A 72,089-nucleotide genomic window follows, 5' to 3' on the forward strand; every position below is an offset into this window, starting at 1 on the left:
CCCTCAGGCTTACACCCCATTCTTCTATGCATAAATAAACAAGTAAATATTTAAAGGAAACCAGTTGTCCAAACTGGCTGTGCTTCTCAGAGTCAGAAAACTATTGATATATGCAGGATGCTTGCATAAGCATCAGAAAACCCTACATGTAAATAAAGCACTTCCGGATTTTATTAACTGTCTTAGGCATTAAGTTTATGATTGGCTTTAAATTCACCTTGAATTTAAAAGTTATGTGGCATTAATTTGCTACATAAAATGCAGTGAAACTCCACAATATACTTTCATCTCAGCTATACTTACAAGCCACTCAACTCCTTGTTTTCTCTCCCATTTTTTTTAATCTTCCAGTTATCACCAGCATATAGGGCTTAATTATTAGGTGTAGGGTGCATTGTTAGAGAGCTGCAGGGTAGGGTACGGAGCAAGCACCACTGAGCCTCATGCCCAGTGCCTCATGACCAGCCTCATGGCCAACTTAGGAGCATTGCATAAAGTGAGTTTGGGTAACAGTTCTGGCAATGCATATGGGATTCAAAAAAAAAAAATGAAGGTTATAAAAAAAGAATAAATATAAGGAAAATATGAGGCAGCCACAATGGGAAATAATGGAACTAAGAAAGACTACAAGTAAATTAAAAAATATGATTGAGAAACTTAATAACCAATAAGCAGAAACAATGGAAATAAATAATGAACTAGAAAACACAATATTGGAGAACACAAGAATAGAACAATGTAGAGAAAAAATAATTTTAAAAATGAAAATAGTGTGAAAGCTCTCTGGGACAACTAAAGAGAAATAACATTCATATCATGAGAGTCTCAGTGGAAGAAAAAGAGCAGGCAGCAGGACATAGAAAAATTATTTAAAGAAATAATTGGTGAAAATCATCTCTCTCTAGGAAATAAAGAGACTGGTAGGAGCTATTTAAAGATTGTAATGAAAAAAACTTTGAGTTTAGAATCTTTTACCCAGCAAAATTAACATTCAAGGTGACAGAAGAGTAAAGAGATTCACTGAAAAGCAAAAAGAAAGAATTATCACCACCAAGTGCCACATACAATAAACTTTTAAGAGGATATTATAAAGATACAGAACAATGAATATTGAGAGAAAAGACACCTAAATCACTTAGCATGGAGAAGGTGGAAAGCAGTGATGTGATCCATTGAAACCAGTCAGAGATCAGGCTGTCTACTAGGTCACACAAATAGCCCATCACATACTAACCTCAGTAGAACCCTCAAAAAAAAAAAAAAAGTATCGAATGAATGCATGAGACAATGGAAATAAACAAGACATAACTAAAAGTCCTGAAGATGTAAAAAAAAAAAAATGAAAGACAACTGAAAACAGAAAGCAAAAATATAGCAAAGTGGCAATGAGCACATATGTCTCATCAATTATCTTAAACATAAATGGGATAAACTCACCAACCAAAAGATAGCATGTGGCTACATGGATTTCAAAACAAAGTTGAACTTTCTTCTGGTTAGAAGAAATTCACCTTACCTACAAACACAAACAAACTTGGAGCTAAAAGCTGGAAGACAGCAATATTATATTATATTATGATATATATAATATAATATATTGTATTATATTATATTTATTATATTATGAGTGGCTGTACTTACATCTGATAAAATAGGCTTTCAGTTAAGAAACTTTATAGCAGATAGAGAAGGGTACTCTATTATGATTCAGGATCTAATGTAACAATAAGAAATAATACTTATTCATTATTGCAGAAAATGCAATCATGAAAGACAATTGGTAACAGAACTTACGAGATATATTGATAACAACAGAATAAAATTAGAGACTTTAATACCCCCACATATAACAATGGACAGATCAAAAAGAAAAAGCATAAATAAAGAAACAATAACCTGGACTCCCTGGTGGTGCAAGGGGTTAAGTACCACACTATAAAGCAATTGCGGCCTCTGCAGCATGAGTTCAATCCCCAGCCAGCCAGGCAACCCACATGGCAAAGCAGACCTCTCCTGTCTCACCCGCTGGTCCCCTCAGCAGAGTATTTCAGTCTGTCTGTTCTGTTCTCCACTCTGTCTCTTATTAATCCTCTCACCCTTTGCATCTCCCGCCTGTACCCCAGCTCCTATATGCATAAAAAAATAAATCTTTAAAAAAAGAAAACCTTTAATGAGGAGCTAAAGCAAATTAAGTACAAGAGACATCCATAGAATATTCCACTGAAAAACCACTGCACATTTTTTTTTTCAACTTCACATGGAACATTTTTAAAAATAGGCCACATCAATTGTCAACAAAATGATAAAAATCAAAATTGCACCTATTACGTTCTCTGACCATAATGTCATAAAATTAGAAATCAACTATAAGTGAAAAGTATGTTTACACAGAGATTAAACAACAGATTATCAATAGCTATTGGATAAAAGAGAAAATCAAAGTTAAATTAAACTAATACTTTGAGAAGAATGAAAAGGATAGAACAAGCTATCATTATCTTCAGTATACAACAAAGATAGTCTCAAGGGGAAAAATAATTGTAACACAAGCCCAAATTAAGAAGCAAGAAAAACCCCAAATAAGCAATTTAATACCACATCTAGAACAAATTGAAAATAGGAAAAAAACAAAACCCAAAATTAGTAGAAGGAAGAAAATAATAAAAGCAGAAAAAATAAAATATTTAAAAGATTATGCAAAAAAATGAAACTAAGAACTGGATTTTAAAGAAGATAAACAATATAGAAAAACCTAGAGCTAAGCTAACAAAAGGAAAAAAGAAGAGAGAGATCATTAATAATAAGAATAACGAATGAAAGAGGAGGTAGAGATTAAAGCCATAATGTGATAACATCTCATGGCCATGAAAATGGCACATATTAAAAAGACCCCATCAGCAAATGTTGAAGAGGATGTGGAGAAAAAAAGAACTCTGTTACAGTTTTGGTTGGAAAGTAAAACTGGTGCAACAGTTATGAAAAGCAACACAGCATACCTTAAAAAACTGGAAATGGATATAACACACAATCTGGAAAGTTCACTCTTGCATCCAAAGAATATGAAACAAATATAACAACCCACATGTTCCACAAAATTTTCCAGAGCCATGGAAGCAGCCTAAATGTCCATAGATGGACAATTGGTTCAAAATGGGGTGCTATATACACACCTATAATATCAAATTGTCATAAGAAAGAATGAAGTGCAGATATTTTCAACAAAATGGGAATTATATTCAGTGAACAGAGTAATAAAAACAAATAAAGTATCTACATAGTAGAAAATTCCATAATGTCAAACACTTTCAAAAATTGGTCAGCATCAATAAATAAATATCTTGAGAACTCTGAGGATAAGTGGGAGGGGGAATATAAAGGGCTAAGGGGACAAGAGATGTGCTGGGGAAGAAAAAAATAGAGAAAGACATCACAAGGAAGGAAATTATTGGTCAATATACTTTAAGAATAAAGATGCCAATATGCTCAACTAAATCCACAAACACATAAATAAGTTTATAAAACATGACAACTTAACAGTTATTCCAAGAATCCAAGTTTTGTATGACATCTGAAAAATTAGTTATACGTAGAAAATAAAGAACAAAATCCACATGATCATATCAACAGATGGAAAATAAGCATGTAATGAAGTCCAGTAGCCTTGCATGAAAAAAAAAAAAAAATCCAAAAACTAAACACTCAAAAAAGAGAAATAAAGAGAAATTTTTCAACCAGACAAAGGCCATCTTTGAAAATCATGGAGCTAGCATCGCATTTAATATTCATGGTCTGAATTCTTTTCCTTAAGATCAGGAACAAGACAAAAATATTTGATCTTGACACTTCTGTAACCTATGGCTGAAGCCAAAAGACTGTTACAGTTGGTGCCCTCTGGAGGGGGTTTCTGGTGAGGATAGATAGCCCCTGGGAAAATGCTAAAATGTATCACATTTTGGGGTGGGGCTACTGAAAAGAAACATAAGGGAGCACAGAATCATTCAGAAGGGGGCACAGATTCATTCAGTCTTTGGAAATTTCAGCATTTTGGGATTCAGTATTTGGGGTCAGTGGATTTCAGCCCCCACCACACCTATCTTTCAGAAGACTACTGTGGCCTCTGAAGGTGGAGGCTTCCAGCAGCCAACCTCAGAAAGAAAAAGTTTGGAGGCTTTGCAATTAGCCAAGTGATGGAAACTGTTCCCAGTTTTGCTGCTATTATAGCCTGGAAGGGAAGGTGAAGACCTGGAGCTTGGCGCATCACTGAGATGCATGGGTGTGGCTGTTTGTCAGGTCGTTCAGCTGCTGATGCTGCTGTCTTGAGTGTCACTTGTCTGGTGCTGCGACTGGGGCATTCACACATCCAGGAACATCTCCTGTTGCGTCTTCTGTTGTCTTTATGAGTTGAAACCTGGCCTAGAGTCTGGCTGCTGCATGCTCCAGGTGAGCAGAGGCAGGAAGACGCTATCTTAGACATGTAGCCTATTGTTCAGTAGAGGAGTTCTGCATCCTCAATGGCAGGAAGACACCATCTTAGCTGCTTTTGTTTAGGACTTGAAAACACTGGACACTGCTTTGGATGAGGTAAAGGCAACTTTTGGCCTCAGTAACTTTATTTTTCCCTGGCTTGTTAAATAAATCCCATTGTTGTTGTTCCCTGAGCCTGAGTAGTCTTACAATTGTGCGTGTGGATGAAGAATTCAGACAGTGACCAGTAAACTATCTGGGCAGTGTCCTTGGCCAGTTTTAGTGCCCCTTGCTGCCCTTTATCACTTCCATTCAGCATTGTATTGGAGGTTCTAATAGTTCAGTTAGACAAGAGAAAGAAATAAAAGCCATCCAAATCGGAAAGGAAAAATAAACCAATTTCAACTGACAGATGACACAATCTTGAAATAGAAAATCTTAAAAATCCACAAATTGAGTATTAAAATAGCCAATTTCAGTGAGAAGTTCAATGTAAAAAAAGAAATTAAGAAAATAATTAAACTTAAAATGACATTAAAAAATAAAATATGAATAAATTTAACAAAAACTGTATGCCAAAAATCTACAAATTTATTAAAAGAAGTTAAAAGATATCTAAGTAAATGAAAAGACATCCATGTTCAGAAGAGTAAATATGTTAAAATGGAAATATTCCCCAAAGCAAATCTATTGATTCAATGCCATCCCTGTCAAAATACCAAATGAATTTTGTTTTCCAATTGGCAGGCTGATTTCAAAATTCTTCTGTAAATTCAAAGGATGCTGAAACAATCTTGAGAAAGACTAAATATGGGGAACTCACATTTCCTGAGTATAGAACTTACTACCAAGCTGTGGGAATCAAGACATAATAATGGCCATATAGATTAATGGAATGGAATGGAGGGTCCTATAGGAATTCCAAATACAATTCAATGGGGTAAATATAACTAATATTACTGCGACAGCAAAATATTCCATGCAAAAGATTGAAGTTGGACTCCTATATCACACCATACATAAAATTAAATCAAAATGAATTATATACTCAAAAAACCGAAAATGAATTATATACTCAACACCTAAATTTAATAGCTAAAACTGTAAAACTTTTAGAAGAAAACTTCAAAATAAACCTAACAAATATGGGTTAGCTAATGGTTTCTTATGCATGACACCAAAAACAAAACCAACAAATAGAAAAATAAATAAACTGGTGATAATGGTGTAATGAGCTCTGTTCTGGAATCACAACATGAATGGAGAGGAGAAAGGTATGAGTCCTAGGAAAATTCAGTATCAGCAAGATTCTGTACACCTTAGATATATGATGTAGGAAAGACTGCAGAGTCAGAGGTGCCTGGTAGCATGGGTTAAAGACTAGGTACCCATATATCTTTGAGAGTGGTGGCAGCCTCAATATAAATAAAAAACACTGGAGGAAGAAAAATTTCTCATATAAGGGCAATAAAAGAGGTTCTAGAAATGATGACCCACAATTGGATGTATCTAGCAGGCATAGATTAATAGCAATGGGGCAGTCTAATAGAGAAGGGGTCCATCTCAAGAGAAGCCCAACTCAGGACATAGCTTTGGAAATCACCTACATAGTGATATGAGTTGAGAGAGTACAAGCTAGTAAATTTTCCAAAGAGAGGAACATAGACAGTGAAAGAACAGGGTTAAGTGTAGGGTCCTGAGTAATATTTACATTATAGGATAAGAGGATGGAAAAGAATCAGAATAGCATACTCCTGAGAACCAAGAGAGGATAAAGTAATGAGGAAGAATCTGTATCATCTAGATGAGAAAAGTGAATTTGTTCATTAGACAATTACTGATAACGTTCAAGAAAACTATTTCAGCAGAGTTGTGTGGTAGAAGTCAATTTCAAGGAGTTAAGAAAGGAATTGATGACCAGTAGTTCTCAAACACCACCTGAAGTCATGTGAACTTTGAGAAATCCAGTTTCTGAAGATGCTGGTTCAGTAGTTCCATATTTTGTAGCACTGGTAGGTAGCACAGACCACTTGCAGAGACCATAATTAATTGTGGATCAAGTTGAGCTCATGGCTTGTTTGTGTGAATGTTCTGTGGAGTCGGCATACCTTGCAACTCCCAAATGAGTCCCAAGTTGGTTTTGAAAGGGAGGAAAACAGCTGGTGAGCAGGAAATTGACCCTGGAAATGGAGAACAGGAACAAGCAATGTGTGTATGACTGACAGATTGGAGCTATATCAGCCTTTAGACAATGTGCAGTAGGTTGTATAATGTAAGATTGGGGGGGATGGGGGAAGAGACAGAGAGAGAAAGAGACTCTCAATGTAGCTATAAAGCAGTGTGAAGGTGGGGGACATGTCACTGTGAGTTCTCATGTATGTACTTAAAATTGCAAGATACAACTCAGACTCAGGGTGCAACAACAGAGGGCTTATTTAAAAAGGGGAGATTAGAAAAAAGGATAGCATCTAAGGCTACAAATGGCTGACTGTCCCACCGCAGGTAGTGTCTGCAGCATCCAGTAGTATACATCAAAGACTGGTCATGCAAGAAGGCACTGTCCTTCAATGAGAGTCTGGAGAAGGTGGCAACTCAGTAAGTAATAGGTGATCATCCAACTCATGGTGGCAACTGGAGGTGATCACAGTTGGGGCAGCTGAGGTGACACTGTAGCAGTCTATCACAGTAGTCCAAAGCCCTAAATCCACTGGGCATGGATGCCACACAAACAGTGCTGGAGTCAACAGCAACAACAGGCAATGTTGGAGGATCAGAAGTGGTGGCATCACGCAGAGGTGGCAATCACAGGTCAGTAGTACCAGCCACTAGTCAACAGTGCTGCTAAGCACTGGTCAGCATTGCCAGTCAGCATTGGATACCAGGAGGCCATATCAGAGACACCAGTGTTACAGTTCTTTAAGAGCTGTTGGTAGTAAACAAAAGCAATGAACTCTTTTAGAGACACCAGAACTAACCTGTGGTCCTCTTTGTTGGTAATGTTAAAGGCAGGTGCAGTGGTCACATCTCTGTGAAAGTCTATGGAGGTTTCAAAGTCTGCAGGTGTCTCAAAGTCTGCAAAGTTCTATGGAGGTCTCAAATCTGTCTGGGAAATCTGATGAGTAGATCTTTCTGAAGCAATCTAATCAATGCATCTCTTCTGAAGCCATCTGGTGAATGGCTCAAGTTGGCTTCTTTTCTCACTTCTACCCTCTTCAGGGTTCCCACCTTTCAAGGCTGATTGGTCCATTTTGATTTGTTTGATTAGTTCCAGTCAAGCACCAACGGAGATTGGTCCATTTTCAATCCTCTATGGTCTCTAAAACTTTGAATAGCCCCGGTAAGAGTCTGAACCTAATTGGTTCATTGATAGCTTGAACTGATCAGTACATTTCCAATGCCAGGACCATACACAAAGCAAAATCCAGCTGTCTGTCCAAACCAGACACACACTGAGGGCAGGGCTGCTGGTCAGCAGTAGGCTCAGGAGAACCATAGCAGGAGCCAGTTTCAGCAGCTCCCAATGCTTTCTGCACCTGGTGTACTTCAGCAGGGCTGGTGTGGCTGTGCAGAGGGCCCTGCAACAGAATAGAACACAGGTCCTGGCATTCACAGTGCATGCTGCCAGAGTCTGCCACACTGGCTTGGTGCACAGCCTGCAGGCCTCCCTCCCATGGCTCCCTGGCCAGGGAAAGCCACTTGACTGGGTCCCCAGGACTAGCTTTCTCTGGGGCAAGATGAAGAAACCACTGCTACCGACACTGCAGGCAGACTGGCACCTGCCCATAGGTTGTCCACAGGCAGCACGCTGATCCTCAAAGCGGGATGCCCTGATCAGCAGCATCAGTATCACCTTAGAAAGTTATCAAAAAGCAAATTATCAGACCACTGCCCCAGACCTATAGAACTGGAGATGCTAAAAAAGCTATCGGCAATCTGCATTTTATTAAGTCCTCAAGGGGTTCTTTCCATGCAAGTTTAGGAATCACTGCTTTAGGGAAGGAAGAGCAGACCATGTTGCAATGTATAAGTGACTTGTTAAATGTACAAGTTACTTTTGAAAATAATGTTTGGGAAACATTTTCTCACCAGATTTGTGGGGATGCAAAAAAAAAAAAGGAAAAAGATGTAGTAATAGCATTTTTAAAGACTGGAATAAAGTGAAATTCAGAAAGAGATAATAGTAACATCAGCTAAGAAGAAATGTAGGACTTCTGTGACAGGAAATGTGGAAGAAGGTGTCTCTGAACACTCCTCATTAGCCTGCTTCAAGCCTCCTAAGGGTCAATCCTATGGTCTGAGAAGGAAGTGTGTAGTCAGGAAACCAACTACGAATGTGCTCAGACTTTCCTGTTTAGTTGCAAAGTTCAGGGAATCTAACTGAGAATATTAGGGGACCTGGACATGTAGAAAAGACAGACAGACACCTTGATTTGTCCTCTGAGAGGTGGCTACTGATAGAGCTTGAGCAGAGGAGTCACAGAGTGAGAATGCTTCTCACACACCGGGCACCGTGAGCGTGTGGTGGAAGCAGCTTCTACATGTGCTTGTGTACAAGAATGTGTGTTTATGTGTGGTAAGTGTGTTCAAGTGTATACATGTGTGTGAAGTGTGTGTATGTGCATATTTACATATATATGTGTGTGGAATGGGTGTGTGTATGTATGTGTGTGTCTGGTGAAAGACACCTATTTCAAAATGCACATATGATCACATTTATATTAGGATGAACTGTGTGAAAGGTCATGATATAATTTGAACTAGTCTTTTGCTCTTTCGTTTTTCTGAGTGGACTTTATTTTTGAACAGTTTTTGATTTACAAAAAATTATAAAGATACTAGAAGAGTGTTCTCATATACATCGTCATTCAGTTTCTCTTGTAACAACTTACATTTTTTGGTGCATTTGTCGCAATCGATGAACCCATATGGACAAACTACTATTTAGTTATTACTAAAGTCTATAGTTTACTCACATTTCCTTAGCTTTTGCCTTATGTCTTTCTTCTGTTCAAGGAGACCATCGAGGACATCATATTACCATCACTTGTCTCCTTTGGCAACTCTTGGCCAACAGTTTCTCAGACTTCCCTTGTTATAGAAGAGAAATGGACAAGTATTTTGATATTTTACTTTTCATATGACAGGAAAAAATCTAACAAGTAACTGAGTATAATATATAAGCATTTTATGTAGTATTCACAGTACTGTCAGTCTCTGATATCATCATTATTATGACTTCACAGCTGAGGAAACAGAGGCTTATTTTTCTTTCCCGGGGGGACAAATTTAACAAAGAATGAAGGAGTTGAGTTGGGGTAAGAGGTAGAGGACAAAGATGACATTTGAAAACTCACAACTAAGTGTCTTTGCTTCTCTGCACTGCTTCCCCCAGGGGCTTCCAATCCCCACCTACAAGGGCAGCTGAACTTTTTCTGAAGTGGATTTACACCTTTGAAAGTTGGTGTTTTGTGCATTTGCTGATTTCACTCCTTTAGAAAACTGCTTATCTCTACTTCAAGAATGTGATTCAAAGCACAGCTTGTAACAGAATGTCACCCTATAGAGACCTCAGAAAACTGTCCCCATGTCAGATCCCAGGGTGACTGCAGAGCTGCTGTCTGCAGCTGACCCTGCACCACTGCTCCCGCTGCCTGGCCTCTGCCTGAGCAGTCACAGTTAAACCAAATGTCTAACCATTTTTTCATCAGTGAGCAGAGAGTAATTCAAAGACTCAGGCCAAAGCCACCTCTCTGAAAGGATTTTATGAAATCATTTCTTTTTGCAAATCCATAAAAATCACCTCGAATTCCTTATCAATAGAGAGGCTTAAAAGGAGAGCAGAAGTCATTGGATTATGATGTGCTCATTTTAATGAAATTCCTCTCCTGCTGGGATGTTCCCTGCAGATTTTCCATATTTCAGCCTGGGAAAGGTTTGATGCTTTCCTGCTGGTGCCAAGAGTTAATTGAAACCATTTCAGGATATATTCAGCTTGGGGGCCAATGCTTCAGCCCATCATTATTCTTAGCAATAATAGAGGAGTAATACAATTATTAATAGGCATGTTGTATCCTCTTAAAGTGGCTGTGGGTTTAGGAACCGTGTCTTCGATAGTCTTTCTAAAACTCCACACAAAACCCTGAAATAAGAGACTGCAAACTCAGAAGAAAAGCAAGCTTTGCTGTTAAATTACATAGTTTGGTTCTTCTTGTTTGTAGTGGATGCATGGTAGTAGGTAATTGCTTTTTTCTCCCCAAAAGATCTATTTTCAAATCCAGCATTGAATTTGAGAAACACACACATATGGATATTAAAAAAAAAAAAAAACTGGCAAGCAGTTTATACAGCTAGAATTGTGTGAGGTTTTAAGACAGCACTTACATGTTGGCATAATCTATCAAAGTTGAATTGGCTTTAAATTGAAAATACAGCTTGTTTTATTCTCCACCTGCTATTGTCTCATAAATTTTATTGGATAACAAGGAAAACTAATATTTAGTGGTAGTTAGGAACAGGAATTTTTTCTTTACTTTTTAATGTGGTTTGGGATGTTAATTCTTTTATTAATACTTTTCGATCTTGTTTGAAAACCTATGATCAAATATTTTCTTGAAACTTAATCTCTCTAGGGTCTTTCTAAAAATGTTAGGATAACTGAGGAAATTAGAAACACCTCTCTGTTCTGGATGTTGTTTGTTAAAAGAAGCATTAACATCATTTAACCTTCAAATCTTCCCTATCTCTAGCTTGGACTCACAAATTTATATGAAGGAATGGGTAAGTCATGCAGTATTAGCAGTATTATTTTTCAGAGCAATATTATAGCTTTAAGTCTATAATATGGCATTTAAACTATTAATCATTGTATCATCTTTTGTTTTATAAAAATACACAAGATTTACACACACACACATATATTAAATGCATTTTTAGTATCAGTATGTAGGGTAAAGAAAAAAATGTCAGGCTTTTCTGCCCTCCCGCCATCAGGATAGATGATGGATCCTTGTCCTGAATGCATGCCTGATGGCGGGCACCTGGAATAGGGTGTAGGCATAGGTAGATGGGATTCACCTGGGCTAAGACTGGGCTTTTAAGGGTGGCATCATGGGGACACCAGCAGAAGCCGAGAGTAGAAGCCGAACGAGAAGCTGAGAGAGAAGCAGAGCCATGAGAAGAGCAGAGAGAAGGAGAGAGAAGGTGGAGGAGCCTAGATAGAGTGAAGACTTGCTGGGGGCTGGGAGGCTGTCAGGACTCCCAGCCTCCCAGCACCCCTGCTTACCATGTGCCTGGTTAATCCCAATAAAAGCCTACAAAAGCCACTGAGGACTCTTGACTCCTCCTTTACCCAATCTGCTGGATCATGAAAAACCTGCTCAGTGGTCATTCCTGCCCCTACACAGTATATATCCACTTTCTACATAGGGAAAACTTAGATTCAGGGTATGAAGGAGTAAATGGCATCAGTGGCAAAAATTCTTATTTGTGCTTAGTTTCTCATTTGCTTTCCCTTCTAAACTGCAAGCTCAATGAGGGCAGGGCCTTCTCAATCACTACTCTCTTCTCCTATGCCTTGAACGGTGTTGGCATTGACAAACTAAATGGATGAATTTTCTGGCTCTTCCTGACTTGCACCTTTACACGAGGAAATAAACCCAATTAGATGTAATTTTCTACTTCATTAAACTATTGTAAGGGCAGGACTGGGCACAGTGCAGGTTTTCTGATCCCATGCAGACCGGGTAAAGGAGGAGTCAGAGTCCTCAGTAGTTTTGCAGGTTTTTTATTTGGGGTTCACCAGGCATATGGCAGGCAGGGGTGCTGGCTGGGGGGCTGGGAGGCCTGCCAGCCTCCCAGCCCCCAGCAAGTCTTCACTCTATCTGGGCTCTCTGGCGTTCTCTGCTTCTGCTTCGGCTTCTCCTTCAGGTTCTGCTGCTGCTGGCTGGGGCTGCTGGCGTCCCCCCGTGACGCCGCCCTTAAAAGCACAGTCTTAGCTCAGCTGAATCCCATCTACCTATGCCCACACCCTACTCCAGGTGCCCACCATCAGGCATGCATTCAGGACAAGGATCCATCATCTATCCTGATGGCGGAAGGGCAGAAAAGCCTGATATTTTCTTTACCCTACAGTCCACCCCCTCAGGGTTTTCTGCCATACAGTCTATACATATATACACAATTTTCTAAGCAAACAAACAATGCAGCCATGGCCCACAAAAGCAAATACATCAAATAACAAAATACAACATAACAAAATACAACAGAACACAAATAAGTCCAGGCAGGGCACCAACCAAGTGCAAAAGACAATTATTGGTACCAGCAGATGAGCCACCAAATCTGCTGCCGAAGGCACTGCTCATACGAGGGAGGGGAAATCACACACGGCATCTGCTATAACACACCAGGAGCCGTCAGGCTTCCTGGCCTTCTCTGGCTGTAGTCTCGGCTACAAGGCACACACAGCATCCACCCCCAGGATGCACTAGCTCTGGGATTGGCAATTTTATTCTGTTGGGGGTAATCGCCAACCCTCAGGGTTTCTGTCTGCAGTCGCTCCAACACTCGGCCTTCATGGCCACCCATGCGACTCACAGACCCCTGCTCTCAAGCCAACCCACTGCACAAGCACATGGGTTGGGGATCCAAACTTTGCATTTGGCTTGGGCTCTACCCCAAGCCACATTCCCCACCCGTCCCCCAAGGACGGCCTCCTCAGCTCCTCACCCTCACTCAAGAATGAGCAGGGCATCACCCATAGGTGATTTTACGAGACTCACAGGGCTTCAGCATACCCAGGCTGCTTAACAGCCGCTTTAGGGCTTCTCAACTTAGCATCAGTACCAGCTTTTGCCACCTTAGTTGGCTTTTCTCCTCCACCTGGCCACTGGGCATACACAGGCTGCTTTTGGCCATCTAGGCCCACTGGCCACCCCCAGATTCTCAAAAAATAAACATAACCTGCTAAGGTCCTCCGCCTTCTGGCGGGATTGTCAGTCCAAAATCATCAGTTCATCAGTCTATCAGTCCATTGGCCTCTCCCTGCTTCAGCAATGGCCTGCTGCCTCAGGGGTCATTGGCTGGTCCTTTCCGGTGTCGTTGGCTGGTCCTATCCGGTGTCGTTGGCTGGTCCTATCCGGTGTCGTTGGCTGGTCCTATCCGGTGTCGTTGGCTGGTCCTTTCGGGCGTCTCCTTCACGCCAGGTCTCATCCTGTAGCTCGTGGACGTATCCATCTTCTATACCGCCATGGTGCCTCCAGCGTCGTCACAGGCAAAGTCTGTTCTCCTTAGTCCCTCCAGGTCTTCGGAGGGCTCCAATACCCGTCTGCATGGATCTTGCCGACATACGCCAATTGTAAAGGCAGGAATTGGCAGAGTGCAGGTTTTCTGATCCCATGCAGACCGGGTAAAGGAGGAGTCAGAGTCCTCAGTAGTTTTGCAGGTTTTTTATTTGGGGTTCACCAGGCATATGGCAGGCAGGGGTGCTGGCTGGGGGGCTGGGAGGCTGGCAGGCCTCCCAGCCCCCAGCAAGTCTTCACTCTATCTGGGCTCTCTGGCGTTCTCTGCTTCTGCTTCGGCTTCTCCTTCAGGTTCTGCTGCTGCTGGCTGGGGCTGCTGGCGTCCCCCCGTGACGCCGCCCTTAAAAGCACAGTCTTAGCTCAGCTGAATCCCATCTACCTATGCCCACACCCTACTCCAGGTGCCCACCATCAGGCATGCATTCAGGACAAGGATCCATCATCTATCCTGATGGCGGAAGGGCAGAAAAGCCTGATATTTTCTTTACCCTACAACTATGATGATGTGTTTTTGTGGAGAGGGGTTCTATAATCAGATCATTTTAACTTAAGATGCATAAGCAGTTTAGGAATATTCTTTTAGATGTGTTAGTGAAGTTACTGATGCTACAGTAGGATTTCAAGAGTTCACAAAACTACATCAAAGATGCCTCCATTCCATCCAATAGTCTTTGCATGACATTTCATAATTCCTTAAGTTCATATTCATATTCCTCAAGGTATAATCAATAGAATCTCTGGAGGTGCCTATCAAGAATGAAGCATCTCTTTCCTCAATCAACAGAAACTGATTCAGTAGGTAAAAGTGTAGACTCCAGGGATCTGTGTTTTGAACAAGCTACCGAGATAAAGCCTTTTTTTTTTTTTTAAAGATTTATTTATTTATTTATACAAGCATTGGGTCCAGTCAGAAGCCTGGGGGGGTGAGAGAATTCAACAGAGCCAGAGCAGGGAACAGAACAGGCAGACTGATGAAATACACTGCTGAGAGGAGCAGCAGGCGCGGCAGGAGAGGTCTGTCGCACTATGTGGGACCCTCACCGGCAGCCAGGGATCAAACTGGCACTGCAGAGACTGCAGGCAGCTTCGCAGCCCAGTGCTCAACCACTGCGCCACTGGGGAGGCCCTACCCAGATAAATCTTATGCACACTAAAGTATGGGAAATCTGAATTATATATGAGCTATTCTCATATAAAATATATATTATTTATTTATTTATGCATACAAGAACTTGGGTACAGTTCAGAGGTGTGGGGGCTGAGAAGATTCACCAGAGACAGGGTGGGGAGCAGAACAGGTGGAGCCACTGGAATACACTGCTGAGGGGAGCAGCAGGCAAGACAGGAGAGGTCTGCTGCGCCATGTGGGTAGCTCCCTGGCCAGCCTGCATATTGCAGAGGCTGTGATATCTTCCACCACCAGGGAGGCCCTATAATATATTTTTATATGAAATGATTACTTTAGAGGGAATGAGCTTTCTTTAAACAAAAGTAATTAAAGAGTATACCAACAGTTTCAGATTGCTCAGGGAATAAAAAAATTAACCACAGTTCTGTTGCCCCTCTACATTCAACTTCTTTTGAGTGCAGAACTGGGGGAAATAAACTGAGGCGTCCACACCAGAGGAGTAATGGCTTTATAAAGAAGAGAACCCGAGGTCAGAGAAATGATTACATTAGTAATATCTCAAAAACCCTATATTTAGGCACTTAGGGGTGCCAATGATAAGGAAGACTGGGAAACCTCTCTTGAACTTTTGCTAATAGCAGGCTTGTCATCATTTTCAAAAAGCTCAATATTTATTTAGACAACTGGGAGAGGATTGATAGAATTTCAGGGGTTGCTCTAGCACCACCCTCCATGCTATCCATCTACTCTGCTCTTTGCTACTGACCAATGATGATGACAATGGTAATTATGACATTGTCTCCATAGCATGTAGTATAGTTCCTGACACATAGGAGATAACAATAAATATTGGTTGAATGAATAACTTGAAAGGGCTGAGGTCTCACTTGAAACCAAGCATGCTTATTTCCTGAAAGAAACTGGTGACATCACAAGCAAATTAAAGTCAGATGGCATGCCTGGAATGTGTTATTTGACAAAAAGAATTTATTCCAAAAGATTTGGTTTGGCTGTGGGGTGTTTTATGTAATCTGAAATGAAAAATTAAAATGAGACATTTAAAATGAGACTCAGCAAGTAAGGCTAAGTCAGAGTTACACAAAAGTTATAGCTTTACACCTTGTTACATCCTTACACCTTACACAAAAAGTTGCATCCTGACATCTAAGTTACATCCTTACACCTTGTCATACCTGAATCTTTCCAAGGGGGAATGGAACTTCCATAACACCTTCTCACACTTGAATGGGCCTCTGTGATGCACAAGATGGACTTCATAAGAAGAGCTTGTTTAATTTATATTTTGCCCCCTACCAGAGGTAGAGTTGGCACAATTGTGTCCATTGCCCAGCCATACTAATAGCTGCTGTGCACTGACCATCTACTCCTGAAATGGAAGTTCCATTCCCTGTTCTACAGGGTGTCTGACCTTCGTATTTGAATCCATTGAATTCCCAGGGAATCATTTCTTCTAGTCCCCTGTATCCAGTTATCCATTTTGTGGTACCCTCATTCTCCACTCTGCATATAACAACTGTGTGTCTTGCCTGCACTAGACCATAGTGAGGCAAAGTTTTCTTCTTAAACTACACTCTCCATCATTTAGAAAAAACAATATATCAATGAAGAGTATCAATGTGGGATGTATTTTTATAGAAGTTTTGTAGATAACCATGAAGTAGATCTGTGCAAGTTCCATACAGTGGGTAATTTAAAATGAATATTAGTTATTCCCTGTTCTCTGTAGGTCTATCCACTTCTTCTGCCACCCCAGACTTCCATCTCTTGCCTTTCTGCTGTGTTCTATCTCTCTTCTCTTTCCCAATTCTGATTTTTCCACCACAAATTATGATTTTCTTCTTTTAAATGGCTCTTGAATTTTTGCGTTTTCCAGTCAAATTTTCCATTGTGGAACCTACCTCCAAGACCCTATGCAGCAACTTATTAAAGCTCTTCTTGAATAGATAATTTCTTCCCTAAAAAGAATGCTGATTCTAGTTGGAAAAATGTTTCCTTACTTCTCTTTTTGCTCATTGCAATACTTTAAGGTAGATAAAATGGAGTCTCCTATTTTACTATTCTCTGAAAAGAAATAAGTCATATGTACTGTTAGTTCTCAGTTGGTTTATAGTGAAAAACATTGATAACAGCAGAATAAATAATTTTTACAAAACAACATGGAATTTTGGGGCTGGCAGAAGGACTTAGGAAAAGTTATTATTTTCTTCAGGAGATCAACATAGAAACTTATTAACTTTTAGACATTGTGAGAAGATAATGGTTAAATATATGGGTTAACTTTTAAGATAAACACTAGAAAAAATAGAAACACAATTTATAACTTCCAAACAATTGAGGAAGATGGGAGGACATGTAACAAACAGTATCTATAGACAGGATCAATCCAACAAAGGCAATGAAAGTGAAACAAATAAAAAAGGAGGCATGGTGAATTTAAAACACAAAGCAAGAGAGTAAGAGTGAATTGAAACAAATCAGTAACAGTAAATGTAAATGGACATGAATTGCCAATTAAAAGATGCAAGTTCAATTAGATTAAAAAAAATCAACCAACAAACCAATCAAACAAACTTTCAACCATGTGCAGTTTACAAGAACTAAAATAAAAAACACATAAAAGATTAAAAATGAAGAGATATTAAGAAGCTGAATCACACCCTCATGTTGTGTTTTTGAAGTACCTGTGAGCATGATAAAACAAATACACAGATCATGAAATAAAAATATCTTTAAATATAAAGGAAATATTGACAAATTATATTTAAATGTAAATAGATTATCTTTAGTGTGTGGGTTCTCTTTATACTGTTTTTGACGACTACATCATCTAAATGTTTGATGGATATACTTACTACACACATACACACACACATACACATCTGTAATAAGAAAAACCCAAGTGAACTTTATGTTCATAAAACTAAACAATAGAAATTATCAAAATAAAAGTAGGTGAAGCAAAATTATTATGGAACAAAAAAGAATTAAAAGCAAAAATCATTAAGAGGACAAAAGCCATGTTTCATATTGATAAAAGTCGTGGACTAAGTGTATTTACACTATGCCTTCAGAAAATGTAAGACCTGAAAGAAACAAAAAGTGAAACTGATGAATCCACAGTATAACAGGAGACTTTGGCTTGTCTCTCTCTCTCTTTTTTTTTTTTAAGATTTATTTATTTATTTACACAAGCACTGGGTACAGTTAGAAGCGCAGGAGGGTGAGAGATTTCACCAGAGCCAGAGTGGGGAGCAGAACAGGCAGACTGACAAAATACACTGCTGAGGGGAGCAGCGGGAGGCAGGAGAGGTCTGTCAAGCCATGTGGGACCCTTCCCTGCAGGTGGGGATCAAACCAGATCAAACTGGCACTGCAGAGGCTGTGGGCAGCTTTGCAGCCCAGCACTCAACCACTGTGCCACCAGGGAGGCCCTGACTTGTCTCTTTTTAATAGAAAAGGAGATACAGAGAATTAAGATAAGGAAATTAAATGCTGTTGTAAGGAACATTCACAAAATCAGAGATTACACATTCATTTTGATTAAGATGAGAAAATAACAACTAAAAACTTGAAAATAGAATCTAGATAATTCTGAGGTTAAAGAAGCAATTAAAATGGAAAGTGGATTATAATAAGGGAAGAGCACAGCAAGGTCTGTAAGATATGATCTAAGAGCTGTACAGATGATAAGTAATACCCAGAAATCAATTCTTACAGAACACATGAAAAATGAAAATAAATGACCTAAGCCAAGAAATCCGGGGAATAAAAAAGAAACATAAAGCAGAAGGATGAAATCAACAATGGTGCAGCGGAAATTAACAGAAGAAGCAATCCCATTTAACTTCATAATAAAATTCAAAATTGTGTGAAAAATCCAATTAATGTAATCAATGAAATAAGGCATTTAAAAGATTACAAATGAAGACAAACACAGAATAAAGAGATTAAAAAATCTGAAAGAGAATGTTTTATATTAAATTATATTAGTAACTTAAAAATCTAGATAAATTGATTTTGTTTTATGAAAGTACTGACCACCATCAATAGTGCCAGAAGTGGGATTCCTTAACAGAACAACAAACAAAAGAAGAAACTGAAAGGAAATTCCCTTAAGTTGATAAGATATATACTAGAAACTTATACCAAGCATCTTAATAGAGCCACTAGAAGTCTTTCCCCTAGAGTCAGCATAGAAGAATGGTCTATTTATCATTCTACTGGCAATCCTAGCTAGAGTAACATGACATGAATAGTAATTACAAGGTATAAATGTTATGAATACTAGAAAGGGAAAAGTATATCAGCAGTTTTCAAACAGTGGTATACATATTCTTAAAGGATTTAATTTTATCAAGTTCAAATTAAGGCAATCATACCAAACTTATGGATAGTCATATATTCTTCACTATCATGCACTTACACAAAAAATATTTGACAGTTTCACCTAATGAAGTAATAAGAATTTTATTTAGGGCCTCCCTGGTGGCACAAGGGGTTAAACACAACCTATGAAGCTGTCTGCAGCCACCGCAGCACAGCACAAGTTCGATCCCCAGCCAGGGAGAAAGCCACATGGTGCAGCTGACATCTCCTGACACACCCGCTGCTCCCCTCAGCAGTGTATTTCAGTCAGTCTGCCTGTTCTGTTCCCCACTCTGTCTCTGGTGAATCCTTTCACTTCCCACACCTCTGGCCTGTAACCCAGTTCTTATATGCATAAATAAATAAATCTTTAAAAAGAATTTTATTTACTTTGACCCTGAGTACATATTTTTTTTAATATTCTGTATGGTGAAATAGAAGAACACACATGATATTTCTGCTGCATAAAGTGAGGAAAACACTTAGAGCTGTTTTCTATTTTGTTATGTTAATAACCATATTTTCCATGGAAGATCAATTTTCTGTGAAAAGAATTACTGAAAGACAGTAATGTTTATTCAGACTTGGATATTTGGCAAACATTATCAAAATTAAACACAGCTCAAGGAAAATAACATAATTTGATCTTCCATGCACAAATGAGAATTTTGAAAACTTGCTTCCTGCACTGAACCTAATATATTTCCAACAATTATAGAATTTTGTGGGTAGATCAGAGGTGATATTAACTAAACTGTTTATTTGTTGTCATAAAATAAAATATATTAATATTTGGATAATTTTCATAACTTGATAAATATTTTTCAAAACAGCATATGATGTCACAAAGTAATCATGCATGAATAAAAGATACACTGGAATAGCAAGATAAATCAATAGATTAATGTAAAATGCTTATTGATATGACTTCAGGTTCAGTTTAGAATTATTCTTGAAAAATCTACCACTTAATGAATATTGTTGTATATCAAAATAGAATTCCACTATGATCTGAAAAGGGTGTTAAATTATTCCTAGTCTTTTAAATTACATATCTAAGGATACGCACATATATATAAATCTCATATTGATTGTTTTCGGACAGGTTGAATGCAGCCAATATAAGAATCTGGCTGTATTCTCATTAATTTGTTTTTGTTTTGAAAAGGACATTACTTATGTTAACATGTAATAAGTTTGTTTTTAATTAATTATTAAATATTTTAACAATTTACCTGTGTTAATTTCTAATGTGGCAAACAATACAATGTGTAGTAAAAAAAAATTAATCATGGGCCTCCCCAGTGGCGCAGCGGTTGAACTCTGTGTTGCGAAGCTGCCTGTAGCCTCTGCAGTAACGGTTCAATCACCGGCTACCGGATGAGGGTCCCACATGCCACGCAGACCTCTCCTGCCGCCCGCTGCTCCCCTCAGCAGTGTATTCATCAGTCTGCCTGCTCTGCTCTCCACTCTGACTCTGGTGAATTCTCCCACCCTCCCGTGCTTCTGACTGCACCCAGTGCTTGTATAAATAAATAAATAAATCTTTAAAAAAATTTAATCATAACCAAAACTAGATATGGTCTTTGTCCTTAATTTCTAGAAGGTAGATTTTGGTTGCTTGAAGGTCTTAGACTAACAAGATAGTAATGATGTGATTTAGCATGGGGTCTAGTCACACCCAAGGGTGGGATTGGCCACTTCAAAAAGGCCAACAATGTGATTTATGGGTCACATGACATCAGTTGACCTGGAGCCTTAGTTCAACCACAAAAGCAATCAACCAATCAAGCCTATATAATGGGGCTAATATAGTGCCAAAGTGGGGACAGGTCACTACTATGGGTTCTCACCCATGCAATCACAATTACAAGATGCCATTTAGACTCAAGGTGCAACAGTAAGTGTTTATTAACAAAAGAGAGACTGGGTAAAAGGAAAGAGTTTCTACAACCACAATGGCTGGTTGTATTATCTCAGATAGCACCTGCAGTGTCCAGTAGTCTAAACCAAAAGTTTCTCATGCAAGATGGAGCTGTTCACAAGAGCCTGAAGCTGGAGGCATTCCACTAAGTGGTGGGCCAGGATCCAACTCACAGTGGCAGCTGGAGGTGATTGCAGGTGGGGCTGCTGAGGTGACAATGCAGTAGTCTGAACACTGGGCTGGACAGCACCAGGCACCTGACCACACAGTGTTGGATGCAACAGCACCAGGAGGTATAATGTAGGATCAGAAGTGATGGACAGCATTCAGAGGTGCCTGAACACAGGTTAGCAGTGCCAGTCAGCAGTCAGCCCTGGTTAGCAGGTAGTGGTGTCAGAGATACCAGTGATACAGTATTTAGAGGTGCTTTTGTACCAATGGCAAATAACTCTTAGAGATACTAAACATAAGTCAAAAGCAGCCAGCTCTTTTAGAAACACATGACATGGGCTAGTGGTGCTCTCACAGGCTATATTAGAGGCAAGGCAGGAGGCAAGTGCAGCAGTCAGGTCCTCTGTGAGTGTCTCTATAAAGGTCTCAAAGTTATATGGAGGTTTCTTTCCCCATAAATTTATATGCAGAGGTCTCGAAATTTATGGAGCTCTCTGCAAAAGTCTTTCCAGGAGTCCCAATGAATCTGATCTACAGCTCTCTGATTAAATAATCTCAAGCTGGCTGCTGCCCTGGCTTATACACTTTTCAGGGTCCCCCACCTCTCACGCCAGATTGGTCTGTATACAATCCTGTCAAGCTCCAATTAGGTTGATTCATATATAATCCTGAATCGTCTCAAAACCTCGAATGGTACTGTGAGAGCTTGAACATGACTGACCCATTGAGAACTCAAATCTGAATGGTCCATTTACAATTCCAGTGGAGTATTCATAAGTGAAACCCTAGCCAACTGTCCAGATGCAACTTATATTGAGATTGGGAGTCTTATTGGCAGTGGGCTCAGGGGAGCCATGATTGGTGTTATCTTCATAGGGGCTGGACACTTATCCCAGTGGCCTCAGGGGCTCAGGGGTTGCTGACAATAACTGAGCCCTATCAGGCTGGCATGGTGGCTGTGCCACAGCACAGCCCAGGCCAATGCATTGAAGCTTGGGGCTGGCCCTCAAAATCCAGCCACTGTAGGGTCAGCTATCAAACTTGGTCACACCCTGTGGCAGTAGCCACAAGGCCCCTATGACAGAGCCTCATTAAAAACTCTGAACATGGGCATCCCTGATGGCGCAGCAGTTGAGCGCTGGGTTGCGAAGGTACCCGCAGCCTCTGCGGTGCCGGTTCGATACCCGGCTGCTCCCCAGCCACTGGAGGAGGGTCCCGCATGGCACGCAGACCTCTCCTGCTGCCCGGTGCTCCCCTCAGCAGTGTACTTTTGTCCTTGTGCCTGTTCTGCTCCCCTCTCTGGCTCTGGTGAATTCTCTCACCCTCCTGCGCTTCTGACTATACCCAGTGCTTGTATAAATAAATAAATAAATAAATAAATAAATAAATAAATAAATAAATAAATAACGCTATCTTTAAAAAAAAAAAACAAAACTCTGAACACTGGGTACAGGCAAGCAGCTCCCCTGGTTGGGAATAATTTGTGTGTATTACTGAATATACCCAAACTCCATGAGGCGAGAACCAGAGGACATGGAAGTTTTGCATATAATACTTCCCCCACTTTCTTTTATGAAATTGTTCCTCTTGCAGATTTTCATCTGTAGCCTTGCCCTTTGCTAAAATTGTAACTATGGGGTAGAACAGCTTTCAGTGTGTTCTGTCACTGAGAACCTGAGGATGGTTTTGGGAACCCCTCAAGCTTGGAACTGGTGTCAGAAATCAGAGTAGTCTTAGAAACTTCTTCCCCTGTCAAAAAAAAAAAATAATATTTTTTTTAAATATGTAAAGATTCTAAAGACCAAAGTTTTGAGAAATAAAAACTTTTTCCATATCTTTAGAAAATCAGAGTCTATTGTCTGTAATTAGGGTCCTTAAAAGTTCAACAAGGGGTTTACATACAAGATTAATGTCCAGTACTCATTAGCTCCTATACCATAGCATGTAAATAATTAATCAATGTAACCACCATTATCATCATTGTTATCATCATGCAACAGACATTACAAAGTATCTAGGAAGAATCTAAAAGGAAATAATGAATACCTGAATGACAACTCAAGGTTATATAGCTTTCAACTAGACCTGTTTATGGCAAAATATAGATGTGAAGATTCTCTAATATAAAGCTGCTAATTGTCTCCACATTTATTTATGAATGATAGCCAGTCCCAGTCAAAGTCTCTGAAAAAGTTTACTTAAGAAGTTTCACAAACTAACTCTAAAATACTTCTAGAAAGCAAAAATATAGTATTTTATAGCGTAGAATGTTTTGAAGTAAAAGGTGATACTAAATGTCAAATCACATTTCAGTCTTTTGTCAATAAAATAGTAGAAATAATTCCTACTATTTTCTGATTTCTTGGCTCAAACATTCTATACATTTTGAAAATTATAATCATTCTCTTTTTCCTGTCATGTCAGCACAAGATGTGGGAACAGAACCCACATAAAATGATTCATTCTTGTGGACAACATAAAATGAGTTTCACAGTTGCCATCTTTGAATGTGTGCCCCTGTGCAATTGATTTTTTTTTCCTATTAAAACAGGGCTATCTGGGTGGTATATCCTTCCAAGGGCACTGCCCAGTAGAGGAGAGGTCACTATCTGTGTCTCTTCACCTGGGCACACAATTGTAAGACCACTCCAGCTCAGAGAACAATAGTTGGGTTTATTTAACAAACAGGAGACACAGTGTTACTAAGGCCACCCACAGGTGGCCAGCAATCTCACCTTAGATCGTTCACGGTGTTCAGAAGTCCCAAGCAAAAGCTCCCTCATCCAAGATGCTGCCCTCATCACAAGGGCCTGGAGTACATGGCAGCCAGCATCCAACTCACGGTAGCAGCCAGAGGCGCTAAAGGGGGTGGGCCACTGAAATGATGCTGCAGCAGGCTTCAGTAATAGTTGGAGGGTCGGGACAAACAGCACTGGATGCTGGACCAAACAGCAACAGAGGCAACAACACCAGGAGGTGGTGCCCAATGATCAATAAGTAACTTTTTGTGAGCTGCTGGCCACAACAACAACAAACAGCTCGCTAGACACCAGGACGGGGCATTTGATGCTCTATCCAGGCGGTGGCAGCCACAAGACTTGAGGCAGTTGCCTCTTCCTGATCACTACAATACTCTTTGGCTTCTCTCTCTCTCTCTTTCTCTCTCAGAAGTCAGCTGCTGGAAGCTCCTTTCTTCTACCTTCTTTTTGGAGGCCAGATACAGTGTGATGAATCTGGGCATCTGGGCAGATCCCAAGATGGCCCCATTCTGCCTTCTATTCCCTTGTTGGTGCCCCACCTGCTTGATACCTCCTGATTGGACCATTCAACCTGAGTGAGGATTTTTTTTTAATATTTTACATCATTGTTCATTTTTAAACAATATTTGCTCCCACTCCCCACCCCAGGTGTAGTCCCCATAGAATTCCCTTCCCCAATGCCCCCGTGCACCACCACTTCAGTCCCCTGTGCTCCTCTCTCCCTCCCTCTGATCCCTCTCCCTCCTCCTTTTCAGCAGGATATTTCTGACTTATCTGTTTGTTTTTGTTTTGTTGTGTTGTGTTTTGTATTGTTATTATTTTTTCCTCTGAGGTCTTATTTGGTTCCCCTATATTCCTGCTATAAGCGAAACCATGCAATATTTTTCTTTTTCCCTCTGACTTATTTCACTGAGCATAATTCCTTCTAGCTCCATTCAAGTTGCTGCGAATGGCATGAGTTTATTTTTTTGATTGTTGAATAATATTCCATTGTGTATATACATCATCTATTTTTGGGCGTTAGGGTTGTTTCCAGGTTTTACCTATTGTAATAGTGCTGCAACCTGGCTGTTGCCCCAGGGAGGGGTTGCCCACAGGCAGCAACTTTTGGTTGTGAACCCACCATTTTTTTCCAAAGGGCTCAGGCTGCTTAGAAGGTAGTGAGAAAACACCAGTCTTGTCCTGCAGTCCACACTGCAGGGCCCCAGTGTTACTATCAAAAGGTGGAGATGAGCACTCCACCTTTTGGGCTGGGTTTGGGGCTGTGACTTGCTTGTAACAGGCCGTTGGCAAATGTGATCCCAGCAGCAATCTCCCCTCTCTTGCTGCTTTTGGAGTCTTGCTGTTAAGATAAGGAATGGGTGTTAGCTTGATAGATGTTAGGGACCTGTGCTCCATTGGCCCCATTACACCAGGTAATGAACAGTCATACAAATGCAGCCACCTGAAGCCGACCCTCCCTCACTTGGCTAGGATCAGCAGAATTGTCTTTCTGATTCCAGCCCAAATAGCCTGGCTACAAAATGATAAGCAAAGAAATGACAAAAATTTTCAATTGACTAAGTTTGGGGTGGTCTATGATGAATAGGAACCAAATGATTAAATAATTAATTCTTGCCGTATCCTAAATATTGGCATTCTATATTTTAAATGTTTTTAGTTTTAGTGGATTGAATCTGCAAAAAGTCTGGTGACACTAGTAAATACTCCATTTGACAATTAAAGTGAAATATGAGCCTGTTGTTTGTTTCTAGAGTTTACTGATGGTTATTTTTAAAACAATATGCCTTATGCAATTTAATGGTTAATTTACTCACCATAGATAATTTCTTCCCCCAGAATATAATACATTTTCACTCTTGTGCTTGTCAAAAATCAGGCCATATTTTAGCTTCTGAAATTGTCATAAGAATTTTTTTATTAGCTCTTTTCTACCAACTTTGCTAGAAGTGAAAAATTAAAGAATTCTTATTCTTCCACTTGTGAAATACATAAAAAAAAAAACTAGAATGATTAGTCATGTATATATAACTTTTATTTTCCCACACAGACCTATGAGTCACGAACACATTTTAAGAAAGGAAACATAAACAAAACAATGAACAGGTACAGAAAGAGAAGAAGGTATGGTCGTCCTTTGATTGAGGAAGACTAGCCTTGTTTCAGGACGCAGGGAGTGTGATCTGGAGAGCAGATTTCAAGCAGAACTCATACCCCTGTGGCCAGAAAGGCTTTACTTTTGGTTTTCTGCTGTATCTCTAGAACTTGGCTCAAAGTAAGTGCTCACTGAACATTGAATGAATGGATGAATAAAAGATCTCTTCAGGCCTTCCTTTCAAGATCTAAATTTTTAATGATTTATTTTCATCTGTTATATGCTTTTCTAGACAGGACAACTTTAAAATTTGAATTACTTTAGGTTTCAGAAAACGTCACTTCTTTTTTTAAAAATTTTAAGATTTATTTATTTATTTTGTACAAGAACCGGGGTACAGGCCAGATGCCTGGGAGGGTAAGAGGATTCACCAGAGATAGAGCGGGGAACAGAACAGGCAGACTGATGAAATACACTGCTGAGGGGAGCAGCGGGTGAGACAGGAGAGGTCTGCCCTGCCATGTGGGACCCTCGCCAGATGATCCGGCTCTGCAGAGGCTGCAGACAGCTTCAGAGTGTGGTGCTCAACTGCCTGCGCCACCAGGGGAAGCCCAAAATGTCACTTCTTTTTCATGAGTCTTTTCAGGCACAGCCTTCAAACGTGAGAGTTGTTAGCTGTGAGCATAGGGACAAAACCTATTTCTTCCTCATGGTTCTGAATATTGTTATTTAAAAACAACTAGTTATGAAGTAGAGTACTATATATTTGTTGGTAAAATTTGGGAAGCACACAAATATAGCATAAGAAAAAGAATTACCCACAATGACACCACTGCTAACATTTTGGCATATTTCCTACTACAGGTAGATTATATAAAATTGTGTGTATTTGGTCCAATATGTCAAAGGTTCATGGACAATTCAGATTTTCTACATTTTGAAAATCAACATGGTATAAAAGCTAAGACCTCAATCTGCTGGAGCAAATAGATTGTATATTTACCAACCTACTTACTAAATAATCATAGTTGTTATTTGAGCATTAGTTTCTTCATCTGTAAAATGACAATGATAATAAAAAATAAGTTGCTATACTAATGACATGGTATGGCCTATATTTCATGGTCAGTACTGTGTATGACACTTTGTAATTACTCAATAATGTTAACTATCATACTTTAGTAGTAGTAGTAATAGTAGTAGTAGTAGTAGTAGTAGTAGATAGCAAAATTTTGGTAACAATCATTTTCCTAGAGTTAGTGTGATTATAATTATCTTTAATACTATTGTGATAACGAAGAATGTTTTGGTCACTTATATTTTCTTAGAAATTCAGTTAATTCATCTTGTTTTAAAAGATTTATTGCTAGTAGCAGTCACAAAGATTTTAATATTTAGCTATCCGTGGCCAGAGATGTTATACTTCTTTGCTCCTGTTCTTTCTTAGATCACCCTGGCCTTCTCTCATGCCTTTTGAGATTTCTTTTCTGGACACACCATCCTCTGCCCACTATGCTTTTTCTCTCTGTACTTTCCTTTGGTTGTGTTATGCTCAGACTTTTAACTGTGCTCTTTCTACAAGTCTGACACCTACATCCAGCTAGAGACCTAGAGCTGGGGTCTTGTGTGTATTTCCACCCCATATCCTGCACATCTCCACTACAACTTGCCCTTCAGACTTTCTTCCTGCAGGACCAGAGATGACATCACCTAGCCAGTTTTTTTGAGCCAGAGACCCAGCAGTCATTTTGGCCTCTCCTCTCTTTGAACAATGACACTGCTTAAGTCTGACTTCTCCATCCCCCCCCCCCCCTTTGTTCACTGTACCTGGAAGTAGCCTCCAAGCTCTTTTATTTGTCTCTGGTCTTCACTCCTTAAAATTGTCATATAGTGGGCCTCCCTGGTGGTACAGGCAGTTAAGTGCCGCACTGTGAAGCTGTCCCTAGCCTCTATAGGGGGAGTTCGATTCCCGCTGGCCGTAGAGAATCCCACATGACACAGCAGATCTCTCCTGTCTCACCCGCCACTCCTCTTAGCCTTTTATTCAGTCTGCCTGTTCTGTTCCCCTCTCTGTCTCTGGTGAATTCTCACCCTCCCGCACATCTGGCCTATACCCTGGTTTATGTATAAATAAATAAATCTTTGAAAAAAAATTATGATGTAGTCTGTTCAGTAAAGTGAACTTCTGGAGTTTTCAGCTGGGAATTCCCATAGTTTCTTGATAGGTACACTGTGCAGGGTACAGCCAATGCTTAGTGTGACATTCAAGGCGCCTCTGTCTTGATATTACCTACTTTATGCTGTGGTGGTAACAAATGGTCAGGCATGGTGACACACACACACACACACACATACACAGAATATTCTGCTCCATCCATCCATGCCTGAGGACATGTGATTCCCTTTAATAGAAATGTCTCCCCATCTTTCTCCTGGCTAACTAAGCCATTCACCTGTGTTCAGCCCCAGCTTCTGTGTCACCTTCTTCAAGATACTTTCCTTACTGCATTTTCCGTTTGATGTTGCAAGTATCTGTGTTTGTCCCCTCATCCTGACTGCCAGCCTATCTAAGGATAAGACTGGCATGTTCACAGTACTGGCCCACAGAGACATTCTGCTGAAACGCCTGTGGAACCAAAGCAAACTCTTTGTTCTCTGCCAGCTCCCCTCACTTGCTCAGGATTACAGACATAAGTTTTAATTATCATAGAAGTTTACTTCAATATTTTTTGCAGAGGGATTCTCCAAGTAGGTGAGAGATGATAGGAGTTAAAACTGTAGCTTAGATTGTAATAGTCTTTGGCTTTAGCCCATTGTTACCAGATGACTGGCATTTTCATAACAGAGATGTCTATGAGAAAAATCTAAGGTATCACTGAAATGTTCTGATTTTGGTGCTTCGTAACATCTGATGAGTGATAAAATATACAAAAAGATTTAGTTATGAGCTATTACTACTTTCTAATATCCAAGACCCCACAAATATTCTATAGAACTTAAAATATTTAAAGATAGAAAGTAAATTGTAGGAATGCGGTGACCAGAGAACATAAGAGTGTTCATTACCTTTAGAAATGGATAGTATATATTTTATTTTCTTCTACAAATCAAAGATGTCCTTGATGATATATGTTCACTTATATGCTGACTTTGATGCTTCTGTTGGCTACCCACAGCACATGTCAACACCACTGAGAGTAACTGAGTCTTTGATCTATAATATTGGACTAAGCACTATGAAATAACCAAAATAGAGTTTTGACAAATGGCATGTCAAAAAAAAATGTAGATCTTTCATTTTATTAATAAACCCACACTCCTAAAATCAGGGAGGAAACATTTCCTGCATATCAGCATCCCTTCTTGCTTCCCTGGATGCATATTACACAGGGTTTGGAGGTAACCCTCCAAAATATTAGCTGAAAGCTTCCTCAGAAAGCAAATCTTTCCCACATCCTTCCCTGCAGTTCCTCTTTAAGAGGTGTCAGCATGGCTGAAAGAATGAAGTGGCCGCACATTGTTTGGCAGTGCTATTATGTGCTTAACATTTCCATAACAAAAGTGCCACTCGACTTCTCCCCGATTAATGCAGCTCGAGGGCTCTTGTCTTCCTTTAATAAAACATTGTTGAAATCATTTATTTAGAGCCCCTGGTTACTAGTGGGAGAATGACCATCTTTGTGCCAAAATATAGTGTATACAGTTCACTATTTTGTAGTAGATCATTCTGTTATTTAAGAAATTGATTAAATGGATGCCTTAGAAGGTATTTATGCTAATAGCACATTACTTATGTCATTCAGATAGCCCAGGGTGAACCTTTTCAACTGTCCAGCAGAAGCAATTCCTCAAACAAGATACAGTAACATTCAACTTTACTTAATTCACAAGGCTGAAGACCCACTGAAAACCAGTCATCCAAAAAGCTACACTTTGGCTATAAAACATTTGTGGTATGAAGATTCTCAACAATCTTACTTTGGGGAACTGGGAGAAACAGGGCAACTGACAATGTTCCTGATTTTCCCTGATGTAAGAGGTCAGGAAAAAATAATAGAGGCTTTTCCTTTTACAGCTTTGAAGGGAATATATGAAATTATGTTTGAGAACTCCCCAGCGAAGTCAATAAGCTAATGATGCAAACCAAAGTTTAAAAATAGAAAGGTTCTCAATATAAAGTGTTATGTCTCTGAAAATTCTCATGACATTTTCCCTCTTTTTATTCTATACACATAATATTGCTGGGAGGGGTTCAGGGTGTGACTACAGGGAGTGGTGAGGAAGGGAACCCCACTCTAAGATTTCTCTCCATTTAAGGAAGACAGACTACCCACAGGGACCCTCTCCAGGCAGCTGCAGTGCACCCCAGATGTGTCAGCATGGTGGCCCCTTCAGTTTGAGGTAGTTGGTCCCAGGAGCTGCTGCTTCTTTACTTATGAAAATTTGTCAGAACCCCACCCATGTGCAGGGATGTCCTGTTACTTAGAGTACAAGAATTTGGTTCTCTCCAGGCATCTTTCTACTTTACAGAAGTGTATTGCTCTCATACATTGCTATATATTGTTAAAAATAAACAGAGACCTTATGTTATGTCCATTGTGGTCATATACAAAAGCATTGCTGTGTGCTTGGGTGAGCAGTGAAGCCTGAACCTCCTTCTATTTACTGTATGGTCACTGTCAGTTCAATGAACTGCCTCCTTGTTCTCCACCATTGTCCCACACTCCCTTAAACATTTGTCACTGAAGTGCCTCCAAAGACAAATAAACTGTCACTGAGAAGGCAAACCTGCTAACTGGGGTGATGGGGATGGCTGCAAGGACACATGGCTTCACATGAAACCCACAAGGAGTTGCTCTCATCCTGGAAGACTTCGTTTAGCCATGTGCCACTGCTCAAGAATCTTCAGAAACAGCCAGAGATGTCTTTTCTTTCAGTAGTAGTACTTCCAGGCATGTTCCACCAGACATTAGAAAGTGTCAGAAATATCCAAAAGTCCAAAAGGTTCCCCCAGAGAAGGGTGAGCTATTACAAATGCCAACATCTGTAAAAATCCTTTTGCCTGGGATCAGCTAGCAACATCCAACCCCATAGCCAACAACCCAAGTTCCTAACATCTCAGCCACCTGTTCCGGAATCCACTAGGTCTGCAAAAGGGACAAGGAGGCTCCTGGGCACTGGCATAGAACTGTTTAAATTAAAATGGACCACCAATCTATGTTCACTTTCTTCCAGGAAGAAAGCAGAAAGCCCCGTGTCCTCTCTCCCCAAAAGCGAGTTGTGTTGATTTATTCCAGGCAGATGCTTTTGACAGGACCCTGTAAAATCAAGTCCTGAGTTTATTGTAGCAGTTAATTATCAGGCCTTTTCTAGTGCTAATGCCCTTTACTTCTTACTGGGGAAAACTGGGCCATTTACTGGGACAAAGACAACTTTTAGTGAAGAATGTGTTAAAATAACATGAGATGAAGATGATTTAAATATTTGTAAGACCAAACACAGGAGCTTTGCTAACTCATCATTTTGTAAAGAAAACTGATTTCATTTACAAGTCTCTTGGAATACTCTTTGTTCACTTTGCAAAGAAACAACGCTTTCAGCTTTGTTTTAACAATATGTTTACTCAACCATTCAGGTGACTGGGGATTCCAGCCACACACCGCTCTCCTAGGCTTGTCCAGCCCTACAGCTATCTCAAACTTTCTGTTGTTATACATACATGAATCTTGGTTTTAGATCCAACAAGTGCCTCTAATTCCTCCCCAAAAGCTGGAGGAAAAGAAAACTGCCCAACATAGGGGGGGTGAGAGTGGGTGGGAGGAAGTTGGAAAGGGGGGGTGGGGGGAGTGTAGCTTTGTTAATTACTTCAGGCAGCAGAGAAATCTGGTTGTGTTTTCTCAGCACATGTTAATATCAAATAAAGAGACACGAGATCTTGCTAATCTGTCGACCCCTCAGACAAAGTTTATTTGTGGTGACTTTTAAACTCCTGACTTGCCTTCCAATCACCGCGTTTAAAATGAAAAGCTTTAAATAAACACCAGGAATAGAAGATAAATAAACTTTTTCCCCCCTTGCAAGTGCCTAGCTTGGCGAGGTTCAGACTCAAATCCCCAGAGGACAGAGCACTCTCTTTTGTGTTAATGTTTAAAAGATTTTCCAATGCCGGAGTTTATTCCTACTGCAAACATTTCTATTTACAAGGTCAAGTGTATCAGCACTCGACACAGCTTAAGAGTGTAATTATTTATCTAAGGGCGTTTGAGTGTAGATCAGTAGCTCTGGCAGGAACCCAGCCTTCAGCCCACTGCTAAACAACGCCTCACAACAATATTACAAGTTCTGGTAATTGTTCCTTTCCCCAGTGTGTTTACTTTTGCCCGCCTGGATGTTTTGTAACAAAATTTTATACTTCTTCACCCAAAGTGTGAAAACGACTTTGAAGTATCAGTCTCCTAAGACCTATTGGTAACAGATGTTATTGGCAAGTTTGAGTGGATGAGAATGTGTGGTAGTCAGAGAGGACACTCCTGGGGGTGGGGTTTTGGAGGGTCTGAGTGGAGAGTGAGAAGGTAAGGAGGTAGCTAAGCTCTCCCCAGGTTACCTAGATGGGACACTATTTCATGAATTCCCTCCACAAATGTGAAAACCATCGAGGTTTGTCAATTACATCTTTTATTTGCCTCATTTACAGATGTCTAATCGTTCATTAAATTAAAGGCAGAAGTAATAGCCCTCATTTGTTTTGTGCTGTATTTTGATTTCTGTTGATGGTTGATAGATTCCCAGTGACCACTCCTCCTCCTCCCTCCTTGCCCATGATTGGGTTAACCACAATGTAACTCTGGAAAATAACTACGCCATATTCCTTATTTAAAACTCTTTACTGATGTACATATTTTAATAAGACAAAAAAAAATAAAAACACAGAAAGCATAGTTACTTAAAACAGGATTTTTTTTTTAAAAAAAAAAGGTCTATAAAAATACAATGTTTAAGGCAGTTTGGAAATGCATTATACATTTCTACAATGTCCATAAATTCTCTTGACAATAAGAATGTTAACTTCAAATCTATAAAATACACTGTACATTTTAAGACTATTCTAGGTAGAGCACACTTCACAATGGACTGTGGGTTTGGATCCCTGGTGATAAACGGAGTGTAACATGGATGCGGATATAATTTTTAAATTTCTTTTTAAAAATAAATTATATCTGAAGCATACAATTTATAAAAATTCTATATACAAAGTACAGCAACTGGTAACAAACCCCAGTTTTAATACACTCTATATATGAAGTACCAGGGTGTAGCACCCTGATAAAAGCAGAGGTAATATACTTTCTCTGCATATTTGTATACAATTTCTTGGTGTAAAGAACAAAAATGACAACAAAACAAACATAAAGAGGCTTTTGTAGTGGCAGTGCAGAGCACTTTTAAATATAAAGTTGCATTCTTCAACACCCAGCAACTCTTTAAATTAGCATTTTTGACCCTTAATCCTCAAAAAATGTGCAATTAAGAAATGTGCTAAGAGATCAGAGTGGTGGCAATGAAATTAAGGTCAAGGGCTCAAAGTTATCCAAAACTAACTCATGACTCACACCCCAAACAGAATTCTGGGCGCAGATACCAACACTAAATAATGCATCGTCAAGTGTGACTTTTCCGTGTACTTAGGATTGCAATGTCCTCACTGGCCACAATAAAAGTCGCTACCTGACCCCCCCTCCCCGCACCCCGCCCCACTCATCCCCCCAAGGAAAAATGCTAAGAAACAGTCTTTTTTTGCAAATGTGAAATGATCCTTCACACCCCAGTCCCATGCCCAGTTCCTGTTAACAGTCCCGGCCCCACTGATCTGCGCGCTCTCTTCAGAGTCCACACTACGTTTCTGGGCCCCCATCCCGCGTCATCCCCGGCGTCCCGAATTCCAGCTAAACTTGGGGCGGGGGGTGGGGGGGGGCGGCGGCCAGCCGAGTGGGGATATTCCGGAGCCTGGAATGGGGGCCGGGAGCCTGTTCAAGACGTCGTGCCGGGGAGAGGAAACGGGTGAATGCCTGGAGTCAAGGTGAGGACACCGGCCAGGCAGGGCTCCCTCGGGCAGCGTGTCCCCAGCCGCCCCCGGCCCCCGAGCCACAGGTGCCCGGCTCAGAGCCCTCCCGCCAACAATGGCGGGGGGCTCGAGGGCTAGAAGAGCTGCGGGAGCAGCAGCAAGATGGAGGCGAGCGGAGCCCAAGAGTCTCGGGGCGTCGAGCGGCGGCCGCCGCTGCTTCTGCGCCCGGGCCCGTGAGGCGGGTCCCCGCGGCCCCCCGCCGTGGCAGTGCCGCCGCCCGGGCGCGGCGGATGCGGGGCGCCCTCGTCGTCCTCCAGGGGCTGCTCGCCGCCCGCGCCCCCCGCGCGCTGCTCCTCGTCGTACTCCTCGTCGTAGTAGTCGTCCAGGCCCCCGTCGGAGCCGCTGCTGCCCGGGCCGTGGCCCAGCTCCGCGCCGAAGCACAGGCGGGCCATGTTCTCCTTGACCGACTCGCAGATGGGCCGCTCGAGGCCGTCGCACACGCAGTCGTTGAGCAGCGCCGCCTTGGGCACGGCCAGCATGTCCTCGATGACCGCGCGGCACTCGTCGGTGCAGCGCAGCCCGTTGAAGAGCTTGCCGCAGTAGGTCAGGTAGCGGCTGAGCGCCAGGTTGCAGCGGCTGTCGCGGTCGCAGCGCCGCCGGGCCTCGGTGCAGCCCATGACCCCGCCCGCGCCCGCGCCGCCCGCGCCCGCGCCGCTCGTCCGCGGCAGGCAGGGCTCGATGGCGCGCTTGGTGGACTTGCAGCTCTCGTCCTGCGCGCAGTCACAGTCCTCCAGCGCGGGCCCGCGGCGCGTGTGGTTGAGCTGGATGAGCGCCGCGATGCAGTGGCTCGGGCAGCGCCAGCGCGTCGAGAAGGCGGCGGCCGAGGCCGGGAACGCGGCGGCCGCTCCGGGCCCCGGGGAGTCGCCGCCGCCGCGCGGGGCCAGCACGGGCGCGCACGCCTCGGCGTACTGGCTGTAGGCGTAGCTGCACTCCGGCTCGCCCTGGCACTGCAGCAGCGCCTGCCAGCAGATGAGGCGGCGGCCGTGCGCCAGCCCCGAGCCCCGCGGCGCGGAGCCCAGCAGCTGCAGCAGCGCCATCAGGCACAGCCAGGGGCCCGGCGCCGTCCCCGCGCGGGCCCCGCCGCCGCCGCCCAGCAGCCCGGCCAGCATCGCGGGCAGCGGCGGCAGCCGGGCGAGCAGGGGAGAGGAGACGCGGCGCGCGGAGCGGCGGAATCCGAGCCCGTGGAGACGTTTCCCCGGCGCTGCCAGCGTCTTGCATGAGTGTTTTCATAAATCCATGCGCGCCGCCGGCCGGTGCCCGCTGCCTGCAGAAAGCCGGCTCTGGCGGGGGCGGCGGGGCTTCCCGGGGGCGCACAGCCGCGGAGAGCCCGCCGGTCGCGGCGCGGAGGCGGCGGGAGGCTCACGGCCGCCCGGGGGGCTGCGGGCCGCTGGGCCGCGGCCGGGCGGCAGAAGCGCGCGGCGCGGCGGGGGCATCTGCTCCCGCCGGCAGGTCCGTGGCCCGGGCGCGCCGGGCTCCCTCCTCCGGGCTCAGCGCCGCGCCGCCGCCGCCGGCTCCCGCATCCCGCCGCCTCCGGCCCGGGCCGGCCCGCGGCCCGCCTTCCCGCGGCCGGGCGCCCGGCCCCTCCCCCTCCGCGCCCGCCCCCGCCCGCGGCGACCCCGGCCCGCGTCCGCCGAGCTCCGGGGAGCCCCTCCGGGCGGCGCGGCGAGAACAAGAAGCTCCGCGCGGCCGGGGCGCGGCCCCCGGGCTGCCCTCCGCGGCGGCTTCTCCGGAGACCGGGAGCGCGGGGCGCGGATCCTCCGACGCCGGCTGAGGACTTGCTCGCAGCGAGGCTTTAAATACAAAAACGGGCCGGGAGCCCCCGCGCGGGGCCGCGGCGCCCCCTCATTATGCATGCATGGAAAGGCAAACAAACAAAAACATTAGCGACGCTCCTCCGGCTCGCCGAGCCCCGGCCCCGCGCGCGCCCAGCCGGGCCGCTTTCTCCTTTCTCCACGCCGCTCGGCCCGGCCCCCGGCTCGGCCCCTCTCCCGGCTCCGCGAGACGCTATTGGTCCCGCCTGTTGTTGTTGAAACTTTTTTTTTTTTTTTTTTTTTTAACCAGCCGCTGGAGTGGGGGTGCCGAGTGGGGGAGGGCGGGCGGGCGGTGGGCAGCTCACTTCCCGGCTTTCAGCGCTTGAAAGGAGCGGCCGAGGGAGCCTGCCCCAGCCCACAGCTCCTCCTGCTTTTAAGGAGGCCCGGGGTGCAGCCCCAGCGCGCGCTCGGAACCGGCGGGCCGGACGAGGGCAGCTGTTTGCACCCGGCTCGGTGACGGACCTTGGTGTTCGCTTCTTTTCCCTTCTTTCCTAAGAGCTCTCCCTGACCCCTGTGCGTTCCTTCCACTGAGTTCAGAACCCTGTTTTTCGGATTCCTCATTTTTGGGGTCCCCCATCATCACAGTGTGGGGGAGGGAAAACAGGCTATTTAATGCTGGATTCTGAAGCCTAAAGAGAGAGAGAGGGAGAGACCCACTTTAATCCGGAGGGCGTTGATGAGATATTTATGAGTCCCCTCTCCACCGCCCCGGTCCGGCTTAGCAGCCCGGTTTGAGACAGACGTCATTGTCAACTGCAAGACACACCCGAGCAACCCATTTAAGTTTTTAGGAATATAAAAGTTTCTAACTCGGGGGGGGGGGGTGATGGAAAAAATAATACCAGCATTAAAGATTTTAAGGTGTGTTGTCAGTAACACCGGCCGCAGCCCACAATTCGAGGAAGGGGTTAAGTTGGCACGCATGAAGGCACCGAGGTTTCCGTGGAAGTATCAGTGTCAGCCCCTCACTCAAAGGCCAGCCGCGCAGCCCCGCAGTCTCTGCAGCCCGGGCGCGGGAGTTTGCGAACTACCTTAACTTCGGCGCAACTCAGCCTTCCACCACCAGAGGCTCCGGCATCTGAGGCCTGTCAAAAACTGGCGCTTTTTTCCTCCCCTTTCCGTGGAGAGACTATCAACTCCATCTGTCACAAAAATTAAGGCTAAATCTCTCCAGAAGCAGAAGGAGCGGGGGCTCCAGTGTGCGCAGGGTTGGACTGTCCGCCTCTCCCCAGAGGCAGGGTGAGTTTGAAATGGAAAAAGTCAGAACGGACCCACAGCACGTGGAGACTTAGCAGGCTGCAAAAAGGGCTCCTATTCCGGAGGAGGCTGCTGCATTCCTCAGAGATTCTGGCTCTGCCTTTGGAAGTCTCCCCTCTGCAGTTTTTGCCAGGGCAAGGCAAAAACTAAACAAGCCTTAAAAGAACTTGCTTGAAGTAAGGCAAACTATCTGCTCTGACTTGAGTGGCAGAAAGCAAATAATATCCATCTGTATTTTATAAAGATAATAGAAACTATGTGACCCGTCAAAATGGCCACTTGTCAGGTTTTTTTTTTTTGTTTGTTATTTGGTGTTGTCCTTTCAGTTCTGCCAAGAGGGCTTGTAAAAGTCACACTTCTCTATGACTTAGATCCTTCACATGGAAGGTTCAAGGCCAGACTAGACCCTTGAGAAAGTCCTTTCATCTTTAGTGCTCTGTGATTGAGGGTTCATAAGAGCATTGGGCTGCATCTTTAAGCTAATGTTTGTTGAGCTTCTTCAGAATAGTCTCAAACCTGGCAAGCCTGTGACTTCCCAGGAGACCTGGTTAAGACCCAGATTGCTGGACCCTGCCCTGGAGTTACTGATGCAAAACTTGTGTGGCTTGGCAGATTGCATTTCTAGCAAATTCTCAGGAGATACTGTTGCTGGTTCTTGTCTGGGGACCGAATTTAGAGCTCCACTGCTCCAGGGGTTCAGATATTTTATAGTTGTTGATTATAAACTTTGCCCTGTTATCTCAGTGGAACTTAAGGGGAGTCCCTGATAACTTTGCAGGCTCTAGGGGCACCTCAGTACCCCAATCTCACAGTACTGTAGGGCTTTGGAGCTATCAATAAACCTGACAGACCAAGTCTGAGATGGAGGTTAAGATGAGATTGGAGAAGAACGAGCCCATCCGGGATAACCTGGTATCACATCCAGGTTTTCATCAATAGCCAGCAGACTTCCAAGCCATCCCTCATCACTCTGACTCTAGTCCCCAAATCGTTCAAGTACACTGATTTAATTCCCATTATGAGCTTCCTTACCCCTCCCCTCACCCCAAACTTTAATTCCACTAGAGTTTTCATCTGTTCTTAATCAAGTTTCCCACATCTTTAATCTGCTTTGGGTGTTTCTTACTCTAACACCCATCTGGATCCTATGGAATAGGAAAAAAATATTAGCTAACCACATGTCTGATAAGGGACTAATATCAAATATATAGAAGGAACTCATACAACTCAATAGCAAAAGTAAACAATCCAATTTAAAAAAAAAAAACAAAAAACAGACCCAAGACTTGAATAGACATTCTTTCAAAGATAACAACAAATGGCTTACAGGCATATGAAAAGATGCTGTTATCCCTCATTTATTAGAATGGCTATTATTAAAACAAAAGATAACAATTGTTGCTGGCAAGTATGTGGAGAAAAGATAACCCTGGTGACTGTTGTAGGAATGTAAATTGTGGGCCTCCCTGGTGGCACAAGGGGTGGAGCACAGCACTATGACGCTATCCGCAGCTACTGCAGCATGAGTTCCATCCCAGCCAGGGAGTTACCCACATGGCGCAGCAGACCTCTCCTGTCTAGCCCGCTGCTCCCCTCAGCAGTGTATTTCAGTCAGTCCGCCTGTTCTGTTCCCCACTCTGTCTCTGGTGAGTCCTCTTACCCTCTGCACCTCTGGCTTGTACCCCAGTTCTTGGGAGGCCCTGTTGCTTTACATTCTTGTACAAAATTTCTCTTGTGGACAGCAATACCAACAAGCCATGCAAAAAAAAAAAAAAAAAAAAACTTTGGGACGCAGCTGCAGCTCAGCTTTTGACATAGTATAGGACAACCTTAGAAGTGTTTGGGAATTAAGGCTTTATTCTCTTATACGTGCACATCCTTGGGAGTTCAGCATCTGGCTTGCTGTTTTACTCTCCAGACTACTTTTATCATTCATCACAACCTCAGCCTCTTAGTTCCTTGACTTTCTCACATTCAGCTACCAACTCTTAATTCCGTAGACTTTGTTACTGCTATATCCATACCCCCTTGAAAATCTCTGTTTCAAAATCTCTGGTTTGAACATTATTTCACTGACCATCACCTCCTATTTTTCCAGGTCACCTTATCTCAGTCCTGTCACCTCTCACCTACTCAAGACTTCTGTAATTACTTTTCCCTCTGTTGCCCTGCTCAACTAACTTCCTGTTGCATCAGTCTGGTTTTAAAACAACAATAAAACCACTCCTAGACTCCAAATCTCCACTCAATAACTATCCCCTTTCTATGAAAACTTCTTGAAAAAGTTGCTTTTACTTGCTTTTTCCACTCTCTCCCCAATTTTCTATAATCAAATTTCATCCATTATTTTTCTTATCAAGACTACTAATGACTGAAACCTTGTTCTACCCAATAGTCACCTCTGAGTCCTCATCTGAATTTTCAGCATGACACTGTGATAATGACTAGTCATTCCTTCTTTTCAAAGTGCTTTTTATTTAACTTCACACTTCTCCTGTCCCCTCTTGTACTTTCTGGAGCTTCCTTCTATCTAAATTCACTACTTAGGTATTAGCATCTAGGGCCTTGGTTTGAAATTATGTATCTCCTGATTTGATATTTTTCAGGCCAGTCTTTCTCTGATTTGCATGTGTATGCATTCAATTGGTTGTTCAATGGGCATCACAAAGTTAACATGCCCCAAGAGTGCTTCCAATTTCCACCTCCAAGACCTTTTTGTTCCCTGGTCTTTCAGTGGTAGGTATTCTCTAAATTTGCTCTTCATCAATTTCCTCCCTCCCTTTTGTATTTATGCTGCCCAGATCAAGAGGCAGAGTCTAATTTCCTTCCCCTAAACCTTGGGCAGACCTTAGTGACTTTGACCAATAGAATTCAGTGATGGTGACCAATATTCTGGGGCTTCCAGGCTAGGTCACAAGAAGCCTTAAACTTTTATCTGGGTCTTTTGGAATGCTTGTTCAGGAGATGCCAGTCCCAAGTAGAAAACTTGATCACCCCGAGACTACCATGCTGTAAGGAAGGCTAAGTTTGCATGTGGAAGGGACACACATGGAGAGAAAGACATACCAGGTCAGTTCACAGCTTTTTCCGTCAAGTTAGTTAAGGAGGCACCAGACATGAGTGATAGAGCCATCTTGGATGTTGTGCCTAATCAAACCTTCAAATGTTTCCAGCTTCAGCAGCCATCACATAAAAGCCGGTAAGAGAAAACACAACCCAGGGCTAGGACCCAGGGAAATGAGTGAGGCACTAAGAATAAAATTTGAAGGGGCATTCTCCACCTAAGTAGGAGTAAGGAGATTCCTCTGACCAGCAATGGCTCAGTCAATATGAGAATGTCATAAACTGATGAATGAGCAGCCACCATACATCAAACTCTGTTTCCTTCAATGAACTCTTTAGTTACAACAGTCCTTCTGAAATCTATATAAGTTGATTTAGGCTTTTGTTCTTCGAAGAGTGCTTGTGTCTTGGCATGAGACTATACTTCCCAAATTATATTTCTGTAATTGCCTACACTATTCTGTAATTTATATACCAATAAACTAATTGCTTCTATACACCAAAAATGTGTACACCATTAAACACATTTTGTTGGTCAAATAACTGATTGCTTTTTGTCTGCAGTAAACACTCTCACTCTTATAGTAGGGTTGTGGGGGCCTCAAGAGTGAGTACCCCCTCAAATTCCATCTCTAGATGTGTCGCTAACCTCACCCTCATTCTGGTTTTACCCTATACGATATCAGATCCAATTCAACCCAAAGAACATGGGAGATAACAAAGAATGTTATTTTAAGTCACTTGTTTGGAGGTGGCTTGAGATAATAGACAATCAGAACACTTTCTATCATTAGTAATTGCTTGGGTTATATATGCTTGGACTTTTGCCTTTTCTTTACATCCCACATCCAACTGATGGGCCATCATAGGCAATCAATAAAATATTCGATAACGGAATAAAAAATCAGAATTTACTTCTTGTATTCTTAATTAGCCAATTCAGCACTAGTACAAATAAATTATACTTTAGAAAAGCAAATGGAGGCCCTTAGAGGTTAAGGGATATGGAATAATCCCAAAGTTTAAAAATATGAAATGACAATAACATCACATTGAGTAGTACAGTCAAAGGATAAAAGGGTCAATGCTGAGTGCCACATTGCTCAGCAACATGGCACATGGATCAGCGGGGCTCATCGGGATGCTCACCACTTAGCAGAGGGATACTGCACAGGCAGGTACCCACTCACATATTTTTATAAATTTATATTCTTCACTTTTTTAATAATCAGAGAATATAAATGCTTTGTGGCAGGCAACTAATGAATCAAGCAACGTCTAGTCTAGAATTCTGTTTACTTTATGTCCTGAGTGTCTACCTCATTCTCTGCAAACATCTTCTCTTGGTCTCTCAGTTGATTTCCTAGGAGGAATCAATTCTTTTTTCTTTATTGTTAAGATGAAATTGGTTTAAAACACTGTATATGATTCAGAGGAGTAGATTTACAACTCCTCAGATAGAGATCACCATACCCGCCACCAGCGTACCCATCTCCTTTCACGCGTACCATCACACCCTTTGTTCCCACCTCCACACTACACTTCAGGGAGTGTCCATTTCATAGTCATATTTCAAGCTTTGTTTGGTTTTGTTTTGTCAGTTCTTTGTTTTTCTCTGTATTCAAAATGAGTGAAATCATTAGATATTTGTCTCTCCCTCTGACTTATTTCACTTAGCATAACCTCCTCACCCAGTCCCCTGCCCCCCACAGTTCCATATATCTTGTCACAAAATGGCAAAAATTCATCTTTACTTACAGTTCATTAGTATACCATCATGTATCTGTACCATATCCTCTTAATACACTCATCTGTCACTGGGAACTTAGGTTGTTTCCGTAGCTTGGCTGTTATAAATAGTGCTATATAATGAACTTAGGAATGCAGATGTCCCTTTGAATTAGTGTTTTTATATTCTTTGGATAAATAAAAGGAGTAGAATTGCTACATCATATGGTATATCCATTTATAATATTTTGAGAAACCAGCATATTGTTTTCTATAGGGACTGGACCAACCTACATTCCCACCAACAGTGTGCAAGGATTCCTTTTTCACCACGCCTTTGCCAATTTTTTTCTTTTTTCTGGTATGACCATTCTCACAGAAGTAAGGTAGTATCTCATTGTAGTTTTGATTTGCGTTTCAACATTTGTAAGTCTTCTTTGGAGAAGTGACTATTTAACTCTTCTGCCTATTTTTGTTTGGATTCTTTGTTTTCTTTTTGTTGAATTGTATGAGTTCTTTCTGAACCCTGGATATTAGCCCCTTGTCAGATGTATGAAATGTAAATGATTTTTCTAATTCAGTGGGATGTCTTTTAATTTTAATGAGAGTTTCTTTCATTTTGCACAAATGTTTTAGTTTGATTTGGCTGCATTTGTTTACTTTTGCATTCATTTTCCTTGTCATTAGAGATCACTGAAGCCAATGTTGTAGATTATTTTGCCTATGATTTCTTCTATGTATTTTATGATTTCCAATCTTTTTTTTTAAAGATTTATTTATTTATTTATACAAGCACTGGGTACAGTCAGAAGTGCGGGGGGGTGGGACTGGGGGGGGGCGGGGGTGTCTGACGAGAGAATTCACCGCACAGAACAGGCAGACCTACGAAATACACTGCTGAGGGGGGAAGCAGCCGCAGCAGGAGAGGTCTGTTGCACCATTTGATGGTGCTGCAGACGCTGTGGGCAGCTTTGCAGCCCAGCGCTCAACTGCTGCACCACCAGGGGAGGCCCTTTTTGAGGATTTTTGCATCTGTATTCATCAGTGGTATTGGTCTGTAGTTTTTTGTTTGTTTGTTTTTGTGATGTCCTTGTCTGTTTTTGGTACCTGAGTAATGTTGGCCTCATAAAGTATGTTTGCAGGCATTCCCACTTCCTCAATTTTTCGGAAGAGTTTGAGAAGGTGAGAAGGATAGGTATTAATTAGATCCTCTTTGAAGGTTTAGTAGAATCACTAGTGAAACCATCTAGTGATGTAGTTTTTTGGAATGGGGGAGATATTTTATTTTGTTTCAATTTCCTTGCTTGTGACTGATCTCTTCAAGTTTTCAATTTCTTCTTGATTTATTCTCAGAAGGTTATATGCTGCTGCTTCTTCTTTTTTTTTTTTTTTAAAGATTTATTTATTCATGCACATAAGAACAAGGGTACAGGCCAGATGCACGGGAGGGTGAGAGGATTCACCAGAGGCAGAGCGGGAAACAGAACAGGCAGACTGATTGAAATACACTGCTGAGGGGAGCAGTGGGCAAGACAGCATAGGTCTGCTGCACCATGTGGGATTCTCGCTGGCCAGCCAGGATTGAACCAGCGCTGCAGAGGCTGCAGACAGCTTCACAGCACTGTGCTCAACTTCCTGTGCCACCAGGGGAGGCCCGGAAGGTTATATGTTTCTAAGAATACTTTTATGTCTTTCAGATTTTCCAATTTGTTGGCATAAAGATGAATATAGTAGTCTCTTATAATCCTCTGTATTTCTGAGGTGTCGGTATAACTTCTCCTTTTTCATGTATGATTTTATTTATCAATAAAATAATTTTCATCCCTTGTTGTTATTAGTGAGTCCAGTCTATTTATTTTTTCAAAGAACCAGCTTTTGAAATCAGGGACATACTGCAGGGCAGAAGAAGGGAGTAGGATCAGAACAAGAGTGGGAAGAGCACAAGGGACCATGGTGATAGTTCACGGGTGAATGGATGATGGGGACTGTAACCAAGATGAAAATGCATACGCTGGGCCTCCCTGGTGGCGCAGTGGTTGAGTGCTGGGTTGTGAAGCTGCCCGCAGCCTCTGCAGCGCCAGTTCGATCCCTGGCTGCTCCCCGGACACCAGAGGAGGGTCCCACATGGGGCGCAGACCTCTCCTGCCGCCCGCTGCTCCCCTCAGCAGTGTACTTCGGTCCTTCTGCCTGTTCTGCTCCCCGCTCTGGCTCTGGTGAATTCTCTCACCCTCCCATGCTTCTGACTGTACCCAGTGCTTGTATAAATAAATAAATAAATAAATAAATAAATCTTTTAAAAAAATTAAAAAAAAAAGAAAATGCATACATTGTACAAAGATGAAAAATGATGTAAAATATATAAAATAATAATAAAAGAACCAGCTTTTGGTTTCATTGATCTTTTGATCTTTTTGACTTTTATTTCATTTATCTTCACTCTAAATTTTATTATTTCCTACCTTATACTAGCCCCTTCCTTCCTTCCTTCCTTCCTTCCTTCCTTCCTTCCTTCCTTCCTTCCTTCCTTCCTTCCTTCCTTCCTTCCTTCTTTCTTTCATTTATTTATACAAGCACTGGGTACAGTCAGAAGCACGGGAGGGTGGGAGAATTCACCAGAGCCAGAACAGGGAGCAGAACAGGCAGAAGGACCGAAGGACACTGCTGAGGGGAGCAGCAGGCATGGCAGGAGATGTCTGCGTGCCATGTGGGACCCTCGCAGGTGGCTGGGGATCAAACTGGTGCTGCAGAGGCTGCGGGCAGCTTCGCAGCCCAGCGCTCAACCACTGCACCACTGGCGGGTGGCCTTTGCTTTAATTTGTTCTTTTTGTAGTTCCTTAAGGTGTAAGGTTATATTATTTTAGTTCTTTCTTGTTTCTTGATGTGGGCATGTACTGCTACCTACTTATATCTTAGAACAGCTTTTGCTGCATCTCAGAAATTCTGGTAATTTGTGTATTAATGTTCATTTCTCTCCAGGTATTTTTAAATTTCTTTTTTTATTTCCTAATTAACCCCATAGTCATTCAGTAGCATATTGTTCAGTCTCCACATATTAAAGGATTTTCTGGCTTTCTTTATTTTGTGGCTGATTCCTAGTTTAATAACACTGTGATCGGAGAAGATACTTGATATTATTTCAAACTTCAAGAATCTATTAACAGTTGTTTTGTGACTCACCACATGGTCTATCCTGGAGAATGTCCCATCAAGATGAGCTTGGAAAGAGTGTGTGTTCTCAGCAGCTTTTTAAGGGTTCTTTGTGCCAGTGGAGTCAGTCTATCTGCAGTCTAGAATTAGAGAGAAAGAATTCCTTCTCCTACATAAATTGGTCAGTGCTTGAAAGAGGAGACAAGCAAAGATAATAAGCACATTTTGGAATTGTGCTAAAAAGCATTGATTCATATAAATCCCTAACCATTTTGCAAGATAATTTGGCAACATGTGCTTTATCCCACTTCCTTCTCCCTTTCAATTTTCAAAAACCCTCTCATCATAAAAGGCAGAATTGCAGGCCACTGCCAATCATTCATTGTCAACTATTTACTGACTACTGCGGCCTGAGTACTGTCTAAGCACTCAGGATCCACTGCTGAGCAACATGACACATGGTCAGAATCAGGTATGGGCCAGAGGCACGGGGGTGAAAGAATTCACCAGAGATAGAGTGGAGAACAGAAGGCAGATTTATTGAAATACACTGCTAAGGGAAGCAGCCAGCAAGGCAGGAAAGCTCTGCTGCCCTGCGTGAGGCTCCCAAGGCTCTATTTATATTCATGGATTTGATTAGGGTGAGGAGAGGAGACAGGAGAGATCTGTTTTGTTATGTGTGTCAACTCCCTGGCTAGGGATTTTGTGCTGTAGTAGCTGCGCATTGCTTCATAGTGCTGATGCTTAGCCCCTTGTGCCATCAAGGAGGCCCCCACACTGTGATATTATTGACTTAAAGTGTGGTTGCTTCTTGCTTGGGGCTGTACATGAGGCTCAGAATCTTTCGTATACATCCATGTACACACATGTATGTACACACATGCACATATGCACACAAGTACACAAAAACTGACTTTACTGCTCACAAGTACACAAAAACTGACTTTACTGCTCATCTATCATGGTATTTCTGGATGAAATACACACATATTTTATAATATAAAAAAATTAGGAAGTTGTATGTAGAAAAGTTACCCAAGACAATATCAACAGACATACAAATCTGTAAAGAATATAAAGTAGATAACAAAGGACTAAATTTTTAATAAGCAGGGCCTCCATGGTGGCACAGGGGTTAAAGTTTCAGTACTATCAAGCTATGGGCAGCATGAGTTCCATCCCTGGCCAGGAAGCTAACCCACATAGTGCAGCAGACTTCTCCTGTTTTGCCTGCTGCTCCCCTCAGCATTGTATTTCAATAGATCCACCTGTTCTACTCCCCACTCTGTCTCTGGTGAATCTCAACCCCTCCTCCCACCCCTGGCCTATACCCCAATTCTTGTATGTGTAAATAAATAAAAATAAATCTTTAAAAAAATTTCTAATAAGCAAAGAACTCTTATAAACTTGTAAGAAAAAGGAAATCTAAGAAAATACGTTAAGATATAAATTGGCAATTCAGAGAAGTTTAAATCCAAATGTGAGCAAATAAAACTATGTTTAAATTTACTGGTAGTCAGATGAAAGGAAACCAGAAAACACTGAGACATTACTTTAGTAACCATTAGACTTGAAACAGTGCTGAAGCAGTGCTCTACGGGTCAAAAGCCAGTGCCAAGGTAGGAGTAGGTCACTCTCTATGCACTCAAGTGCAAGACCACTCAGGATCAGGAAACAACAATAGTGGGGTTTATTTAACTAACAGGTAAATAAGGAAAAGGAAAGGGTTTCTAAGGCCACCGGTGGCTGACTGTCTCATCCCAGATGGTGTCTGCAGTGTCCAGAAGTCCCAAATAAAGGCTACTTTCCAAGGAGGTGCTGTCCCACCAATGAGGGCCTGGAGATGGTGGCAGACCAGTAAGCAGTGGGCCGGGATCCAACTCATGGTAGCAGCTGGAGATGCTCAAAGGTGAGGCTTCCAGCCCAGCAGCCCACAGCAAGTCTGATGACTGGGTTGGACAGCACCAGATGCTGGACTGGATAGCAATGAAGGCAACAGCACAAGGAAGCAGTGAAGGATGATCAAAATTTGTGGACAGCTCTCAACGGTGATCAAACACTGAGAATGGGTCATCTATCAACAGTGTTGGACAGCACTGGTCAGTGGTACAGGTTACCACCAATGCCCAGGAGATGGTATCAGACACACCAGTAATAACAGCTCTTCGTGAGTTGTTGACCTACACCAACAACAAACAGTTCTTAGAGACACTAGGCCAAGGCCTATGGTTCTCCTTACATGCAATGTCAGAGGCAGGGCCAGAAGCAGGCACAGCAACTGAGTCTCTGTGAAGGTCTTTAGCTACTCACCTTTTTTCAGAGGTCAGATGCAGAATGTTTCTCTCTTTTGGAGGTCAGCTGCTTATTCTTCTTTCTTCAGAGGCCAGGAACAGAATGTTCCCAGGCTGCCTCTGCCTTGCTTTATGTCCTTTTTCAGGGCTCTACCCTATAAGCCTAATTGGACCATTTTCAATCCTAAGCAACTGATTGGACTGTTTAGCACCAATCAGCTTGTTCTTATTTTTCAGTCCAAATAATTACTAATGACCTGATCTTGAACCTAATTGGTCCATTTTGCTCAAACCTGATTGGTTCATTTTATGATTCAGGCTCCAAACATAAAATGGAAAATTTGGTACCTGCATAGACCCTATGCACCCTAACCTCAAGGCAAGTTCACGGGCTAGGATCTGCCTCTGCACCTGGTGTCCCTTCAGCATGTCAGGGTGCAATAATGCACCAAAGTGGGTGAGGAGCCTGCAGATCCCAGAGCTGTTGCAGGGTGGGATCCACTGGTAGCCCGTCATGTTTCCCCAGGACTACATGGGCCTCTACTGCCTGTAGCTCCAGGGAGCCACAGAGTTGGAGCTGATCTGTTAGGACACAATGCTCCTCCCTGCTCCCCTGAACAAGGGGCTAAAGGGCTTGGTGTTGCTGCTCCTGCTGGAGCTTGCACTGGAGTAAGGCTGCCTTGCCACTGCAGCAGTTTATTGAGCTTTTGGATCTTTGCCAATCTGATAAATGAAAATTATATCTCATTGTAGCTTTAATTTAAATTTCTCTTATTATGTCATTAGACATGTATTAGTAAGTCCTTAGAAAATTAATGAGGTAATTATTAAAGACATTTATATTCAAAGAGGGTAAATAGTCCAACATCACCCAACTAATAAAAAAAAAATCCAGAAAGTGATCTCCCAAGTTCATTGTCCTTGGTCCTTGCCCTAGTTGACTTATGTAGCACTAGTACAGCATCAAAACTGATTAAAATTTTGCCTTTCCTGACAGCTTTCCTCCACTTGATCAGTATTTCTGAAAAAAAATAAAATAAAATAAATACCTTTTATAAATGGAAATAACACTTCCTTCTAAAATGACAAGATCAACAAATCCTTTCTTTTTCTTGTTTTACTGATTTACCTTTGGTTTGCAATGCTAACTAATTAAGGAATATAGTCTCACACTTTTATAAGTGTATATACTACACAGCATACATCAACAGAATTCTAGTACCATTCACCACTATCAAATAACTCCCTCTACTTATTCCTCCCACCACCACTCCCTTTCCTTAAAGTAACCAGATTTATTTTGTTTTTTTGTCGTTTGTTTGCTTTATTTCATTTTATTCAACATCTAAGTGAAAGCATCTGGTATTTGTCCTTCTGACTTGTTACTTATAATCATCTCTAGTCCCATTCACATTATTGCAAAAGGAAAAAAATCTATGAATTCTGAAGAATCTTCCCCAAATTCCTTTATAATCTTAGGGGCATATCTCTGCATCACACTTTCAACAAATAGAAAAAAAAGATCTCATTTTTTTTTTAATCTGAGTGACCATTGAATGATAGACACATGATGTATTTTCTTTTTTTAAATTTTGTTTTTATATTCTCCATATTGCAACCCCCTTATTTTGACCCCAATCCCTCCTTCTCTTCCCCTCCCTACCCCCATAGTGTATTTCTGGTTCATAGTTGTTTGTTGATTTTGATTTTTTCTTTCTTATAGTTATTCTTTATCCTGGTCCCTTATTTAGGTTTTCTAGATTCCTGCTATGAGTGAGACCATCCGGTATTTTTCTTTTTCTTTCTGGCTTATTTTGCCAGCTCCATCCATGTTGCTGCAAACTGATGTGTTTATCTTTTTTGATTGCTGAGTAATATTCTATGGTGTATATGTACCACATCTTCTTGATCTAGTCATCTATTTTTGGGAATTTGGGTTGTTTCCAAAGCTTAGCTATTGTAAATAGTGCTGCTATAAACATAGGTGTGCAGGTGCTCTTTGGAATTAATGTTTCTGTGTCATTTGTGAGTTGCTGGATCATAGGGAAGCTCTATCTTTAGTAGGTTGAAGAATGTCCACACAGCTTTCCATAGTGGTTGGACCAGTCTGCACTCCCACCAGCAGTGCAGGAGAATTCCTATTTCTCCACACACTCGCCAACATTTGTTGTTGCTAGTTTGTTTAATATGTGCCATTCTCACTGGTGTAAGATGGTATCTCATTGTAGTTTTGATTTGCATTTCCCTGATTACAAGAGATGTTGAACATTTTTTCATATGCCTGTTGGCCATTTGCATCCTCTTTGGAGAAGTTTCTTTTTAGCTCTTCTCCCCATTTTTTGACTGGATTATTTTCTTTGTTTTTGTTGAGTCTCATCAGCTCTTTGTAGGTTTTTGAACCTCACAAAAGAAGTAAAGAAGCTATACAAAGAAAACTATAAAACACTATTAAAAGAAATACAAGTAGACACAAAGAAATGGAAATACATCCCCTGCTCATGGATTGGAAGAATTAACATTATCAAAATGGCCATCCTACAAAAGCAATCTACAGATTCAATGCTATTTCAATGAAAATTTCAATGTCATTCTTCAAAGAAATAGAAAAAGTATTGATGAAATTCATATGGAGCCACCAAAAACCCCAAATAGCCAAAACCCTCCTGAAAAAAAAAAAAAAGAAGGGAATGGAGGCATCACTCTCCCAGATTTCAAACTATACTACAAAGCCATAATCATCAAAACTGCATGGTATTGGAACAAGAACAGACACACAGACCAATGGAATTGAATAGAAAATCCAGAAATAAACCCACAGATTTATGGTCAACTAATCTGTGACAAGGGAGCAAAGAAAGTTTGTTCAATAAATAGTGCTGGGAAAACTGGGTTGCTATATGCAAAAGAATGAATCTTGACTACTACCTAACACCATGCACAAAACCCAACTCAAAATGGGTTAAAGAATTAGACATAAGACCTGAAACCATAATATATATAGAAGGAAATATAGGCAAAACACTACGTGATATGCACCTCAAAGACATCTTTACAGACACATCACCCAAGGCAGTGATAGTGAAGGCAAAGATAAACAGCTGGGACTACATCAAATTAAGCAGCTTCTGCACAGCAAAAGAGACAATAACCAAAACAAAGAGAAACCCCACCGACTGGGAGAAAATTTTTGCACACAACACTAATGATAAAGGACTGATCACATGGTTCATTTTTTAAACAAAATTTGCTTTCCCCCACCCCCTCAAGTGTAGTCCCCATAGAGTTTCCTTCACCAATGCACCTGTGCACCATTACCTCAGTCCCCTTGCTCCTTCCTCCCTCCCTCTGATCCCTCTCCCTCCTCCTCCCCTGCAGTATTGACACCATTCTTATGGATGGAGATCCTGCCCCAAGCAAAGAAAAACACCCTGGTTTCTCCCTTTCTTTTCCTCCCACTATCTACAACTGTATATCCCATTAGTTAATTCCTGCTGGAAGACAACTGATGGAGACTCCCAGAAACACAGGCAGCAGGGATAAACTGCCCCTGAGATTTACAGCAGGAGAGAGTAGGGAAGACAAGGATTGGGTCTGAGAGCAAATGGCTCAAAGTAATGTCAGAGGGTGGTCCCCAGGAAAAGAGGAGATTCCAGGTTCCCTGCCCCACCCAAGGGAGAGTAGAGCTAAGCAGGGAGGAGAAGAAGTTGAAGAGGAAACAGGGAGGAAGGAAGCAGGATGGAGAGACAGAAGGAGACCTGGAGGAGGCACATGGAATGGAGAGTCATGTGAAGAAGCTGTGCTTGCTTCTTGGCCTTGGACTGGTTGAAATAGATGTGGGTGAGAGACCCGTGGGGAGGTTAACAGTGGCAGCTTTTATCTTGATTTTGATTTTGCTCTTTTCCTCCCAGACATGTCTGGCTGTTTCTGGTTCCCTACGGGCCCCAGCGGCCCTGCTTTGGGCCAACCCTATTTTGTTGGGCATTTACCCAGGAGGAGATAGGTAACTTCAGGTGCTGATTTGGAAACTTTATCCTTTCCCTTTTCTGTATTGCACACTAAGATCCTTTTCATTAAAGGTCGTATATGTTTTGTCTTGATGCAGCAGACCTATTTAGAACAGGCAGATTTGGGGCTCTGGAGTGCCTCTTTCCCTACCCTGTAACAGTAATGCAATGATGGAGAGTTAGTTTAGGTGATATTAATGCAGGGTATGAGATAAATATAGGAAAAAGTGTTGTTCTTAAACATTATATTGTGAGCTAAAACATTTTTATTTATGTAACATTTATCCTTACCTATATGTGCACCAAGCAGGATATATTCACTGGCAATAGGTACATTTGAAATGGTATCAAATTATTTCAGATTGTTTTCTCCCCTTTCTTGGATTACTTTGCACACAAGCAATGTTGTTAGATCATTACCCGCAATCCAAGGCAGCTAACAACTTAAACTTCCTTGAGGAAAGTAAGGTTAGCAGCCCTGTGAAATCAGCTAAGCCATTGCCTGGCCTTTTCACCAGTTTCTGGGAGCCCCTCGTGTCTGGCTCGTGGCTAGACCACAATTTTGAGGCAGTCAGCAAGTGGGGGCCATGCCAGGCTGACTTCACCACAATGATATCAGAGCTGGGGCTGGGTTGCCAGTTTCGACATGCTGATGTCAAACCCAGCCCACTCCGCCAACCTGCTTGGGCTATGACTGAAATAACAGGCTAACATCAGGCAGTGACTCAAGACCAAAGGATTATTTATGTGCCCGGTAGACAATTTTCCCAGCACCAGTTTCTGCAGTAATTTTTTATCACGTCACGTTTTTATAATGTCATGTACAGTGAGGTCAGGGTTTGAACTCAGATGATCTAGTTCCAAATTCTAGTTCTTTCACTTCTTAGCTATATGATACTGAGCATTTCAAACCTTTAACCTGTAAATGGGAAGAAGGAAGTTAGGATTAAGGACACGATGCACATGTAAGCCCAGTACATGATATAGCATTAGACTATGTGTTCAACCAATGACACCTACCACGAGTGTGAATATTTATTTAAAAATAATTATTAACAACAATGATAATCATGAAGATTGTTTTGCAAGATGGAATATTTGTCCAACCACTAAAAATAAAATGACAGTGTAGATGGCCAAATAAGTTGTTTAATTAATGTGTGCTTTCCTTGTTTGAGACAAAAAGGTTCCCTAGGCTCCTTGTCTGGCAACTAACACTCAAGACCACGCATCCTACACTTATAGCTGGTAATCCTGATCCATAAAGTTAACAGTCCCTGAAAGGAACATTCCAAACTGGGTTAATAAATAGGAAGTCACTAGAAATACCATTACCTACAGCTTTCACTGCTATTGAGGAAAAACCAGTCCTAGATTATTTTTTTTCACTTTGGATGTATACATTGTACTGTACTGACTGCAAATGATTTGGAAGCGCTAATGTTTACTGTAGTAAAAATGTGGAGACTGTGTGTTTCCAACAAGATTGTTTACTGACACCATCCTCCCTGTCTCTTGAATCTAAATATTTCTCTCCTCTCCTTTTCATTTTCCTTAGCTGCTCTGCCCCTTCTCCTAGTATTTCTTCTTTCCCTTATGCACTCTCACACACAGGGATTGCTCACCATGAAATTAGACACATTGGATTATTTGTAGCAAAGCATTTAACAGGCCATCTAAAAAATGTGACACATAGCCAAGTAATTATTTTAAGGATTTTGTTATTTCAAAATTGAGAAATTTGCATGAGAAAAATCTAAAACCTAGGCAACTGCTTTTCTTTCAGGGAGTATGTTGACATATTCAGCAAATCATTTCCAAAACACTAATGTTTGAAGCTGTTTTTCTATCTAGACAATGTGTGTGGCTCGAAAATAACATTTGAGCAGTATATTTTCTTAGATTGGCTTGCCAGGTGATCAGAAATAAAAAACAGGTCCTAAAACATTACCTACTCCATGCCTATCTCCTGCAACCAACGGAGGTCAGTGAATTCCAACTTCACATTTTTTGCTCTAACAGCCTGTGTGGCTTTGCTCAGTTTAGATTTGAACCCAGTTCAAAAAAGCTCAAGTCCAGGGAAGGATTGTGCAAGAGTTCAGTGTTTACTCTGTGCTGTACATTCTTAACAATACTAGCCATTTAATCCATAAACATCAATCTAAATTTTATGAGATTACCAATCAACTTCTCCACAAATACTACACATTTAAAGGCAAAAATAGAGAAGATGCTATATAAAACAATGTCCCCTCAAAAGTTCGTATCAGGCAACGAGTACAAATGCGCTGATCAAATCAGCGGAGCAAACAGTCATTGAATGTCAGCTCTGGACTCTATGCATTTGCTTTGGTCTCAGAGGAACACAAAAGTGAGCAAATCTCTGGCCCCTCACTCAAAAAGATCATATTGCAATATTGAAAACTGTCCTCTGGGGGCTTTTTCACATCTGAATTCAAGTTATCTGTCAATAAGAAAATCATTATACAATGTCTATCTGGGGACATAATGAAATCTATTTTAGAGAGTTCAATACAAGTAATGAACTGTTTAACTCTACCCCAAATTATCAAATTTCAAAAGTAAGAGAACAGAGTATTTTTAGTAAATATTTCTTCAGATTTCCCATATTTATCAGTGGAACTTTTATCATAGAATTGATAAAAACAAACCTTTATTCAATAGTTGCCACGTAGCTGGCACTAGCCTGGTTGTAAGCATTTTATATACAGTAAATTATCCCTTTAGTTATCAGAAGAGCCCTGAGATGGGGTTCCACTTACCTATTGCTATCTAACTAACAAGATTAAATTTAGTGACATTAAAACATAACCATTTTTCTACACTCACAGAGTCTATGGATCAGGAAATCAGACAGAAGTTGTTTCTACCCCAGCTTCCAAGACCTGACCTGGGAAGATTTTAACAGCTGGAGGGGAACCAACCAACTAGCTGGGGGCTGGAATCACCTGATGCTTCTTCCTACACATCTGACACCTGATCTGGGATGATTTGAAAGTTGGTCTCTGCTGCTACTACAGATTGTGGCACCTATTCCCGGTGGCCTTTCTAGCAGCTAGGGGGTTCTCACAACCTGGCAGCCTCAAGTCATTGATGTTCTTATAGGGAAGCTCCAGTGAGAAACACAGAAACTATGTCACCTGATATGACTAGCCTTGGAAACATCGTTTCCATCATATTGCCCTGGTCAGAGCTGTTACAAGCCTGTTCAGAATCAAGGGGAGGGACTCTCTGACCCTCCTTTGAATGGAAGGAGTGTCAAAGAATTTGTAGCCATATTTTTCTGATTCTACAGAGAGGAAAAGTGAAGCATGGTGATGCAAGGTAACTTCTCCAAGAATACATATGGGGTAAGAGGCAGGCAAATATAAACCCAACCCACTTGGTTCAAGAACCCACATTCTTCACCAGTAATGATGCTCCCTCTAAATTCATTTAGGGTTTTTGTGAAAGGGCTCTGTGAAGATATAACATTGACTTGATTGAAATAATAATAATAATAATAATAATAATAACCCATGATGTGGATTTCTAGAGGAATAACATGGCAACAATAGCATTGTACACACACTCAATGGAGAGGGAGAGAATGAGGGAGGACTTTTAGATCCACCAACATCAGTTGGAATGGCAAGAGTAAGAGAGTTGGGAGTCTGCCAAATACAGGCACCAACATGGCAGTCTCAACCTCCAAAGTAGAATGTTGTGGGCCAGTGAGAATAGATGAGATCAGAGAGATACTCAGAACCTATAGGACCATGTGAGTTATTGTAAGGACTAAAGTTTTTACTTGGAATGAGGTGGGATCATGAAAGGGTTTTGAGAAGACTTTTATCACACAGATATGATAAAGAACAGAAGCAAGACCAGATGAGAGGCTATTATAACAGATTAGATGATGCTGGGCTGGGACAGGATGCTGTAGTGAAGGTGGTGGAAAATGAAAAGATCACTGAAAATTTTTGAAAATGAAACTGAGATAATTTTGTTTCTGGGTCTGTGAGAAAAATGGAGACATCAAGAATCACTTTGAAGTCTAGTCCTGAGTTTCCATGAGAATGGGCTTTTCACTTACTGCAACATGAGTAAATTGGGAAGAAGTTTGGGGGAAATTGAAATTCAAGCTGCTGTTTTTGAAGTTTTATTGACAGTGGCTATTGGATTAGCACATACTGAACAGAATTGTTGAGGAAGCAGAACAGAGACAGGAACTAGAGTTGAGACAGCCTAACTTAAGCCCAGAATTATCTTATCCCACTCAGTTTTGCCTTGGAAAAATCTTTGTCACCAGTCCTTCTTTATATATTCACTGACACCTCTGAATGGCATAAACAATCCTCATCTTGGATAATTACAGTCTCATCCCAATGAGTATTACTTCCCTTCCTCTCTTTATTGAATTATAACTAGTGCCACCTGATTTATCTTCTCAGTACAGAAATATCCCATCATTAGCTGCCCAGAAAATTCCACGGGAATCCATGTTTCCTTAACAATAGTCCTTAAGCTACAATGTGCAAAAGAAATCACTGGTAATGATCATATACCCTGATTCCTGAGTCCCACTATCAGAGAATTGTCTTGTATAGGTTTCAGGAATCTGTATTTATGAAATAACTCAGGAGAGTTCAATTCTGAGATACACTGTTGTAGCAGTGTGGAAGGGTCGCCTATTGTTGTGCAACCATCCCAGGCCAGCAGGTTCACAGATATTTCAGCAAATGGAAAAGAATCTTGAGGCACTCAGTAGATTTGACAAGTCTTTAATGCTGAAGCAGGGCACAAGATCCAGGCATTCCAGTGGGCAAGGAGGCAGGCAGGCAAGCTGGGAGGCAGGGAGACTGGCAGCAAGGGAGCCTTCCAGCTGCCTGATCTCTGTGCTCTATCTCTATATTCTTTCCTCTCTCTCCTGTGAGCCTCTTCAACACTGCCCTCTCAGCCCAGCTGTCTGTATTTACATATGCCCATATCCTGTGGTCTCAGGACCTCCACCCTGGTGTCCATAATCATAGGCACGCATACCCTGTGCTCCTGTTCCCGAGTGCATTTTGCAATAACACATTATCACACGTGGGCAACAAAATCTGGGAGGAAAATAAAACCACAAGTGGTAGCCGTAGAAGCTAGGGACAGGGGGTGAAAAAGAGCCTGAGTAACTCCATTTCCTTATACCTCACCTCATCTTAGCTTGTGAGTTTGTGAAAGATAAGGACCATCTTATACTAAATCTGAGCTTCCCCACCCAGGGTAGCATAGCCCCAGAGACATAGGAGAAGGGCAGTAATTATGACAAAACTTCATTTGAATTCCTATAGCACCTAGTGTGTGCGTGTGTGTGTCCGTGTGTGTGTGTGTACGCAGAAAGATAGATGATTAGATGGATGAATTGCTCTTCTGTGGTCTGACTTCATATAGCCAGTATGCTTTTCATGCTAGAAGTCTGGCTCCTCAGCTGATAATTTGATGACCTGGATCTCATCTCCTAATGCACATATCCCAATGGGACAATATTCCTCTCAAAAGGCAGATTAATGATATGCAGGCATTGAGTTACTGAGTTAGATGTTTGTAAATCAAACATAGAAGAAATCACTCTGTTTGTGCCCAATTGCATTCTATCTCAATATTTTTCTTTATCAAATTACATTTAATCCATTATTTCTAAGTAACTTAATTTTCTACCACTTACTGAACACTCACCAGTTAACATGTCACACTGTTAGGTATCTAATGCCCCACCAAACCCCATATGAGGTAGTATATGTTATCCACATTTTATCAGTTAGAAACTTCAGTCTCAGAGAGAGGTTATTTCTTTATTTTTTATTTCTTTATTTATTTTTTGTGGGACCCTCGCTGGCGGCTGGGGCAAAAACCGGCTCTGCAGAGGCTGCGGGCAGCCCTGCAGCGCAGCGCTGAACCGCTGCGCCAACAGGGGAGGCCCTATTTATTTTTTTAAAGATTTATTTATTTATGATTACAAGGACTGGGGTACAGGCCAGAGGTATGGGAGGTGAGAGGATTCACCAGAGACAGAGCGGAGAACAAATAGGCAGATAGACCGAAGTACACTGTTGAGGGGAGCAGCAGGCTAGTCGGGAGAGGTCTGCTGTGCCAGGTGGATAACTTCCTGCCCAGGGATCAAACTCATGGTAAAGAGGCTGCAGAGAGCTTCACAGTGCTGCCCTCAACCCCTTGAGCTACCAGAGAGGCCCTCAGAGAGAAGTTATTTCACTTGTATAAAAGAGTTCAATTAGTCCAATGAAAAGTTGGATTTCAAATCTTGTCTGTCCCAGAATCTATTCCGATAACTGCTGTGTGCACTGCCTCCTCTGGAGAAATTCCCACTTGGTAACTAGCCCATTTCTAATGATAACTCCTCAAAAAAGTTGTTTTAACTTGCTTGTTCCACTCTGCTACCTCCTCAGATTCTTGCTCAGTTCATTATAATTTTCACCCCACCATTTTTCTCCTCAAGGTGCCTAGTGTTCAAAATCTTGCTTTATCTATTGGACACTCCTCAGCTCTCATGTGACATGAATGATTATTCCTTTTATTTTTTCAAAGTGCTTTTTCATTTGGCTTCACACTCTCCTCTCCCTTTTCCCCATTATACTCCCTGGTGGCCCTTTCTCTCTATAAACTCACCCCTAAGGTGATCTTATCCAGTACCTTGATTCTCAATTTTCTCTTGATTTTATCCTTTCTTTTTTTTAAAAAAAAATTATTTATTTATGCATACAAGAACCAGGGTACAGGCCAGAGGTGCAGGGGGTGAGAGGATTCACCAGAGACAGAGCGGGGAACAGAACAGGCAGACTGATGAAAAACACTGCTAAGGGGAGCAGCAGGCGAGTCAGAAGAGGTCTGCCGAGCCATGTGGGTAGCTCCCTGGCCAGGGATTGAACTTGCCCGAGCCCGTGGACTGGTCAATGAGGTTCTCGAGGGGAGAGCAGCGGCCTGAAGAACAGGGGTACACCACGGAGGGAGACACGTGCACTCTTCGTTCAGCTATCGCAGGTCTCTTTTACTTTCGGTTTCGGCGGGGCTTTATAGCTGGGGACCGGAAGCGGAAGAAGCAGGCCAACAGTGCCTAGCCAATGATCAAACACATAACCTTATTTGGTGCGCCGGAGGCCGTCATGCGCACTGGGCCGAAAGGAGCACAGCCAATCACGGAAGGGGGAAGTATCCTGATGCCACGAGGTAAGGCGCCAACAGATCCCCCTTTTCTCTTTATTAGTGAGGAGGAATGTGCCTGTCTTAGGTTGTGAATTGCAGGGACGAGCCTTACCCGTCATCACCCGACAGTCCTAGATGGAAAGGGAGCGTGGGCTGTCTTAGGTTGGTCTTGTCCCGCATTCCATCTTACCCGTCATTGGCTATCCATTCCAGCATCCTCAAGGGGGCCCAGCCAGGAAGCTGGATAATGACTGAAGTTAAAAGACTGCCAAAGGTCAGGACGGTGGGACTCCCATAGCATGTAGGCTATGCTACCTACTGGCCAGGCGCAGACGGTGACCGGAGATCCGTATATGCGTCCCCGCTTTCCAGCATTTCCAGGCGGTGATAGTGCACCTGGATAGGTCTCGCCTGAAGGGACTGTATTTGTTGCCTTACAAACCCAACAATTTTGTTTAAAACACAAGAACCTATAACAAGTAACAATAAAAGAGATAACAGGGGGTACCCAATAGGGGAAGCAAATACAGCAAAAGTCCATTAAGGCCAGTCCATAAGGGGTTGGTTGCAAGTTCCTGGAAATGGAGATGGCCAAACCGGAGGCACCCGTGGCCAGGGCAGAGGTAATGCCTTGCAGTTGCAGGGCGAATCCAAGGAAGAAGACGCGGATGCGAGAGAGGCGGGTGGTCCGAGGCCGGCTAAGACACGGGCGACAGGGTACTATTGAAGAACCAGGAGAATCCAGGTGGCCACAGGCATCCTGAAAAGGAAACAAAAAGAGATGCCTCAGAGGGACTCAGCCACCCTGGGCAGAAGGGGTTGACGGGGCGCCTCAGTGGCGTCTGGAGGTTTTGTAGTGGCGCTGGGTGGCGCAGGTACAGCGCGAACCAAGCGCTCTGGGAGCCAGTGAGGAGAGTCAGCATCGTGGGGGTAGACACAAACTGCTCCACGAGCCCAAATTAAAACAGGGTCTGGACCATTCCAAGAGCCGGTAAGTGGGTCCTTCCATTTGACCAACGCAAACTGAGTGGAGGTGGAGGAGTGCCAAAAGCGGTAGGCCACACTTTTACCAGCATCATCCAGGCGGAGGAAATTTAAAATAAACAAGGCATGACACAGGACATTGCGGGGCGCCAACCGGGAGGGGTACCAGGAAGATTGGCGGATTTTGTGAATAACGGTTTTGAGTGTCTGGTGGGCTCTTTCAACGATGCCCTGTCCCTGGGGATTATATGGTATGCCAGTAGTATGAGTAATGGAAAGGGTGGCACAGAATTCAGAAAATGCCTTGGAAGTGTAGCCTGGTCCATTATCAGTCTTAAGGGCCTTAGGCACACCTAAAACAGAGAAGGCATAAAGGAGATGGGAGATAACATGTTTGGTGGCCTCCCCAGCATGGGGAGAAGCCACCAAAAATCCACTGAAGGTATCAATGGAAACATGGACATACTTGAGATTACCAAACTCAGAAACATGGGTGACGTCCATTTGCCAGAGGTCTCGAGGGGCCAAACCACGAGGGTTGACACCCAAGTGAGGGACAGGAAGGGAAGTAGCACACGTTGGGCAGGAGTGAACAATGTGCCTGGCTTGGTCTCGGGTGAGACGGAACAACACACGCAGGGACCGGGCATCGAGATGATGGAGGTCATGGGCTTGTTGGGCCTGGGTGACCAAAAGAACGTGAATTGTCTGAGTGGCTGCATCGGTCAACTTGTTTCCATGTGTCAAGGGTCCCGGAAGACCCGAATGGGCCCGAAGATGGCCAAGGAAGAAAGGAGCGGTGCAGTTCCGGATGGCCGCCTGGCACTGCTGAAAAAGGGTCGCAGCCATGGAGGATGTTTTGATAAATGGGGCGGCTTCAAGTAGGGGGACCGACTGGGCGATGTAAGCACTATCCGACTATCCGTATATAAATTAAGAGGTTGATGGGCAAAGGAAGAAAGAACAGTGATCACCGCCTCAAGCTCTACAAGCTGGGCCGAGGAATGAGGGGTTTTGTCTTTCAAAAACCTTACAATTATCAATAAACTCAGCCTTCCAAAGGAGGTGATCACCCCCAGAAAGGGTGGCCTTTGCCAGGGAGTACCAATCCGACGGAGTGAGAGAGGATTGGGTAAGGTGTCCAAAACAGTGAGGGTGAAGGGCGCCATGGCTCCATAAAGGGACACCGCCTCTTTTAGTTCTTTAACGTTGCGGAAATTATGAGGCTCATGATGACGTTGAACAACGCCCTGGGCGGTGGTGGTTTCAACCACCGGAAAGAGATGTAATGGAGCAGGACGCGAAGGAGGAGGGAGGGACAGAGAGGGCGGCTGAGCAGGAGGAGTCAAAGAAAAAGGCGGCAAGGCAACAAGGGAGGAAGAAGGAGGGCAAAATGGTGGCAAGGCGGGAACAGAAGGACAAAATGGCGGCGGATTAACTTGTGGGGGAGGAGCAGAAGGGCCGTCAGCAGACACGGGGAAGGCCACACACAATTTATCAAAACAGTTAACAAGAGTATTAATTTGGTTTCCCAAGGTCTCAAGCATTTGTAGTAAAACAGGCTTTTTTACGGGGTCCTTGGCAATAGAGCGGGGTGGGGGGGGGCCGATAGCTGCCCTCTTGTTCTGCCAACTCGTCCCAGTCCACCTCGGAAGCCGGAGGAGACCCACGGCGGGGTCGCGGCAGAGAAGGGTAGAGGCTTTTGCATGGGGGAAGTGTATTTGGAAGGGGCTCCTTTACGGGGGTGCCGGCAGGTTGGGGGGCACCATCTGGCACTGGGGGCGCATTATTTTGGGGATTAGTCTCATCACAAGGGTTGGGGACCCCTGTCGCATGTTTTGGGGGTGAAATTTCTTCATCCTCACTATGGGATGAAATTAGGTCCTCACTGCAAGCCCCGGAAGGGGGAGCCTCAGCTACACTGGAGGGGGCACTTTTAAGGATATTTTCAGTATGGCAGATAGCATTTTGTAAGCCAGGATCAGTTTTTCGCTTAGCCAACAGATCATTAATAAGATTCCAATATGAAAAGGCTGTTACGGGAAACTTTTCGGGCCCAAAAACTCGGTAAAACTCGTTGAGCGCATCTCCCACTCTCTGCCAGCGTTTTTCATCAATAGTTCCTTCTTTAGGGAACCACGGGCATGTTTCTTGGACAAAATCAAAGAATAAAAAGAGGTCCTTGGACTTAACCCTAACTCCGCGTGTCCTAAGAGCTTCCTTGAGCTGGGAAACATAAAGCTGGTGCTCACTAAGTGCCTGTCCCATTTTTAAACAAATCAGACTCCAAAACTTACCTAATGACTGTCCCGCCGGGTGGGTCGGGGCCTGAGTAACTCGCGCTGCGCGCTGCGTCTGGGTCTACTGGAAATCTCTCGTACCTCGAGCGCCACGTTGGGCGCCACCTGCCTGAGCCCGCGGACTGGTCAACGAGGTTCTCGAGGGGAGAGCAGCGACCTGAAGAACAGGGGTACACCACGGAGGGAGACACGTACACTCTTCGTTCAGCTATCGCAGGTCTCTTTTACTTTCGGTTTCGGCGGGGCTTTATAGCTGGGGACCGGAAGCGGAAGAAGCAGGCCAACAGTGCCTAGCCAATGATTAAACACATAACCTTATTTGGTGCGCCGGAGGCCGTCATGCGCACTGGGCCAAAAGAAGCACAGCTAATCCCGGAAGGGCACATGCCCTTATTTGGTACGCCGGAGGTCACATCCCTTATTTGGTGCGCCGGAGGTCGTCATGCACACTGGGCCGAAAGGAGCACAGCCAATCACGGAAGGGGGAAGTATCCTGATGCCACGAGGTAAGGCGCCAACATGAACTCGTGCTGCAGTGGTTGTGGATAGCGTCATAGTGCTGTGCTTAACCCCTTGCACCACCAGGGAGGCCCCTGATTTGATCTTTTCAATGCCAGTCTTCTGATTTCCATAAGTATATATTCACTGGTTGTTCAATGAACATTGCAAATCTAACTTGCCTCGGGAGTGTTTCTGATCTGTTTAATTTTGACTGGGAAAGTCAGATCAGAACATGGAAAACTCAAAAGATAATGAGAGAGGAAAGAGATTTTTTGGATCTCCTTCCAAAGAGAGAAGTCAGTGTCAGTCAACACTATCCTCAGCCATTGGTGGGACATCGCGCAAGCAAGTAGGCATAAGTAGAACCATGAACACTGTTTATATAAAACAGCTCCACAGCTTACCTCCACAAAGCACATTTTCACTGAGCTTGTTATATTCTGTCCATGAGATTTCCCTACACACAACATAAAAAGGATATTTTATTCAAAAGCATCTCTTTGTAACTAATTCTATGCCCAAAGGAAAGGTGGCCATTGAAGAGAGGGGGAAATAAAAGAGAAGCAGTTAAATGACCCAAAACCTGATATTGCTATTGCCCTATAATATATAGACACAGGTGGAATATGAGGACACAAGTCAATATCAAGGTTTTAGCAATTAAAATAGAGACTGACTTCCCAGGAAGTAGACCTGGACCAAGTAATTGGAAGTCAGGTATCTCCATCCTTCCGTAAAGGAAACATATGGTTCCCTGTCACTTCACCCTTTGTTCTCTGTGGACCATAGGTCATCCTCAACTCAGTTTCTCTCTGCTCCTTTCTCCAGTTAAGTTTGCTCTGTTTGCACATGACACATCCTGTCAGACAGCTCCCAAGTCACATCCATGTTTTAGTCTAGTTTCTGTGTCTCTTGATTCAAATCCAACACAAAGAAATCTAACTGGTTGCTAGACATCAATGGATTGGCTGGCTATGAGTCAGATGCCTTTGTCTGTGGCCAGTGACAGTGGGCCCTGTCTTTCAAACACGGACATCTGGGCTGATAAGATACATGAGCCCAGTCTTTTCCCAATGAAAGGAACTACTTTACAGAAAATGTCACCCTATTGTGGATTATATAATTGCAAATAGCAAAGAGGAAAGTTCGTGTTTCCCTACCTCCCTGGAAATTTACATGTGATGATTAGTGAAAATTAGGTAAATAGGAATGAAATACAGTAGAGCAAAAGCATTGAGTTAAAAATAGAAGGAGAAAGGATTAAGATGAAAAGGTGGAAATCAAGAGGAAAAGAACAGAATTTACCAATTAATATGACTCTCTGTGTATGTGGATGCATTTGAGACAAGCAGATCAGCAAGAAAAGAATGAATTTTAGAGAAACAAAAATGCAAAAAAGGAGAGGGAAAGAGTGGAAAGGGGACTATTAGTTGGAATATAGCCAGTTTTCCATGATCTGGAGCCAAGACAGGGAAAGGCGAGGAGTTGTCCTTTGCTGCAGCTTTGCTTCCATGGGGACTGGTTACTTGGGATATTTACATTAAATTAACGTGACTGGCTTTGGCTGTGTTCATAACCACTTGGATACGTGGTTAAATAATCAGTGTGGTTTGGCTGCTGGTTTCTTAACTGTGGTTAAATAATTGGCCTTGTCTTGGTTGCTAGCTACTTTAAAAATGTATATGTGCACTTGTTTCTCTTTTTTCTTTCTCTTGAGTAATTTTGACAAGCCCTTGGCAGAAAAGTGACTGACCAGATTTTAAAGGGATGCCTTTTCCCCTTGTCATTTTTGCTTCTCCCAGATGATTTTTAAGTATTTGAGAATCTTCGAGACTTCTTCTCAGGGTGTAGATGAATCACTCTAAGTTAGAAAGGAATTCAGTCCAGCTTTCTCATTTGTACAACAGAGACAAAGCCAAGGACTTGTCTGGTTTTCCAGAGATGGGCCCCACTCTTCTAATGGTGATTCCCTAGGTCCTCAGAGTCACCAGGAAAGTAGGGGATGACAGTGATGGTGCCCAAGGGATAAAACAACCCTACATGCAGGCATTTCCCCTATGTTATCGCTGCTATACCGCTTACACCTAGAGCTCCATATTTGTTGAATTAAAGCATGACAAAATTAAAAATTCATAATTCAGGATTAATATAACTACTGTTTCAGAAAGTTACTTCACTTACCCATTTTGTTAATTTGTTTAATAACTGTCAAACTGCCGAAACCTGTTGTACCCTAGGCCAGAGTAAAACCTCTCCTGTCCCTATCCCTAAACCCACCCCTAACTCTGGGCAAAAGATGATCAGAACAATTAATCCTCTTTCAGCAGCAAACTGATGGGACAACTGCTTCGGAGACCAGGCTCTTTTTGACATACACAAAGAGTAACGGTCATGTATTCAGACAAATCATGGATGAAGGTAAAGTCTTCAACTGCTGTTCAGAAAGTGTGCATCTCTCTATTACAGGAAATAAGCTCCCTAATTACTCCAAAGTTTTGTTCCTTAAATATTCCTCAGTGATAATAGAATCATTTTTCTTCCATTGGAAGTTCAGAAAATACATTGTGTGTCTAGTTCTTTAATCCATTTTGAGTTGGTTTTTGTGCATGGTGTGAGGTAGTAGTCAAGATTCATTCTTTTGCATGTAGCAACCCAGTTTTCCCAGCACCATTTTTTGAACAAACTTTCTTTGTTCCAATGCATATTCTTTGCTCCTTTGTCAAAGATTAGGTGACCACAGATCTGTGGGTTTATCTCTGGATTTTCTATTTGGTTCCATTGGTCCGTGTGTCTGTTCTGGTTCCAATACCATGCAGTTTTGATTATTATGGCTTTGTAGTATTGTAGTATAGTTTGAAATTTGGGAGAGTGATGCCTCCATTACCTTCTTTTTTTTCAAGAGGGTTTTGGCTATTCGGGGTTTTGGTGGCTCCATATGAATTTCATCAATATTTTTTCTATTTCTTTGAAGAATGACATTGAAATTTTAATTGGAATAGCATTGAATCTGTAGATTGCTTTTGGTATGATGGTTTAAAGAACTAGACATAAGACCTGAAACCATAAAATATATAGAAGGAAATATAGGCAAAACACTACATGACATTCGCCTCAAAGACATCTTTACAGACACATCACCCAAAGCAGCAACATGGATGGAGCTGGAAGGGATCATGCTCAGCAAAATAAGCCAGAAAGAAAAGAAAAATACCGGATGGTCTCACTCATAGCAGGAATCTAGAAAACCTAAATAAGGGACCAGGAAAAAGAATAACTATAAGAAAGAAAAAATCAAAATCAACAAACAACTATGAAGCAGAGACACACTATGGGGGGAGCAGGGAAAGGAGGGTTTGGGGTCAAAATAAAGGGGGTGCACTTGTATGGCAAATATAAAAATAAAAAAGTAACCATGATGTAAAAATTTTTAAAAAAATTAATAATAATAAAAAAAGAATGGTGTCTCTCCCATCCCTTTATCCCATCAGGGTGTCTTGATTATCACTTCCTCCTGTGACCCTGACACTGTGACCTTTCTGTTCCTTAGCCTCCAGGAGGTAGAACTTCTACTTCTGCCAATCTCTGGGTTTCTATGACTAGACTGGGTGCTGCTGCTCAGCTTCTATTACCTGTGTGAAAACTACCTTCCCTCTGCTTTACATAGCCAAAGTGGCCTCTGTTTTCCAGGTTGTATCCTGAAGGATACAATTCTGGCATTATTTATATCCCACAGGAATTGTTTCATATGGGCATGAGCTGTCTTTGATAAAAGATTTGATAAGGTCTGAGTGGGGGTATTTGCAAGTGTTCAGTGGGTACTACCATGCACAAAGCAGGTGTGTAGGTGATAATTCATTGACTTTTTTTACATAGCTCGGGGGCTCAAAAACTTGAGATCTAGTATGTACGTGTGTGTGTGTATATATGTGTATATATACACACACGTGTGTATATATGTGTATACACACACACACACACATATGAGGTTAGTAGAAGATAATTGGCTGAATACATTTACTGCCTGCATCTAATAAGGAGATATTAGCAGGTGGGAACATTTATTCATGATCCCGTTTGAGCTGAGTCAATGTCAGGGCTTTTTCTTGGGCATGCCATCAGATTGCCCACTGTCATGTATTCTCAGAGACCATGAACATTTGCACTCAAATAAATTATTTCTAATGATTCATTTTGCAAAAAATGTTAGGATCATATTCAGAATGATGGGTGATCTATATGTCTCCTACCACCCTCAAAATAAGTAGACTGTGATGGAACAAAGCATAGAAAACCTAAAGGAGGTATCACAAGACTAAAACCTGATTCACACAAGGAGGTAGGGGTAGAGGGGATTAACATGACCATTAATCCAGCTATAGAAATCAAGATCCTTAGGTTCCAGTGCTTAATCATAAGTCATAAGGCCCAAGCAGGTATCAGACCTTTAGGGAGTGGCCGGAGCACAGACCTGAGGGTAAAGATAGAGATTGGGCCCATCCTGGAATCTCCAGTCCCTGTCTTGGACTCTCCCATCCCTTTCAGATTCTTCTTGTTATCCAAAATCAGCAGCAAACAGGCCACTCCACAAAGGAATGAGCCCCTCCCAAAGAGAAAAGGACTATATCCGTGCAGTATCTGCACAGGCTCAGGGCAGCAGTCCCTCTGCCCACCTGTGCCTATGCAGGTGCTTCTTTTTACCAACTCTCTCCTCCACAGGGCAGCAGCCTCCTGCCTGCCCATGACCTGTACCATGCTGAGTTTCTCTTCACTGACCTCCTTCAGCCGAGGCAGCTGTCCTCAAGGCTGCCCGCCTGCAACCATGTAGGCCTCTCTCAGTAAACCTGCCGCTTTTGGGGCAGCTCTTTCTGTCCACTTGTGTCTATTCAAGTGTCTTTTACTTTTCTGTCCCTTTCCCTAATACACCTGCTCTTTAAATATATATTAATGTGGAGAAACTTACCTGGGAAACTCGCCACGTGCCGCTGAAAGGGAAGCTCTGGTGAAACCTTTCCCAGAGTGAATCCAAGGACCCTGCACTCTCAACTCCAAAAACCGTAGGAGACTGGATTTGAAATATATAAGCCATTAAGGTTTCTGTAGCTTCAGTCTTTGGCCTAAGAGGTGTGTGAGTGTCACAAACCAGATGACAGAATGACTAGCAAGGACAAAAAAAAGACATGGACAAAGGAGACCAAGACTTTGTAATTTTTCATGGTATAAATGATACTTTATTTAAATGAGCAGAATTAAGTCACTTGTTAGGATAAACATACATGAGCTGTGTTGACTGAATAGTTGTGTGTATTTTGATTTACTAGAGGAAACATACACAGTCTTATTTATATTATAAATCATGATGTTATGAGACATGCCAAGAAATAGCACATTTTCAATTACCAAAATCATCTAACTTTTCATCAGAGCTTGGAATAACAAACATCTTTCACTCCTCTTCCCTGATATTGCCAGAATCTTGCTTTTTTTTTTTTTTATTCAAACCTCATCCTGTATTAACCTCAAAGCAGAGAGATTCATGAATTCTAGCAGTGGGCTGCAGGCAGGATAAAGTCACCCTCACTAGATATCCGAGGGGAGTGTGGCTGAATGGGTGGAGGAGAAAGCAAAGAAGAGGAAGGCAGTGGGAGAGGGGCAGAGTCAAGGAATAGCAATGTATAGGCCATGCCATTCCACAGGCTGGCGCCTGAACTACTTCCCAATTCTCTCCACTTCTTGTACTTTTTATTGCCTTGGGAGTGGGAGCCTCAGCCAGTCTCTCTTCTTGTTAGTCCTTTGGAGATAGATTGTCAGACTTTGAATTTGTTTTTATCTTTTTGCTGAGATAGGAGGTAAATTTCATTTCCTTCCCTTATCTCTCCTTATCCTTTCCTAATTAAACTTTTTTTCTTAAAATGTTAAGTATAAACACCTTCATTTTTCTTCTTGAAACCCAGTCTGGCTTGCAAGTTAATTGATGATCAGCTGGATATTGGACTCGACCATTTCCAGCTCATTTTTATGTTTGCCCAATTCAGTCCTGAACTATCTTCAACAACAAAAGGACATGAAATATATAGTTTACTTGGTTTACTAAAGAAGTAGTGTCATAATTAGTCTCTTTCCTGGTCCCTTATTTAGGTTTTCTAAATTCCTGCTATGAGTGAGACCATCCGGTATTTTTCTTTTTCTTTCTTATTTCGCTGAGCACGATCCATTCCAGCTCCATCGTGTTGCTTCAAATTACATGAGTTTATCTTTTTTGATTTCTGAGTAATATTCCATTGTGTATATATACCATATCTTCTTGATCCAGTCATCTAATTATAACAAAGAAAAAATCAAAATCAACAAGTAACTATAAACCAGAGACACACTACTATGGGGGGGAGGGGAGTAGAGGAGGGAGTAGGGCCAAAATAAGTGGGGTGAGAATTGTATGGGGAATATAACCAAAATGAAAATGCACACATTGTGCAAAAATGAAAAATGATGTAAAATTTATATAAAATAAAATATTAAAAAAGAAGTAGTGTCATCAGATGTCAATTTGTTTCAAATCAGGGAAAAATTGAGTATCAAACGGACTTGGAAGTTATATTTATTTATTTTTTATTTTATTTTTTAAATATTTATTTATTTGTGCATATAGGAGCTGGGGTACAGGCCAGAGATGCAGGGGGTGAGAGGATTCACCAGAGACAGAGTGGGGAACAGAACAGGCAGACTGGCTGAAATACACTGCTGAAGGGAGCAGCGGGCAGCGGGTAAGTCAGGAGAGGTCTGCTGTGCCATATGGGTTCCTCCCTGGCCGGGGATCAAAATTGTGCTGCAGAGGCTGCAGATTGCTTCATAGTGCATTGATTAACCCCTTGCGCCACCAGGGAGGTCCTTGGAAGTTATATTTAAAGCTGTTTCTCCCAGCCAGGGGAAGCAAAATACCAAAATTTCACAATAGAGATTTAAAATGGTAGTTAAAGAAGAGGATACTTTTCTCCACTCCCTCTCTTTTCTCTTTAAAGAAGTTCTTGAATATACTGAATTTAGAACAGAAAATAAGAGTACATTGCATTTTAAAAACATGTGGTCTAGTTGGTGTTGAAAACTTTAAAGTTTTCAGTGTTCTCTTTGTGAAGGAATTTGCTAATTATCCAGCAGATGGTCTTTCTTTTTATCTCTTTGTGTCATAGACGCCTGAAAATTTTCTCTCTTCCCTCTATCTTCCTCTTCTTTCCCTCTTGTTCTTGCTTTTAAAACAGTGAAGATAGGTTCAAAGAATGTGCAAAACTTTTTTCCTTCCCCTGGAAACAAGGGCATCTTTGGCATCTTAAAGCCAAAGTCCTTGATGAAAAACACTCTTACTTTAATTACAACCTCTTCCAGAAGAATATCTCCCATCTTAGTGGCTTGTATTCTGAACTTAATTTAATTAACTGAATTGAAACAATAATTTGTTTATTTTGATCTTATGATTCCACCTAACCTTCCAATTCCTCACTAAAATCAAATTTTGGATAGTGAGTACCTGTATTTTCTTTCAGGGAATTTAGAATTAAGAAATACCTAATAGTCCTTGGAATGATCAAAATACCACCAAAACAACTCAAAATCTTGGAAATTGATGTTCTTATCCTGAAAAGAAAAAAGTACAACTTACTAGAGCTAATTTTTAAGATTTACTCATCAGCATCATAATAAATTTGCCTTGTCATTTTGCATTCATCTTTGTCAATATTTGAGACTCTAAGTTAATACCAGTTTTTGAAACAAAGTCAGCCTTTTTTTTCTAATTATGCCAGTCATTTATTTTTCGTGGTCAATTGAAAGTTAACTCTAATCTACAAGTTTATTATTGACTTCTTCTTGCAGAGAGAATGCTTCATTCCTCCTGCTCAGTACATTCACATAAGCCTTAAAACAAAGAAATACCCTACTGGGTACACTCATTTCTCAGTCCCTTGGTGTAAACATGGTGGGTCACATAATTTGGAGGCAACTTCCTACAGGTGTGACCAAAAGGGGGCTCAAACTACTTATTCTAAGCTCCTCTTTTCTTCATTTCATAAAAGTTGCTGTCCTCACTTTTAAATCTCATTGCTTTATCTCCTCCTGCCCTTCCCACACTGGTTTAAAAGATAAATACAGAAACATGAAAGCAAGAAGGTATATAGTGGGAAACATAAAAATGAATTTTCTGATTCCCTAATTTTGTGGGATTCAATAAATTATTTGTTGTAGAAGCAAATATGTTGTAGAAGCCAATAGCTGACAGAATTAACAAGTTTGCTTTAGGTAGGTCCTGAATATACAGAGATTCTATATTCATTCTTGGTTCCACATAAAATTTGTTCTTCTGAATCATTTTTGCTGTGAAAGCAATTGGTGACCCTCCCCTATGTGCCTCCTCTCACCCCCTTCATCTCTGCTACCATTAATATTCATTACTGTTAGTTACACATACACATCTACCCTAAGAAAGAGTGAAAGAGTCTCAAAATTGGAAAAAGAGTGATAAAATAATTTATAATGTATACTATATAGTAATGCATAATGAGCATGTTAATTCCCACAAACATAGAAGTTGCACTGAAGAATCATTGCAAATGTGCTGCTAGTTTTCAGTGTTTCTTACAACTGGTCTTTAGGGTGGAGCTTTGGTGTTCTCTTTGAGCTATAGCAGATTTTCAAATTTTTAACATAGCTCACTTCCAATATAGAAAGTGATTAACATTGCATTAACATTATTTCAAGCATAAATTATTTTAGATTATCCATATGACTACTCATCTCACATCTAATTAGATGGCCAACGACTGTCTGTGGAATCTTCATTATCAAAATAATTTCACATGTCACTCTAATTTCCTTACCCCAGGAAGAGACTGACCTTGATGACCTTGGATAAGAATTTCAGTTATTTGGCAACTTCAAAGCATCTCATGGGAATTCATGTAGTTAAAATAATGTTTTCACCAAAGCTATATGGTTATTCTTAGAAGATGCTAGAGAGAACAGAAGAGAAAGTTTTGAGGGTGCAGGGATCACATTAATAGTGCTTTCCATAATATGGTGAAGTACAACTCCATTGTGAGGCAATTTTTCAAATAATAGGATGGTCCAATAATTGTTCCTCTTGTCCTTGTAAGCTTAGGTGATAATCTCTGAGTATATCCTTATAAGACTTACCTGTTTACTTTAATGGGGACTCTATCATGGATAGATATATTCATAGTTTCTTCTAAAAGACTTAAAATGCCAAAATCAGCAGCCAGTATTCCTTTCTAGTGCCCCCTTCCTCTCAGACAATAACTGTTCTAAATTGAAAGAAACATAGTGCTGAGTGAAGAAGAGGACTGGACCTCGAAAGAGTCTGCAGGGAGGATTGGGTTTTCCCAAAAGGAGTGCAGAATTTTACACATGGAGATTAGAGGAAGCAATGTCTGAGAAAGGTGAAGGT

General features: G+C 42.1%; 1 protein-coding gene across 1 annotated transcript; it reads right to left on the bottom strand.

The window, feature by feature from the left end:
* Positions 1-31,094: 31,094 nt before the first annotated feature.
* On the bottom strand, positions 31,095-35,650 carry GAS1 (growth arrest specific 1). Its single transcript, XM_037492331.2, has one exon. It carries the CDS (start codon positions 35,456-35,458, stop codon positions 34,424-34,426), a length of 1,035 nt encoding a protein of 344 aa, XP_037348228.1. The 5' UTR covers positions 35,459-35,650; the 3' UTR covers positions 31,095-34,423.
* Between the last annotated feature and the right edge of the window lie 36,439 nt (positions 35,651-72,089).

Source organism: Talpa occidentalis, unplaced genomic scaffold (genome assembly GCF_014898055.3).
Source record: "Talpa occidentalis isolate TD23 unplaced genomic scaffold, MPIMG_talOcc4v2.1 talOcc4.7, whole genome shotgun sequence".
Classification (NCBI taxonomy): Eukaryota; Metazoa; Chordata; class Mammalia; order Eulipotyphla; family Talpidae; genus Talpa; species Talpa occidentalis.

Coding starts and splice junctions, on each gene's coding strand:
- GAS1 (XM_037492331.2), bottom strand. CDS start 35,458: ATGCTGGCCGGGCTGCTGGGCGGCGGCGGCGGGGCCCGCGCGGGGACG.